The following is a 72,089-nucleotide window of genomic DNA, read 5'->3' on the forward strand; positions in this document are numbered from 1 at the left end:
TAGCATTAGGAGAAATACCTAATGCAGATGACAGATTGATGGGTGCAGCAAACCACCATGACACGTGTATACCTATGTAACAAACCTGCACGTTCTGCACATGTATCCCAGAACTTAAAGTGTATATATAAAAAAATAAGTAACATCATGTAATGGGATGCCGTTAAAGATCAGGGTGGAGATAAAGGTGTGAGAAGTATTTGAGAGATTGAAATGAGTGGATTATTGATTTTTGGCCCTTCCCCTAAATTAGGGCCCATTTTATACTGGCCAAAGGCAAGTTCTTACATAAATTGGCAACATTTGTTTTTGTTTTTGTTTTTTTTTCTGTTTTTCTTCCAGGGACACTTTCCACAGTACTGCTAATCTATAAATTAAGCATCAAATGTTTATTTCCCTCTATTTTTCCACCTCTTCTTTTGAGCTGAGAAAAGGTAAAAACTGTGTGATTTGAAATCAATGTTTACCTCTCCTACAGATAAATGAGTATAATGCTGTGTTTTTCATGATGGAATAAACTGCTTTGTTTTCAGCTCAGGTATAAGTCAAAAGTAGAAGATCGCTCCAGATATCACATCTTGGTAAATCCCATTGCACCTGCACTGGTGCTTCCTGCCTTCATTTTCTAACATGACCTGGCCATGGTCCTCTCCTCCAGCATCAATTCGGAAAGGCAAGTGTCTGTGAATCCTGTAATATAAATCAATGTGAACAGCTGCTTCTGAGAAAGGGAACTCCACACTTCCATGAATGATGTGTATGTAGCTTTCTCTGGTTGCCAGTATATTTATTACATTAGAAAAAGAGTATGACAAAATTCCATGCTGGAGCCCATTGGTGCATAAAGCTCCTAACTATGGAACTGGGTAGTGCCGGTTTTTCACCATTATCTAGTTTTCGCTTGGTTCAATATCCTATTCAGTTAACTCAAGATACGTGTTATGTATCTGCTTTGTGTAAAACACACTACTCTGTGCTAAGGAAAAAGGAGCAAAGGAAAAAGTTTACAACATGACATAATGTTGGAGAGTCACTATTGTTAAGGAGATGGGACTTGGACTAGAGGACAAAGTGATACATATATAAATTTAATATAATCAAGTGCCCAATGCCATAGAATTGTGGAAGCATAGAAGTTCAAGATTGAACTTTAACTTCTAGACCTTAAATCCTATACTGGCAGCAATAATCAAATTCCCTGCTCAACATTCCTACTGGGTGATCATAAACTCTCTCTTTCTAAACCTCCCATAAAAGAATTCCCACCCCCGTCAAACAGTGGTCCATTTCATTTCCAAAAAGCTCTAATTATTTTTAAAAGTTATTTCTTGTACTGAGCCAAAATCGCATTCTCTTGAACATAAATTCTGAAGTTTGGAGTCATGTAGAAAATATATTGCTAATGGTTTTCTTTAAGAGAGTATTTAAAACATTTTAAGAATGTTCTTTTTTTTATTATACTTTAAGTTTTGGGATACATGTGCAGAACGTGCAGGTTTGTTACATAGGTATACATGTGCCATGGTGGTCTGCTGCACCCATCAACCTGTCATTTACATTACCTATTTCTCCTAATTCTATCCCTCCCCTATCCCCCAACACCCTGACAGGCCCCAGTGTGTGATGTTCCCCTCCCTGTGTCCACGTGTTCTCATTGCTCAACTCCCACTTATGAGTGAGAACATGCGGTGTTTGGTTTTCTGTTCCTGTGTTAGTTTGCTGAGAATGATGGTATCCAGCTTCATCCATGTCCCTGCAAAGGACATTAACTCATCCTTTTTTATGGCTGCATAGTATTCCATGGTGTATATGTGTCACATTTTCTTTATCCAGTCTATCATTGATGGGCATTTGGGTTGGTTCTAAGTCTTTGCTATTGTGAATAGTGCTGCAATAAACATATGTGTTCATGTATCTCTATAGTAGAATGATTTATAATCCTTTGCGTATATACCCAGTAATGGGATTGCTGGGTCAAATGGTATTTCTGGTTCTAGATCCTTGAGGAATCACTACACTGTCTTCCACAATGGTTGAACTAATTTACACTCCCACCAACAGTGTAAAAGCATTTCTATTTCTCCACATCCTCTCCAACATCAGTTGTTTCCTGACTTTTTATACTCTAATCACAAGTTTTAGTTTCTTCAAGCTAAATATACCCAGTTCCTTCAAGTCTTCCTTAATAGCATGGTTTTGAGTTCCCTCGTATCCTAGTTGTTCACAATGGACATATTCCTATTTGTCTATACATGCATATTTAAAAGTGCACCATCCAAATTTGAACACACAACTACAAATGGACTAACTGGTGCAAAGTCACTATTACTTCCCAGCTTCCAGAGACCTATATTTCTATTCATCAAATGCATATCAAAATCATAATCAATTTTTTCATGATCATATCACACATTAACCTAAGTCTTTCTTGAAAATATTGCTATTTAACCCTACGTGGCAACCATTATATCAAAGTGTCAGAAAATATAAAACACACACAAATTTAAAGAGTTTTGTATCCAAGTCCTTAAATGTTTCTATATTACATTTCATGGTCTTTGTTTTAGGCTAAAATATGCGTATATTAAAATCACTTCACATTCTTATTCTTTTTTCTCATATATGTATTATCCATCCTCACTCCTGATTGCAATCACTTAAAAATCTGATAAACAAGATACCAAGGTACATATTTCATAAACAATGAATGGTAGAATTGAGACAGGTCCTATGGTTACCTGCTAGCATCTTCTCTCCAGGCTGGCATCAACCTGACAATATTCATCCCAGGGATCATTCTTCTGTGCATTTATTTCTCTGTACTATTTCTATCTTGTCTTCAAAGACTTTACAAGATACTTAGGAAAGTACCCACCTGAGATCCAGATTAATTCTCTTTTAAGAATACTTCTGGGGCCAGGCAGGTGGCTCAGGCCTGTGATCCCAGCACTTTGGGAGGCTGAGGCACGTGGATCACGTAAGCCCAGGAATTCAAGACAAGTCTGGGCAAGGTAGTGAGACTCCATCTCTACAAAAAATTTAAAAATTAGCTGGGTGATGTGGCACTTGCCTGCAGTTGGTCCCACCTACTTGAGAGGCTAAGGCAGGAGGATCTCTTGAGCTCAGGAATTTGTACCATCAGTGAGCTATGATCCTGCTACAGTACCCCAGCCTGGGCAACAAAGCAAGATGCCATCTCTAAAATAAATTTAAATAAATAGTACTTCCGATATGTCCTTGTATAAAAATTAGTTTACACTCTAAGTACTAGGAGTGCTTAGGAAAGGGAATGAACACTATTAACTGAAGTGGTTTTGAATTAATTTGTGAAGAAATTGGTACTTAAGTTGAACTTTAGAGGATCTGAAGGATTAAAATATTTGTGGATTACTGATAGGAGAGTTAACACATTATAGTTGTGGTCTATCCATAGTACCATGTATATAAAATGATGTGTGAATTTATAGGGATTTGCCTGTAATAACTTCAATATGTTAATATATGCTATCCTCAAACCTCTGAACAAAAAAGTGAAACTAATATCCAATCAGACCCAACCTTCAAGGCCCAACTCAATTATTAATTTCTTAGTGAGAATTTTTCCAATTAAAGCAAGCTGTAATTGTCTGCCTTTTCTCTAAATGTTTAATGTAACTGATTGTTTGAAGCTCTCATTTTGGTGTTGTATCAAATATCACATCATCTTTATAATTTCACTAACTCTATTACTATATTGCTGTACAATATATCTCCTCAAGATAAGTTGTAAACTTCTGGGGAAAAGTGACTGTATCTGTTAGTTTTGGGTTCCCCGCACGGTAGCTAGCACAGCAATAGACTGAATACTGGCGGAATAAGTGAGCGTAGCCAACATGGTTGTTTTCTGACTATACCAAAAATTTGGTATGCCTATTTAAATGTGTGTGTTACATTTTATGTTTTTCCATTGTAGTTTCTTTTCTTTTTTTTTTTTTTTTTTTGAGACAGGGTCTCACTTTTTCACTTAGGCTGGAATGCAGTGGCATGATCTCAGCTCACTGCAACCTCGACCTCCTGGGTTCAAGTGATCCTCCTGCCTCAGCCCCCTGAGTAGCTGGGACTACAGGCACACACCACCACACCTGGCTAGTTTTGAATTTTTGTGGAGACGGCATTTCACCATGTTGCCCAGGCTGGTCTCGAATTCCTGAGCTCAAGCCAATCTGCCCATCTTGGCCTACCAAAGTGCTAGGATTACAGATGCGAGCCACCGTTCCCGGCCTCAGTGTCATTTCTAAAAGACAATTTAAATGCAGAAATAAAAGTTTGACTAATATAATATAACATGAGTAACTTGGAAACCATCAGGTTTACATACGCAGTGCTAAATACTATTAAATCAATGCCAACACCATTGTATTCATTTGCACTTCCGGCATTGTATTGTATTGTATTCGTTTGCCTTCAGGTTGGAATTCTGTGGTTTTTAAATGTGTTTACCCTATCCCAATAATTAGGTAGAAAGTTATTGAAGATGAACATTAGTCTTCAATATATAGGTAATTCCTCAAAACACACAACAAAGTTCTCTGCTTTCAAAGTGTGCTGAAAGTATTTGAGTAACTGCTGTACTCATAAGGTTTAAACAGAAAAGTTGATATTTTTCTGATCATGTTCTACTTTTTCAGTTAGGGTTTGCTGGTTTATCATTTTGTTTATTTTCAGTCTATCTATGCAATAGACATTTTTAAAAGGACCTGCTGTAGGTCAGTGTTTCCCTTTTTCTTTTTAAATTACACCTGCAGTTTTTAAGTGGAGATGTCAGCAAGTTGGTATATCAAAAGAACAGAATTTCCTACATTGGGAGCTAATAGACTTGGTTTTATTCCTGGCTTTACCATCAATTAGTGTGTGACCTTGGATATGTCACTTTGCCTTGCTAGTTTTAGTTTAATTTTCCATAAAGTAGGGGGAGATTGGATCAGATTGCCTTTAAGGAAAAATCAGTTGCTGTCTCTCTTAGAATTGCATAAGACTCACCTTTCATCTTTGATTTTCACATATCCTTTTTTGAAAATGGTGAAGCCTGATAACTTCTAAGAAAGAAATAGCTTATGGTTTTTCCCCATAACAATGAATGCTGGTGTAAGAACTCACTTAGAACTGTTTAATTCTCTAGAGTTACCAGCTACAAGAGAATGTAAATCCTCAACTTACGTCTTCACATGAAAGGATGAAGATTTAATCTTTGATTTTGCTACAAAAAATTATAAGTAAGTAGTTGAATGGTAGAAAACTGTAGGACATTAAGACTGCTCCAGAGCTTCTTATCAATACAACCATAAAATGCATTTTGTATTTTAAAATACAAAATTTTTTTTTAAAAATGTGCTTCTGTTCACAATAGCAAAGACTTGGAAACCAACCCAAATGACCATCAATGATAGACTGGATAAAGACAATGTGACACATATACACCGTGGAATACTATGCAGCCAAACAAAAGAATGAGTTAATGTCCTCTGCAGGGACATGGAAGAAGCTGGAAATCATCATTCACAGCAAACTAACACAGGAACAGAAAACCAAACACCGCATGTTCTCACTCATAAGTGGGAGTTTAAGAATGAGAACACATGGACACGGGGGTGGGGGCATCACACATCAAGGCCTGTTGGGGGATGGGGGGCTAGGGCAGGGATAGCATTAGGAGAAATACCTAATATAGATGACGGGTTGATAGGTGCAACAAACCACCATGGCATGTGTATGCCTATGTAACAAACCTGCACATTCTGCACATGTATCCCAAAACTTAAAGTATAATAAAAAAAATGTGCTTATGATTAGGGCACATGACACAGTTTGACTGTCAGGATAAGTTCTGCACCTGTGAAAGGCAGAATTGCAACCAAACTGTCACACAGAATGCCACCTCCTATCTCCACAGAGGGTGCTGCTAATTGACGCACTGGAAAAAATCTCCCATAAGAAGGATGCTCTATGGGATTGCAATGCAATTTGAGGGGTTTTTTTTGTTTTGTTTGGGTTTTTTTTTCTGCTCATCTCATTTCCATATTTGTCATAAATGTCTCGATTTCTTGAGTTTGGTCAGCTGCATAAGGAGCAAGAAGTAAAAATCATCAGAATCATTTCAACTGTTGGGAAAACCGGATTAATGCTGGCTGTTAAAAGCTGTTAATTGCAGTTTACAAAAGAGAAATCCCTTATCTTTGAAAGTTCACTTGCTTGAGTGACTCATTCTTCCTGGGAGGGATTAATGCTTAATTAGAAAAAGATGCTAAACAATCTGATGTGCTTCCTGAATGAAAATCTCACCTTAGTTTTAAAGATTCTTAACAAGGTAACATGCTAATTATTTAATGAATGATTTGTGCTGAGCACTAGAGATGTGTTAAAATAGCAGTGCTTATCGCGTTTGGCACAGCTCCCAGAAATCAGTCCACTGAGTACTCTAGGATTTGGTGCCAAGCCTGTTTTTTGTTGTGCTTGGTGCTTGGTTTTGTTTTCCCACCTTTGAGTGTAAACATGTTTGTCAAGGTACACTGTTAGGGGAAACAGAGAGGGGCAGGGAGGGAAAGCCTGGTGGTCAAGGAAGTGAGGGTGGTGGAGGAAGAGAAGAGAAGAGAGGAAGAAAAAACAGCCAGAACTCCATCTTACCTTTGGACTATGACTGCACTATGCTGACAAATACCTGGAAATATCTGTACTCCAACCTTGCTGTAATAAGGATGTAAAGAAATTAGGAAGAGTAGCATGTATGCTTCAGAGGAAGGTGCAAGGCATTGCAAGCCTGACTTCACACTTTTCTTGGCTGTCAGGGGGTTTTCTCCTTCACAACAATACCCCAATGTTTTGGTAGGCTGACTCCAGTTCACTTTACTAAGTGGGGAGGCATGGGTGGAATGCCAGGTATGTCTACAGAGCAAAGCAGTGCAGGCAGGCTGACGCCAGGAGAGAATAGGCAGGTACCTATTGAGTTACAGGATTTCTACAAATCTAATCCGCATGTAATGTGAGACTTATTGCAGAGCCAGCCTCTGCTAGTGTTGTGAAGTCTGAGGATATGAACAGTCTCAGGACCAAAGATCCCAGTTAACCCATTGAAATCCAGTTGACCAAAACTAATAGCTTCTTATTGTTGTAATGTTATTTAATTAGAAATTGTAATTAGAAGTTTCTTGCTAATTGTATAAAAATACTCAGAGTAAAATATTAATGAACAGAGATATTTAATATGCCTGCAATACAGTGAATACACAATACAGTCAAAGCAACCAGGGCTATTTTAAGTTACTCTCTATTTAATATGTATGACATTGGATAGTCTATACATTACTAATGATGGGTATCTATAATTTATAGTACAGTTTTGCATGTGATAAGTTTGTTATGAAAATTTAAAACAGCAAGTTGTTTATTAGTATTTTAAAAAATCTACTTAAGGGAGACATTTGTTTTCTGGGACATCTTCATTAATTATTGTAATAAATTGATGATAAATTTATTAAAGGAAGGAAATCAGAATTGCCAACATAAATAGGAAAAAGGCCCAGAGACTGAAGTATCAAATAATTATGATACATTTCATACACTTTGCCTGATGATCAACCAACAAACCTCTTAGGAAAGTGGGTAAAGGAAATGAAAGTGTTTCTATACTTAATGTAAGATCATAGGAATTTTCTAGGTCAAGTTCTATAGATTAAGAATGATCAATCTTCAAGACATTCTACAATTATACAAAGATAGGACAATTGTTCTTACTTTATCAACTGTGATAAAACTCCAACCATAACTCAAAAGCCCACGTTAAAAATATTCTTAAGATATATTAACTAATAAATAACATTTAACCTCAGAAATATTTCGAGAGGCATGACTCCAATTACCTTCAGTGTTTCTTATATGTTGATATCCTCTCCGCAGGTATTTATGTTCATTATCATATTTAGACACCTTTAATAAATTGGCAACATCTTCTTCTAGGGTTTTGTTTATTAACACAAAGATGCCAACATCAAGGGTTTAAAAGTCTATATACTGATACAGGAATAAGTGTCTCCTGTGGTCCATGTATTCTAACAGATACTTTAGGTATGTGAGTTTATTTATGCACTTTTATGATTCTCAGTGTTAGCATGAAGAAATTGAGGCCCATATCAAATAACTAGTAAATAACACATGCAGACATAAACCCAAGACAGTTGATTCAAAGCCTTTTTTGGAGCAGTGTTAAATGTGGGAGACAATATAGCACTACTCAAAAAAGCTAAGGATGAGAATAACATTAGACTTGTTATCTGGAGCTCTGTGTTGAAAAATGTCACTTCTACTTCCTAACTTTTAAACTGACAGTTTGCAGCATCTCTATGTGCCTCAGTGTCCTTGTCTTTAAATAGGAATATAAAACTTACATGAGGATGCTTGTGTAAGAATGAAGTGAGACAACACTAATGAACACAACTGTGCCGACAATGTGTAGTGGCAGACAGTAATGTTAGCTCTGCTCTGTAATATTACACCCAAGTCTCTCTCTGGGTCTTGAGCTGGGTGCTGTTCCAATACACACATACTGCATCGCGAGAGCAATCCTGTTTTAAACATGGGTGAGGTAGAGAGGGATCAAAAACAGGATACGCCCTGGCTCCCGGCTGAACTGCACAGCTCTTGCAGAATTTACTGAAGGAGATTGCCTCTGAACCTCCTTCAAGGAGGTTGCAAGTTACCTTTTAAGTTGATTTGTGACACTAAAGCTAACCCAATCCTAAATTTGTTCACTCCCCCACTCTGCTTGGTTCTTTCAAGCTATTGCCAGTTTTATCCCTGTTTAACCTTTGTGGTAGATAAGAAGATAACTATTAAATCTTGGACTACTGAGTAGGCCTCTTGGAGACTGCACTCAGTATCTAACAAAAGAATGTGGAGAGAGATTCTAAGCAGTTTTTTTTTTTTTTAACCAAAAACATTGATTAAAACTAACAAATTAAGGACATTTGCCAAAATGGCATCTGTTTAATGGTGCTCCTAATCCCCAAGTTATTACTATCTTTAGTGTTTGCTAAAGATATGAAATCTCCAAACATACTGAGTAATTTTACTGAGTGATAATAGTCTATATTAATTATGCTCTATGTTTTCAACATGGCAGCAAACGTTTCCTTTTTCTTTAGGCCAGACTCATATTTAGAATACCAAATATATCTCTATAAATAGTTATATTTCTGTATTTTATTGATGCTAGATTTAAAATTTCCAAAGAAAATGTAGTTTAGAATAGTTTATTTCTATGATAAAGCAGATTGCTTAAAACTGATGTTTTAAAGAAAAGCTATAAAGTTTTAAAAGTGAAGATTAAAACATTTTAGCAATAAATGATACCTGAGACTTTTAAAAATTCAATTTCATGGTAAATGTTTCATATGCACTCGAAAAAAAATGTGTATTCCATTGTTATTGGGTGGAGTATTTTATAAATATTAATTAGGTTAAGTTGGATGATAATGTTGTTCCTCATTACCATCAACTTGTTGACATCCTGTCTACTTGTTCTATCAATTATTGAGAGAGAGGTATTGAAATCTATTTCTATAATTGTAGATTTATCATATCTATTTCTTTTTGCAGTTGTATCAGTTTTGCTGCATGTATTTCAAAGTCTTTCTAGGTACATAATTGTTTAGGATTATAATAAATTGATCCTTTTTGTTATGAAATGACCATCTTAATCCTGGTAATGATTTTGGCCTAAAATCTACTTTGTTCTATATTAATGTAGCCATACTCTCTTTTTGTTAGTGTGGGCATGGGCATACCTTTTTCCCACCCTTTTGCTCTTATCCTATTTGTATCATTACATTTAAAGTGCATTTTTTATAGGTAACATATACCAATTTTTTATCCAATCTGGTCATATTTTTTATCCAGTCTGACAATAGCTGCCTTTCAATTGTGGAGACCATTTATAATTAATGTGATTATTAATATAGTTTTACATGTACCGCATTCCTCTTCATTGTTACTATATTTCATCCCTCCTTTCCTTCCTTTTTTCTCTTTTTCTAGTTTCTTTCAGATTGAGTATTTTTATCATGCCATTTTTTTCTCCTTTGTTGGTTTATTAATTATAACTCTTTTTTATTTAATTTTGTTAGGCTGTGTAGTTTATATATTTAACTCAACACAGTCTACCTTCAAATGATATTATTCTACTCCATATACAATATACACTCATTTCTCCTTTCCCAGCTTTTGTGTTCTTGCTGTTGTACATTATATTTTAAACTTATATTATAAACTCTATTTTATTATCGCTGATTAAATAATTACATAATAAGGTAATTTAAATGATAAAAAAATCATATACTCATCTAGTCATCATTTCTAATGGTCTTCATTCCTTTGTGTAGTTCCACAAAAGATTTCATCTAGTGTCGTTCATTTATATTTCATGTAGTATCATTTTTCTTCTGCTTGAATAACTTCTTTGAACATTCCTTGTAAAACAGTAGTTCCCCTTCATGCATGTGGGATACATTCCAAACTCCCAGTGGATGCCTGAAACTGCAGATAATACCAAACTCTATATAGACTATGTTTTTTCCTATATATACATAACTAGGATAAAGTTTAATTTATAAATTTGGTACAGTAAGAGATTAATAATAAAAACAGAACAATTATAACATTATATCATAATAAGTTATATAAATGTAGTCTTTCTCTCTCTCTGTCTCTGAAAATATCTTAATTTTTGGAACCATGGTTTACTACAAATAACTGAAACTGAAGAAAGTGAAACTGTGGATAAGGGGGAACTACAGTATAGGTTTGCTAGTGGTTAATTCCTTCAGCTTTCATATGTCTTTATTTTTTCCTTAGCATTTGAATAGTATTTTTGCTGGGTATAGAATTCTTGGTGGACAGATGTTTCTTTACCTTAAAGATGTTGCTCCACTATCCTATTATTTGTATTATTTCAAATAGGAAGTCTGCTGTAATCCTTATTTTTGCTCCTTTGTATGTAATATCTTTCTTTTCTGCCTGCTTTTAAGATGTTCTCTTTGCCAATGTTTTTTATCAACTTGATTATGAGGTGCCTTGGTGTAGTTTTCTTCATGCTTCTTATGCTTTGAGTTCATTGAGCTTCTTAGAGCTAAGGTTTTATTGTTTTTATTAGATTTGGAATAGTTTTGGCCATTGTTTCTTCAAATATTTGTTTCTGCACCCCCTCTCCTCAGAGATGTGACGTATGTTTATATTAAGTGACTTGAAGTTACCCTTCAAGGCACTGAGGCTGAGTTCATTTTAAAATTTTATTGTCTTTTTCTTTTTGTTTCATTTTGGATAGTTTCTGTTGCCATATTTTCAAGTTCACTAATCTTGTCTTTTGCAGTACTTTATCTGCCATTAATCCCATCCAGTGTATTTTTTTATCTCAAACATTGTAGTTTTCATCTCAAAAATTTGTATTTTCTATATCTCTATTTAACTTTTGGAACATACAGAATACAGTTAAAATAACTGTTTGAATGCCCTTGCCTACTAATCGTAGCATCTTTATCAGCTGTGGGTTAGTTTCAACTGATCGATTAGTCTCCCCATTATGAGTTATGTTTTCCTGTTTCTTTGCACATCTGGATATCTTTGACTGAATGCCAGACATTGTGAATTTTTGCATTGTTATGTGAGGGATATCTTATACTCCAACAAATATTCTTGAATTTTGTTCTTGGATGCTAACTTATTTGGAAATAGTTCAATCATTTTGGTTGTAATTTATGATTTTTAGATGGGTTTTGAGAAATTCGCATTCCAGAGCTAATTGTTTTTTACTTCTAATCAAGGTCTTATTGAGTGCTCTACCCAATACTTTTTGAAGTCTGAGCTTTCCTGGGCTGGATAGTAGAAACAAGCACTTTCCCAGGCCCTAAGTGAGCAGTAGGCACTGTTTCTTGAGTTGTTTCACTGGTTCTTTCCCTAGATTCAGGTAGTTTGTTCACAGGTATGTGCTGGTCAGTACTCTGCTGAATATTCAGATGGCTTTCCATAGATCTCAGTTTCCCATTTCCTTAGTGTTCTCCTCTCCAGTACTCTTATGAACACTTACCACCTTGGTCTTCCCAGATCCTCTGCTCTGTCTGCTCAATTCACAAACATCCCCAGACTCCTTCTGGGTTGCCTCTTGCTATGGTTTGGCCTGGAAACTTTCTCAAGGTGGAAATCTGGGACAATCAGAAGGTTCATCTCTCTTGCTCCTTGTCTCTTGGGGATTACTGTCTTTTGTAGTATAGTATCTAGTGCCTTGGGAAAACAAACAAACAAACAAACAAAACACTGATTTATTTTCTGTGTCTGTCTTTGTTTTTGTTGTATTTGTCTGGAAGGTAAATTTAGTCCCTATTTATCCATCTTGCCCAGAGTGGGGCAAAATTAAATTTCTAAACCAGACAGAGAAATGCATAGATTCTAGAAACTGTAAATGCTCTTGCCAATTACTAGCTCCTCATTGTACAGTTGTGAATATTAATGTGTAAGACATTAAGTAGTTTTCACAATATTACACACAGTTAGTTACATTGTTATTGTTATTTTTATATAATGAAACTGAGAACCAGAAAAGTTATCATAGTGTGAGAAACTCAGAGGCCACTATGGATCTGGGCAACAAAAGAGATTTGGTTTGACTGTAAGTTGTTTTCTTTGTCTGGTTCCTGACCTGTTCTAAACTGAAAGCAGAAAACAGATATCAGCCTTGGGAAACAGGCCTACTCAACAGCTCCTCAAGCATAGGACCATGCTAATTACATGGAAAATGTTAAGGATAAGTAGAAGTTGAACAAGTGAATAAGGAATTTATGGACAATGCTCATGCTCTTAAACTACTCATTTTATTACCTTGGCATTTCTTTAGTTCTTTCTTCTAGAAAATCACCTATAAAAAAACTCAAAGACACTAATTCATATGGCAGATTAACTCTCTTGTAGACAACCACAAGTGTTACCCCACCCAACGTATTTATTTAAAGGAAAAAGCTTGGTAACTGTAAGGCGGCATTTCCAAAAGTATATTCCATAATCATGGCCACAAAATAAGAAACTTTCTGAGCTAAATATTTGACTTCTCAAAACTAAGCAACTTTCTTTCCTGTGGGTTTTTCAATCTTGACATTAATGGATACTTTGCATCTCTAAGAGAGAGAATAAAATACGCATCTTTCCCCCAATTTGCTTGTGGAACCGTCATCTAAGACAAGTATTCTATGAAAAATAACCTGGGAAAAGTTAACCTAGGAAATAAATTCTATGGCTAAATTATCAGGTACCACAAAATTTTGTTGGAAAGGTATTTCTGAGGCTAAAAATTATTTTTGAGACACTAAGAGAATTAATAACTTCAGTCCTTGCAAAAGTGGCTATATGGACTTGTCAAATCAATAGTTTGAATAGTATCTTTCTAAAAGGTCTTCATGAACACTGTACTTGAACAAGAAGAATTAATAGAAATTTTTACCCATGATGCTTTCCAGGCAGGAAGTATTAATCATAAGTTAACACTGAAATTGTATTTTGGGGGACAAAGAGAAAAAGCCTTAGATGGGTGGCATAAGAAGAAGGAATTAGGGGTTCGTTTTCATTTCCTTCCAAACTAATTGCCTAAGAAGCTTTTTATATCATCAGGAAGTACACTAACAAATGGCTTTCTTGACTTTTGCTAATCACTTTATTAATGTGTTAGCCAGATTTTAAAATATGCAGTAGTGTTAATATCTGAGGAGAAAAACCTTTATTATGTATAAATTACAAATTTTCTATCTCAATTGCAGTTGAGTTTTAATGTTTCCTTTCCAGAAAAGCCCTAGTACATATTCTTCAGGGAGCAATTCTGCACTCTTAAGGGAATGAACTGAATGACCTAATGGGTCCTTCCACCTTTAATTTCTGTAATTCAGGAAAGCCTCATAAAACACAAGCTTCCTTTGTGAATTAACTTTTCTCTGAAAATATTGAAACTACTTTCTTGCTCTCTTTGGAAGTACTTAAAAATGCTGAACAATATTAGAAATATCTACTGGACCCACACTGAAAAAAATCAGCTAAATTATACTCAATAGTTCAAGTGTAAATCTTTCAAAAAATATAACATCTCCAGTCTTTTTTTAATTATAGGAAGCCAGCCATTCATAACACCAAGAAATATAATGTTAGGGAGAAAGAATCAAAAATAAAAATCAAATCAAGCTAACAACTAATTCTGGAATATCTTTTATGTATAAATTTTATGCATAAGTATCATGGTTAAAAGAACAAAAGCATTTGCTAAGAACTCAAAAGAGGTATTACATCCCTGTTTAAAACTTGCTAGTAAATGTAATAAAATATATATAAGAATTTTTGTTGAAAATTGAATATGTGCTAGAGACCATGAAAAAATTAGAAGAAATATAAGTCAGAGTTCTTTATCATATATGTTTGCTACTTAGGAGGGAACACAAAACCTATGGTCATAGGATAATTAGTCAGAACATTATAAATCATGAATTGAAGCATAAGAGAGCTCCATTGAAGCTACAAGGGTGAGAGCATGCATAAAGAAGAAGGAGCTGAGTTATTTGCATCTTCTGTTTCTACCTCCCAGAACTCTTGGTTAAATATAGTCGAGATTAAAATCTGTTTCCTAGGCCCACACAAGAGCTTAGGAGTTCCAAGAACCACAATATCATCTGCAGAACCACACACTTTTGTGTTTTTCCTAGGGATTAGTGACATTTGTGTTTACATGTTTACACAGTATGTGTTATCTTTTTATGATTCTAATTCTAAACCAGCGTGAAAAATCACTTAAATCATCGAAATTTTAACTTTAAAATAAAAGCTATTTAGACAACTTTCTTTTTTAGGCATGGGGCCTCACGATGTTGCCCCATAGTACAGTGACTATTCACAGGTGTTGTTACAGCTCACTACAGTCTTGAATTCCGAGGTTCAGGCGATCCCCCCACTTCGGCTTCCTGAGTAGCTGGGACTATAGGTAGGCTTAGACAATATTAATGAATTAATAGTAATCCTGTTTTGTGACATAATAGAAAATGTGAAGTGGTTTCCATTTGCATGTTACTGAATAATTCTTACTATCATTTGATAGTGGTAAACCATGAAATAATTTAATTTTTTGCAGATGTCTTTCCAAAGTTCAAATGTAAAGCTACACCAAATTGACAATATATTTTGTATGAGCTTTGGACAGATGGAATATCAGAGAATGACATTTCCAGGTTTAAAAATAATCAAGAGTCCAGCAACAGATGACTGGATAAACAAAATATGGCATATAGCTAAAATGAAATATTAATCAGCCATAAAAAGAAATAAAGCTTTGACACATGCCACAACATGGATGAATCTTGAAAAAAGTGAAATAAGCCAGAAACAAATCACACATATAGTATGATTCCACTTATGTGAAATATATAGTAGGCAAATTTTTCGATATAGCAAATAGATTACAGGTAACTAGTGACCGAATTAAGGAGGAAATGGGGAGTTATTGCTTGATGGCTATAGAGTTTCTGTTTGTGGTGATGACAGGGTTTTGGAAATAGAAGAGTGGTAATGTTTGCACAACATTGTGAATATAATTAATGCCACTGAATTGTACTCTTAAAATTGTTAAAATGACAGTTTTTATGTTAGGTATATTTTAATACAATAAAAATGTTTTAAAAATAATTAGGAACATTTTCTTGCTTTGTCTTTTGGCATAAGAATGGTTACTATTTATTTCATCCTTATAATCTAAAAAATTATAAACTATTTATAAAAGCCACCTACTCTGTAAACAGTGGCCATGAGAGTAACTTGCTTTGATTAGTAGCCTATGTTTGAGAAGGCAAAGAAATAATTAACAAGATATGAGCATTGATGAGAAATGAGGTAGAAGTCAAACATGCCAAAGACCTTCAACTCATAGAAACAATGAATGAAAACACCATAGTTATAGCATTTTTCTGGGGCATTATGCTCTTTGGTAGAAAAAAGAGAAATAATGTGGTTGACAGAGAAGAAAGGGCTAAGGATAAGAAGATCTACATTTTAGTCTTAATTCTGTTGCTTTCTACATCTAGTAATTCCAGAGACTCACTTCTCTGGGTCTTCCTTTTCTCGCTTGTAATATAAAAGGGCTAGATGAGTATTCTTAGATTTTATCCCAGTTGTAAAATTTGGATAGTCAATCCAAGACATTGTGATTCAATGATGTTACTTGTTGAAACCAAATACACATTTAAATCACATTTTTATAACTTTGATACAATTTTAATATCTTATCAATTGTTGTCAACTAATAAGCTTACGGTTCAGAAATTGGACATTGTCATTTGACCCTCTAACAAGTTAATTTTTTTATGTAGCTTCATTTCCAAATTTAAAACCACATAAATTGATAATTTTATCATGATGCTTATAAAATTTTCTATCAACATATTCTTCTAAGAACAGGGTGTGGCATTGAAGTGTGGCGACTACAGAACATAACCAAAGTGTATAAATGTGTCCAATTTGTATTTTTGACCATGTTACTAATCAACTTGGAAAATAATGATCTACAAACTCACTGGCAATTATTATGGTCTGATAAAGTTAATTAAAGTTTCTTCTCATGCAGTATCTCCAATATCATTTCAGTCTTCCTCACAGAAGGGTCACAAAGCTATCTTGGACTTTACAAATGTTATTTCCTTTGTTTAGATCATCTATCTGCATAGCAATTAACCCTTATATTCTTCCAGATCCATCCCACATCCTTGCCCAGAATGTTTTTGAAACTCTCACCAAACAAGGCACTTGCAGAAGGTTAAAGCTAGCACGTGTTCTAAAGTCTGATTCTTTGTTTTACCGTAGGAGCCTATGAGCCACATGTTTTTGAGGCTGAAAGTGGCAATGGCAAGAATAATAATCCCCTGCCATTCTCAACACAATTTTTAAATTTTGCCCCTCAAATGTGTCTTTAATGTGCAAAATTGGTTATTATTATTTTAAATGTTTTTACCTCTTCAGATGTATTGGATTATTTAGTTGTTGTATCCCCCAACAACGTTTTTAATATAAGGAAGTTATGTCTTCTAATGATTATTTTGATGCTACCCTAATGCAGGAGCTATGGCCTCACACAGTGGGTATTCATTTTGTTGATTCATCTATATTTTTCTGCTATCTTTGTTTTCTTTAGCATATTGTGTAGCTAGTTCTTATAAGAGACCACAGTGGCAAAGCCAGGTCTGATTTTCACAAGGTATATCAGCAAACTCACAAGAACAATGGGTTCTGGCTTGACTTTTTGTCATATTACCTCAACCCCAGGACCTAGGTTCTCGAGCATGTCCAAATGGCCTTTTAATCATGGCACAGGATGTTATGACACACTCTACATTAATCTTCAGTAATTGACTGAAGAATTTCAGAATTCCTCCATTCTCTTCAGGATCAGAACCTTGCCCTTCACTAGGGTCTTTGAACCTTACCAGGTCCTACAATACTCCCCCATGGTGAATTCTATTAGCTATCTTTTGCCAGGAAGACCCCACAGTAATATGGGTATATCTTCTAGTAAGCAAACCCTTATTTATTTTTCCAAATTAGGGTACCCAATTATGTCTCTCACCACCAGGCCTCACCCACTGATTTAGCCCTCCAAAATGTATAATTGATACAGAGTAGTTATTTAACAAACCTCTATTTCATAACTTAATGAGTGCATTATGTCTTAGATTACTATTCTCTGTGAATACTAGGCCTCTGAACTTGGCTTAGTTCTCCCCAAGTTCTGTCTCTACCCTCTGTCTTCCTTACCCTGTTTTCCATGTCTTTCTCTGACATTCATTAGGAAAACTATATTTAGTTTTCAAATTTTCTATTTTGGAATTGCAGAACCATTTAAGGTAATTTTTGACATCATTGCTTCCTGCCTTAATATTTCAGCATGCATTTGTAGGAACCTGTTCTCTTGCATAAATCACAATATCATTATCCGGTCTTTTTTTTTAAAAAAAGAAACTTTGAAAATATATTTATTCTATAGCAATAAATGTTTGTGGTGAGAACTGATTTATTTATTTTTATTTTTTTTTACAGTGATATTTTATTTTATTTTTTTTTTTTTTTTGGCCAAGGATTTTTCTTTTCTTTTTTTCAATTTTATTATTACTATACTTTAAGTTTTATGGTACATGTGCACAACGTGCAGGTTTGTTACATATGTATACATGTGCCATGTTGGTGTGCTGCACCCCATTATCACATCTTAAGAAAATTAACCATAATTGCATCATATCATATAATCAGTTTCATACTTCAATGTCCCTAAGTGTCCCCAGGATGTCTTTAATAGCTTTCCTCACTTATAGGATTACCAAGATTCAGTTTTTTTTGACACATATTGCATTTGGTTTGATGTCTTTTTATTATTTAAAGTCAAGAACAGACCCTCAAGCTTTTTGTTTTATGAGTTTTTTTTCCTTAGAATTTAGGACAGTAGTCTTTTAGAATGCCCCACATTCTAGATTAGTCTTATGGCTTCTTCATGATTAGATTTAGGTTAAATATTTTTGGCAAAACACTACATACTAGTGATGCTGTCTACTTCTTATTGCATAGTATAAGGAACACGTAATGTCTAGTCTTTCTGTTGGGAATTCTGAGTTTGATCATTCTGTTAATGTAGTGACTGGTGGAACTCTCCATTTCTAAAGTTATATTCTTTCCAATGTGTTGGTAAGTAATCTGTGGTGTGATATTTTTAAGACCATATGACCATCGTCTCCCCCAACAACTTATTATCCCTTAATTTTGACATCTATTTATGATCTGCCTGAATCACTTATTACAAGAGAGGTTTCAAAACAGTGATTTTCTAATTCTGTCATCTCTTCTACATGTATTAGCTAGAATTCATCTGTAGGAAAGAAATAAAAAGTTTTCCTGTTTTCTTGCCTCTTCAATCTTTTTATTTTTCACTAGCAATATAGATTCTTCACATTTATAGTAATATAATCTATTACCATCATTATTCTTTTAGGTGACATTTTTGAGCCCCTTCAAGAAAGGGGCTCCTTTTTAGTACCTTTCTCCCCATTTTTTGTATGTTTTGTGGCTTTGTTTTCTTTAAGTTCTCTTTAATAAATTTGAATGCATAATCATTATTTGTAATTACAGAAGAATAAATGAAAATAAACTTTATAAACTTCCACAATTTTAGTTTCTTATCAAATTCATGAGTGTAATCCAAGATAGAGATTCAGTAATATAAAATCACTAAGTCTGCTTTAATAACATTTTGTTTTATGGTATATTTTATCAACCGCTATTTAGGAATTTGGAATTGAAGCATTGTGGCTTCTTAAGTCTCATAATGGGACACAGAAATACCTATTTTCATTTTCTGAGACTCATTCTGTCATTCTTTTATAAAAATCTTGTGAGAGCCTAAACTTGTTCTATTTTATATATTTTATCTGCAAAATTTACTTATAAGCAAAATGTTTGAAATAAGTGTGTGCTTTTTATGTTAAGATGTGATGCTTTATATGCATATTTGTTTATATATGTATATTTGTTACACACAGTATACATATATACCAAGAATGTTCCATGTACACTTCTTCCTTCTGGTAGACTTTATTTAATTTATTTATTTATTTTGAGATGGAGTCTGGCTCTGTCACCCAGCCTGGAGTGCAGTGGCATGATCTCAGCTCACTGCAACCTCTGCTCCCGGGTTCAAGAGATTCTCCTGCCTCAGCCTCCCGAGTAGCTGGGATTACAGGTATGTGCCACCACGCCTGGCTAACTTTTGTATTTTTAGTAGAGTTGGAGTTTCATCATGATGGTCAGGCTGGTCTCAAACTCCTGGCCTCATGATCTGCCTGCCTCAGCCTCCCAAAGTGCTGGGATTACAGGTGTGAGCCACCATGCCTGGCCAGATTTTATTTTTATAAACAAGAAAATAGCATGAAATTCTTTAAAAATTTTGGTGGATAAACAACCTAGATAATTAAATTAGGAAAATTGCATATATATATATACACACACACATATATATGTATATATATATATGCAATTTTCCTAATTTTATTTTATATATATATATATATGGCACCAGAACTCCAGTTGAGATAAGAAGGAATGAATCCCCTGGCTTGGTCCAGAGGACAACTTGAAGAGATGAACACAGGAGAGTGGAGGAGGACTAGAGCATTTGGAAGGAGTAGCCTCACTCAATCTTGAGAAGTTACCCCAAAACTCCACAATTAGGACAAAAGAATACCCAGGAATGAAGATGATGAATGGCTTTCTCATACACAATTTCCCCTACCTAACCTACCTAACTCAGGGTCTTGTGAAGAAGTAATGAACCAATCATGTAACATGCATGGTAAATGACCATTTTATAGTTATTGCTATCATCATCATGGTTGTTACTGTTATTGCCTTGAAGTCTGTGCCAGGGGCCCACAGAAACCACATTAACTAACATATGTTTTCATCAACCAAGTGCTAGAGATTTTTCTTGGTGCTTTTTCCCTATTATCTTCATAAAATCCTGCCAGAAAGGACATGTTATAAATGAGGATCCTATGTCCTTGGCCAGTAAAGTAACATGTGACTGCAATGTAGTAAGCAGAAGAATCAGAGTTTGAGTCTTGGCTTCCCTGAACCTTACCCAGGAAGGTTGTAGGAAGAAGAAAGATATACAGGCAGGAAGGGTAGCTTTATATGATTTTCTTGCCAGTAGAAGAAAGTCCTGGGATACGGGAGAGGTGAGGGAGGCTTCCCAGTGGCTCATGTTGGACATGCAGGACAAGATCAATTTCATGAAAGATGGGAGAGGCTGCTGGGCCCTATGCAGGACTGCACTGGTGTGACACCTGTGGGGATGAAGAGGCTAGTAAAGTAAAAAAATAATAGGAAGGCTGCATCCTAGCAACATCAGCCAGCAAAAAAAAGCAACAGGGAAGGCATAGGCAAATAGAATTTGAGCTAAATAATACACAGTGCAGCATCAAAGAAGGTGCTGAATTTCAAATGCAATTCTGTGTGCACACAACTTACCTAAATACTTACCTGTGTGTATGATTTGGCATATATAAAGATGTACATTGTAGCAATATTGGAAACAGTACAAATGCCCATTCATAATACGGACTATTAGGCAACAGTAAGGAAAAAAAAAGCTAGATCTATATATTCTGGCAAGAAAACTTATCCACATCACACTATTATTTTTAGAATACAGATGAATCATAGATTTTTTAAAACTTTAAATACTTAACATTTTTAATTGCTTACTATGAGAACATATTTCTGTATTTTTATGCTATTGAAAATGAATAAATAAATACCTAAGAGAAATCTGTTTTTTCAGCAGCTTTAGTGAACGACATTCAGAAACAACTGATTGTGTTGTTACTGTTGAGGAGAGTGAAGGAGTTTATCATTCTTACCTCCACAAAGATAAAATGCCTTTGTGTTCCATAAACTCTTGCTATAAACAACTTGCAAACAACTCCCAAGGAGAAGCCTAGAATGAAGGGCTAGCTTTGCCCTAGGTAAGACAAATGTCTGTTTGGAAGTGTCGACAATGCCTTTTGTTGAAGGGCAGACTAACTTTTTATTTAGTTCATCTTCACTTTTTACTCATGATATTATTCAATGATGTAGCATGACTATTCTGTGCTAGGCACAGTGCTAGTCTCTGCAACTGCAGTGATTACTGGGACAATCCTTGGGATATCATAGGAATTGTAGCAAGTGGTATATTTTCATTCACTCACTGCACAATAAGCAATACACCTAATAATGTATCTACGATACTCTTTCTTCCATAGTGATGTCCTTTTGATGTTAAAAGAAAAGTGCGCATTATTGTTTCTGTTGGTACAAAAAGGGATATTATGACAACTTAGAATTAACAATTTAGGGCCGAACGTGGTGGTTCATGCCTCTAATCCCAGCACTTTGGGAGGCCGAGGCAGTGGATCACCTGAAGTAAGGAGTTTGAGACCAGCCTGACCAATACGGTGAAACCTCATCTTTACTAAAAATATAAAAATTAGCTGAGCGTCGTGGCGCACGTCTGTAGTCCCAGCTACTCAGGAGGCTGAAACAGGAGAATCGCTTGAACCCGGGAGTCAGAGGTTGCGGTGAACCAAGATCACACCACTGTACTCCAGCCTGGGCAACAGAGTGAGACATTGCCTCAAAAAAAAAAAAAAAAATTAACAACTTAGAATTAGATATTTTATAAGGCAAAAATAAAATTTTTAAAGCAGTCTATGCTAGGCACAGTGACTCACATCTGTAATCCCAACACTTTGGGAGGTTGAGGCAGCTGGATCACTTGAGCTCACGAGTTCAAGACCAGCCTGGGCAATAGGGCAAAAGCTCGTTTCTACAAAAAATACAAAAATTAGCTAGGCATGATGGCTCATGCCTATGGTCCCAGCTACTTGGGAGGCTGAGGCTGCACACTACCTTGGGTGACAGTGAGACTCTGTCTCAAAAACAAAATAAGCAATCTACTTAAATAAGCCAGTGGTAAGTATCTGAAAATTTTTCAGTCATCTGGACACATGATGACATCACAGACCTTTCCATTTAATAGGTAAATTGTCATAGAGAAACTGCATTTCTAGGGATGTTATTTGCAAATATTTTCCAGAAAATGATGAAGAAAGCTATCCATTTTTAAAATAAATGTGGCTTCTCATTGGTTTTCTACAGAACCTTAATTAGAGAATCAACAACTGTGTAAAATTCCTGATTTATCTTCAGAATGAAATATTCAACAGTAAACAGCTTACAAAATGACTTATAAGCCTCAAGAGGGGAGAGGGAAAAATGCAGGGTGAAGAAGAATACTTATTTAGCTTACTGTGTGTAGACTGTGCTATCCCATCCAGCTCTCTCATGTAGCCTTCATCCTTAAAAGTGCAAAAGCACAATCTGGGAAGTCTTCCAAAACCGTCTGTATAAGGAGGAAGCACTTGCCAGGACACAGGAAGCAGTTCTTCTAGTTTGTCACTGTTGTTTCAGTGAGCACTGCCAAAACTATCCAGAAAGGTTTGAGTAATGGCAAGTGATGGAACATCTGAAATTTGAAATTTGAGATATGACCTGAGTCCAAAGCAAATGAACTGATTTTCTCTGGAGGCTAATAGTTTTTCTGTCAAGTATAAAATGAAAGGTTTCTAGGAAAATGAAGGCATTAATGGATACAGGATCTGACTCTGAGAAATCCAATATATTTAATAAGTTGTTTGAAATTTCCTGGGTAGTTTCAACAGTGTAGCTGGACTATTAGGTATTATGAAAAGTTAAAAATTAGGGTTTTGTGCTTTAGTCTAGAATTAACAACTTATTACAACTAAAATGTTGAAAAGTTCACCCTCTCTGAACCTCAGATTTTTATCTGTTGTTGAGTGTTGAACTAAATTATTTGTAAAGTTATACTATCTTAATAGTACAGTTTCTAGATATACTGAACCAATCATCTTGACCTGGAAACATGATTTAATTAATTTTGAAAAATTAAAATGATTATTATAAAATATTTTCAGGTATCATTGATCATCTTAATAATCTTATGAACCGTATGTTTTAGTTTCATTTTACATAGAGTTAAATGAGGCTATCAGAGAAGAGATAACTTTTCGATGGCCACAGATAACTCCTCTGGACTTTGTATCTTATTAATGGCCATTACAACAAAGTTTTCCATAATATAAATACTTTATTTTAGTTTTATTTATTTATTTATTTATTTAGAGACAGAGTTTTGCTCTTGTTGCCCAGACTGGAGTGTAATGGTGCAATCTCGGCTCACCGCAACCTCTGCCTCCCAGCTTCAAGCGATTCTCCCACCTCAGCCTCCCGAGCAGCTGGGATTGCAGGCTTGCGCCACCATGCCCAGCTAATTTTGTATTTTTAGTAGAGACGGGGTTTCTCCATGTTGTTCAGGCTGGTCTCGAACTCCCGACCTCAGGTGATCCGCCTGCCTCAGCCTCCCAAAGTGCTGGGATTACAGACATGAGCCACTGCCCCTGGCATAAATACTTATTTTCATTGCTATACTATATGTTGTATCAGGGAAGAATGTGTATTTCATTCATATTTTATACACACAGCACTTGTAAACAGTTCTTGTAGATTTTAATGTCGAATTGAGGAGTGGCAGAACCAAGACCAAAAAGCGTGTTGGTTTACTAGGGGGCCATGATGGTTCTGGCATTGTGCACTCTATGTATAGCTGCAAGTGGATAGCATTTGCCTTCACCATCATGTGTTTTGTTTCTAAAAATCTTATAATTTTTAGTTTATGTGTTCTGTGTTACTATCTGATGATATATTTCTAAATTACTGGAGCTCAGTGAGTGATATGAGGTCAATATCTAGCCAACGTATTACTTGCCCTTGAATTTTTGGAAAACTGTCGCATTTTAAAGGTTTCAATGAAGGAAGTTATCATTTACAGTTATTCTGTAGCTTGATGTCTATTATTTGTTAATGGTGACATTGTCCTGCCTATGGATTAGGAAGTAATTTAATAAAGGTGTAACTGTATCTTTTCAAATATTTTATTCATTTTTTATAAAGTAGATTTTTTTAGTTTGTTCTACTTGGTATATATGTATGTATATGTGTATATATACATACACATGATGTATATACATATATTATGCTCCTGTTGTCTAATAATGTAATTTTGTAGATTTCCTAAAATGTGATAAAAATGCATACTTATTAAGGATTCAGAATTCTCTGAATTACTCTTGAAATCTCTATTACTTTCTTGAGTAACTTCTGTATTATTTGGGTATGATTGGCAGCAGGGGCCATTAAATATCTGTAGATAAAAATGAATGAGTAAATGTATGACTGAATAAATGAATATTGCAACTCCTACTGGATGATGTAGTGGTTTGTTCATTACTGAATTCTGGCAAGCAGTAGTAAATGCTTCTGTGTAATTCACAATTAATACTTGTTGAATAAATTTATGAATACAAGAATAAAAATCAGTTTAAATTAATTTATTTTGTAGATGACAAACAAAATGCAACTAATTAAGGCACTTGATCTTTCTAATTAGGTATATTATCAAGGCAGATTTTTAACTCCTAGTACAATATTCTAAAACTACGTCAGACAATCATTTTCTTTGCCAAAATTCAGTCATGTAAGTACTGTATACTATGTTTCAATATATAGACTTCCTATTATTTTAAAATATATTTTATTGGAAGGTTCCAGAAAAAACCACAACTACCAATAGTAAAAATATATATAAAAGGTTAATCATTTTTATAATCAGGGTAAATTAGGCTAATGAGTTCTTATACCAGGGGCCTAAAATAAAGACAGTATTGTTTTGATCCTAAAGTAGTATTTTATAATCTATGATACATAATCCCATTAGATAATTGCTTAGCTCTTCACTGACTTTTGAGAAATATTCTTCATTAAAAATTAAAATATGTTAATCCAGTGTGGTTTTTGTAGATGTTAGTCCACTGAGTCCTTAATTCAATTACTTTGTTATTTTACAAAAAATGTATTAATAACTATTATATTCATAGTATTGTGTTCAGTATAATTGTGGAACCAAAATAATCAAACAATATAGGCTTCTTGTTCTCAAAATATTTACCCCCCCATACTTTTTCTTTGAAAAAAATAGTTCGATTTATTATTTAAAATCATCTTTTTTTTTTTTTTTTTTTGCTATGTCCTTAACAGTAAAGCCTAATGAGGTAAGTATACGCAGGTCACAGGGTTAAAAGGGAGGTGAGCTCATATCACCACATTGGGTTTGGTGATCTAATTTTTTAGCTCTTTATAAGCCCTATAGCAACTGCAGCTTTTATCTACACAATTGAACAATCAATATTTGCGTGGTCCGTGTGATTAGTTTATACACTTCCTGAAAGAAGCTGAAGACTGCTGGCAAAACAAATTATGTAATCCTTTTTGCTGATTTTTCTCTAATATCCTATGGCATTCAGAAATGGTTCCAGAATATATTCACAAAATGTAGTTTAGGAAAGAGTAAAATCATGTATGCTGAAGTAATACAGCAATGAAAAGTCTACATGGCTTAATGGGAGTATTAAGAGGGTTAAAATGGAAAACATATGCATCTGCTTTATTAATTCTTTAGTAATCTGTTTCTTATTTGGTGATTTCTTCTCATTCAACCTCTCACTGCAACTACACCAATTCAGACCCACGTTATATCACACGCAGACCATTGCAACGGCACTCCTATTCTTTGCCACTTCAGTCCGCCTTGCACAATGCTTTCAGAGTAAACTCCCACATCACCAATGATCTTGTCACACTCCACTCAAAAACATTCAATTACTTACCCAATAATTTGATTCAAGTTTATCTTATTAAATACTTTTTACTAGTCTTTGAAAATAAACTACTTCAAACTGTTCTACTCAACTTCTACCCGCGAACACTTTTTCTATTTATATTTGCTCACTCTAATAAATGCCCTTTTAATTTTAGAGAGTAAACACGCCTTTTACTCTCTAAGTAACCAATACTCTTAATAACTATTGTATTCATAGTATTATGTTCAGTATAATTGGGGAACCAAAAATATTAATCACTACAGGCTTCTTGTTCTCAAAATATTTAGATCCCCTCTACTTTTTATTTGAGAAAAAAAACTTGACGTTTATTTAAGATCATCATATACTTTTTTTGACGATTAACAAAACAATGACAACAAAAATAATACTACTAGTAAAAATAAAATATACATGTTTAATGTTTTACCTCAAATGTTACCTATCTTACAAAGGGTTTTGTTATCTACTCAACTGGTGGTAGTCTTGTCTCCCTCTTCCCTTCTTTAAGCATTGAATGCCTATAATATTCTTATGTGCTAATAATAACCTGATACTCTCTCTGTCCTAGGAAAAGTTTAAAATGCTTTAATCTCTCTTTCGGCTTTGCTGCCCCTGAGTCAGGTTAAATAGAAAGGAGAAAACCAATTTTTAAGGCAGCTGAAGCAGAGAAAGCATGGCAGAGATATTCACTCTGATTCTACAGCTGATCATAGACGTGTTGGAATGCGCCCTGAAACCCCACAGCTGAGCAATTAAGGGTTGTGTCTTTGATTCATATTTTGATACAAACAAATGGGAAGCCAAGAAAATCCTCCAAGAATCTTTTTCAGAACTCTAAGGAATCTATAAAGATATTTGAAAGGGCTTAAAGTTAAATCCATTCATAAGCAATTTACATGAACAGCAAAATTTTACTCCAGCAGATCTCAGTGGAAAACGCTCGTTTATTCTTTATATTCAAAACTGGTTTGGGGTTGTTTTGCTCATAGTGTGGAATTACTAAGGCATACCAGAGTAGCATAGCTTACTTCTTGATGATTTAAGGTATTTTTCTTAATTTAATAGCCCTGTATGTCGATCAGCAAAGTCAAAAAGTGTCATTGAGGAGGTTTTTAATACGTAGACTATTTGCAAATATTTGGGAAAATTATAGAAAAACTAACAAGGAATGATGACACACTGCAGAGGTAGTAATATTTGGAAGCCTTATCCATCTCTTGGTTTGAAGGGTCAAGTAGAGAAAGCAGTTATTGTAATCTGGCAAGAACTATAGCTGTGGTTGTAATACAAAGGGCCATTATTTTAGGAGCTACGATCTGTAGAAGAAGAATGTGGTCATTGCCAAGTTCAAAATAAGCAAAGATGATGCTAGAAGAATAACTTTCCTGACCTCTTTCTACCCTCCATCTTTGACCAGTAGGACCCAAACTGATGAAGGTTACAGAGGCCAACCTCTAGGACATAGAACAGAGTGGAGAATAGAGCTGGAGAGACAAGCAGAAAATTTCCGACACACCTCCCAAAGTCATGCCAAATGGGAACCAATTGGCACAGTCATTATATCACATTTGATTAATTACTTTAAGTTGAAAAAAAAAAGGCCGTAAGAGGAAATCTACGGAAAATATTGAAAATCTTTTCTGAAATCTGGATACTCATACCCAATATACCTCTTTACACATTCTTTGTGTAAAGTCTTTCATAGAATGGACCCAAAATGCAAACTTCCTAAAGTTAGAAAATAGAATTTTGCTGGATAGGATCACAAAAATCTGCCTCAGAGTTCTCTTCAGTAAATTACTCTTCATCACAATAATATGTAGATTATTAGTTTTTATAAGCCACACATTTTAACCTATTGCAACATTCTATTATAATAGATACAAGTCTTAAAAATAAAACAATTTAATATTTTCGTAGTATTGGTTGATCTAGCAGACTTTGATTCTGTGATTTTTGTACATAGTATATCTGTCCTTGAACTCAGGGGAATGAGTTCAATATGGACTCCAGATTTTCATGAATCTTTGAATAATTACGATATACATTTACTCATGCATTATAAACTTTCTCATGGTCCAGTATATGCCAAACATTCTTCTAACTTCTGGGGCGAATAGTAGTGTCAGAGTAAAGACAAATGGAATTTCAATATGTCCTCAAGTATTAGGAAGTTTTTGATGTTCAGGCTGCTTTCTTCTGGACAAGACACAACTATAGATTTCCCATATTGACTTCTTCTTTTTTTCTTTTTAATGTGTAGTCAACAAATTAGATTTATTTTTACAGTACACATTTATCAAGCTATAATTTTCGCAATGTTTTAATTCTGTTCTGAGGTCTACAGATACCTCTACATAAACACTAAAGCCAGTGATTTAATAATTATTTGTTTAGGTAGTATTCTAGAAGCTAGGAATTCAAGTTCACAGAGTTCTCAGTGAATCAGGATAGACTGATAATCACTATTATAAAATGTAGATGTCAACCAGATTATAAAGAGCCTTTTAAGTTTTGAAAATGAGCTTGATATTGTACTGCATCCAAATGACAACAGGAAGTCATTGACAAGCATGGAAATGACATAATCACATTTACATTTTAGAAAGAGCTCCCAGATTACAGCATGGAGAATGCATGTGAAGCAGCCAAGCACTCCTATAATGTCATGAATTATACACTATTTAATGTACCAGAATGCAAGATGGCAATGGCCTATCCTGGAGGACAATAAGGATGGAGAGAAATGAACTAATTCTAGAGGCATTTAGAAGGTAGAATTCTTGAGACTTTGTGATTAATATTATGTGATGAACCAGCAAGAGGAATCAAGAATGATGCCAACATGTGAAGCTTGGTCAGCTGAATAGGAGACAGCATAATTTACCAGAGTAAGAAATGAGGCCATGGGTGGTGGCTCACACCTGTAACCCCAGCGCTTTGGGAGGTGCGTGCCTATAGTCCCAGCTACTGGAGAGGTCAAGGCTGCAGTGAGCCACGATGGTGCCATTGCATCACTCCAGAGCCTGGGCAATAGAGCGAGACTCTGTCCTTAAGAAAAAAATGAATGATAAGGGTGGGGCATATTTGTTATTGAACCTTGTCATCAGGGTAAAGAAAGTTTCATAAAGTAAGTTAAAAATGTCATGTTACATTACGACCTCTAAAAATGGTTTAGTATCATGAAAATTAACTCTTTCTTTAAAAGGTTTATTTAAAAACTTGCCTGCAAACTATCTATATGCAATAATTTTTGGTGAGCATTATTTTAAAAATTGTTATCAATTTTTAATTGTTTTTAACCTACTCATATTAACCCTTTTAAAAACAACTTTGATAATGCAAATTTTCCTTGTCCAGAAATTTCTGAATTACTAGAATAATATTTTTCATAATATCTGAGTGTAGTTATATCCCATTTCCTATATACAAATGTGTTTTTAAAAATTAGACTTGTCATAAGATATAAGTTAGGAAGGATTTATTTATCAGCCAATTGTTAAAGCCTTTTCAGATTCACTGGTTTATTGCTTTTATATTATTCACCGGTTTATTGTTTTTACTATGGTTTTTAAATTCTTTTTCAACTTATTTTATTTTTTGTCATTCTTCCACATTTAATAATTTGTATACTTAAAGTATTCATTTCACTTAAATGCATGTTTAACTACAATTTATTTGTTTTGAAAGCAAAAAATGAAAAATGGAGAAAAGATATCAGAATGTATAATTCATAATTTATGAATATTACTGTACACACATATTGTTTGATGTATCACAAATATTCAGGAAATAATTTTAATTGAAAGAGTATACTTTATAGGCAGTCATACTTATTAAAATTGCTATCTTGATTAAAAATTTCTTGAGATTTGGCATGTAAATTGTATGAAGCTTTGTCTCATTGATTTTTTTTTGCTTTGAATTTTATTTCTCTTATGATTTTATCAATAGCCATCTATGACTTTGAAAACAACTTTTACTTGTCTTTTATGTCTTCTTGTTAATCTCTGTATTTTTACATTTCTGTACCATTTAATTTTAGGTGTCTCTTCTAAATCACATAGCCATTTATAATTTTAAATACAATCTTATATTTTTAATTTAATAAAATTGTTCAACTCATTAATATTTATTGTGATAACTGACATTTGGTCTATTTTTTCTGTTAGTTATGCTTTATATATTTTATGAGTTCTTGCTGTTTGCTTTTTCTCACTTTTCTGTCATCAGCTACACAACGCGATTTCTTTATTCTCCTTATTCTCTAACAATGTAGAAGTTACGTATATTATTTCTTTTCGACTAATGACTATCTTTACCTTATCTTATCTTGGACCTATGTTTTTGAATTAGTGTCATGAATGAACAGAAATCCAACCATTACCATCACCTCCCCTGATTCTACCCTTAAACATACTGACCTATATGTTCTTTTCTACACTGTCTTCTTAAGTTTTAACTTTATTTGTTTTTTATTAGCTAGATTATGCAAAGTAATTTATCTAGGAAAAACTTAAATGGCACGTTTTATGAGTCTGTATTGTTCTGAACTATTCTAAAGAAATATTACATGGCATAATCTATTCTTAATTGTCCAATTTTTCCCTGTATACATATCACCTCTATTTTAATCACATTAAAATGGAGGTGAGGCAAGTAAAAGAGACTTATGTGAATTCTAAGACATAATCTTACAGTTTAAAGATATACTCGGTAGACAGGAGGAGCCAAGATGGCCGATTAGGAACAGCTCCTGTCTACAGCTCCAAGCGTGAGCGATGCAGAAGACGGGTGATTTCTGCATTTCCATCTGAGGTACCAGGTTCATATCACTAGGGAGTGCCAGACAGTGGGCGCAGGCCAGTGGGTGTGCGCACCGTGCATGAGCCAAAGCAGGTTGAGGCATTGCCTCACTTGGGAAGTGCAAGGGGACAGGGAGTTCCCTTTCTGAGTCAAAGAAAGGGGTGATAGACACACCTGGAAAATCGGGTCACTCCCACCCGAATACTGCGCTTTTCCAACCAGCTTAAAAAATGGCGCACCACGAGATTATATCCCGCACCTGGCTTGGAGGGTCCTACGCCCACGAACTCTCACTGATTGCTAGCACAGCAGTCTGAGATCAAACTGCAAGGCAGCAGCCAGGCTGGGGGAGGGGCGCCCGCCATTGCACAGGCTTGCTTAGGTAAACAAAGCAGCCAGGAAGCTAGAACTGGGTGGAGCCCACCACAACTCAAGGAGGCCTGCCTGCCTCTATAGGCTCCACCTCTGGGGGCAGGGCACAGACAAACAAAAAGACAGCAGTAACCTCTGCAGACTTAAATATCCCTGTCTGACAGCTATGAAGAAAGCAGTGGTTCTCCCAGCACGCAGCTGGAGATCTGAGAACAGGCAGACTGCCTCCTCAAGTGGGTCCCTGACCCCTGACCCCCAAGCAGCCTAACTGGGAGGCACCCCCCAGCAAGGGCACACTGACACCTCACACTGCAGGGTATTCCAACAGACCTGCAGCTGAGGGTCCTTTTAGAAGGAAAACTAACAAACAGAAAGGATATCCACACCAAAAACCCATCTGTACATCACCATCATCAAACACCAAAAGTAGATAAAACCGCAAAGATGGGGAAAAAACAGAACAGAAAAACTGGAAACTCTAAAAAGCAGAGCGCCTCTCCTCCTCCAAAGGAACGCAGTTCCTCACCAGCAATGGAACAAAGCTGGATGGAGAATGACTTTGACGAGCTGAGAGAAGAAGGCTTCAGATGATCAAATTACTCTGAGCTACAGGAGGACATTCAAACCAAAGGCAAAGAAGTGGAAAACTTTGAAAAAATTTTAGAAGAATGTATAACTAGAATAACCAATACAGAGAAGTGCTTAAAGGAGTTGATGGAGCTGAAAACCAAGGCTCGAGAACTACGTGAAGAATGCAGAAGCCTCAGGAGCCGATGCGATCAACTGGAAGAAAGGGTATCAGCAATGGAAGATGAAATGAATGAAATGAAGTGAGAAGGGAAGTTTAGAGAAAAAAGAATAAGAAGAAATGAGCAAAGCCTCCAAGAAATATGGGACTATGTGAAAAGACCAAATCTATGTCTGATTGGTGTACCTGAAAGTGATGGGGAGAATGGAACCAAGTTGGAAAACACTCTGCAGGATATTATCCAGGAGAACTTCCCCAATCTAGCAAGGCAGGCCAACGTTCAGATTCAGGAAATACAGAGAACGCCACAAAGATACTCCTCGAGAAGAGCAACTCCAAGACACATAATTATCAGATTCACCAAAGTTGAAATGAAGGAAAAAATATTAAGGGCAGCCAGAGAGAAAGGTCGGGTTACCCTCAAAGGGAAGCCCATCAGACTAACAGCGGATCTCTCGGCAGAAACCCTACAAGCCAGAAGAGAGTGGGGGCCAATATTCAACATTCTTAAAGAAAAGAATTTTCAACCCAGAATTTCATATCCAGCCAAACTAAGCTTCATAAGTGAAGGAGAAATAAAATACTTTAAAGACAAGCAAATGCTGAGAGATTTTGTCACCACCAGGTCTGCCCTAAAAGAGCTCCTGAAGGAAGCGCTAAACATGGAAAGGAACAACCAGTACCAGCCGCTGCAAAATCATGCCAAAATGTAAAGACCATCGAGACTAGGAAGAAACTGCATCAACTAACGAGCAAAATCACCAGCTAACATCATAATGACAGGATCAAATTCACACATAACAATATTAACTTTAAATGTAAATGGACTAAATGCTCCAATTAAAAGACACAGACTGGCAAATTGGATAAAGAGTCAAGACCCATCAGTGTGCTGTATTCAGGAAACCCATCTCACATGCAGAGACACACATAGGCTCAAAATAAAAGGATGGAGGAAGATCTACCAAGCAAATGGAAAACAAAAAAAGGCAGGGATTGCAATCCTACTCTCTGATAAAACAGACTTTAAACCAACAAAGATCAAAAGAGACAAAGAAGGCCATGACATAATGGTAAAGGGATCAATTCAACAAGAAGAGCTAACTATCCTAAATATTTATGCACCCAATACAGGAGCACCCAGATTCATAAAGCAAGTCCTGAGTGACCTACAAAGAGACTTAGACTCCCACACAATAATAATGGGAGATTTTAACACCCCACTGTCAACATTAGACAGATCAACGAGACAGAAAGTTAACAAGGATACCCAGGCATTAAACTCAGCTCTGCACCAAGCGGACCTAATAGACATCTACAGAACTCTCCACCCCAAATCAACAGAATATACATTTTTTTCAGCACCACACCACACCTATTCCAAAACTGACCACATAGTTGGAAGTAAAGCTCTCCTCAGCAAATGTAAAAGAACAGAGATTATAACAAACTATCTCTCAGACCACAGTGCAATGAAACTAGAACTCAGGATTAAGAAACTCACTCAAAACCACTCAACTACATGGAAACTGAACAACCTGCTCCTGAATGACTACTGGGTACATAATGAAATGAAGGCAGAAATAAAGATGTTCTTTGAAACCAACGAGAAAAAAGACACAACATACCAGAATCTCTGGGACGCATTCAAAGCAGTGTGTAGAGGGAAATTTATAGCACTAAATGCCCACAAGAGAAAGCAGGAAAGATCCAAAATTGACACCCTAACATCACAATTAAAAGAACTAGAAAAGCAAGAGCAAACACATTCAAAAGCTAGCAGAAGGCAAGAAATAACTAAAATCAGAGCAGAACTGAAGGAAATAGAGACACCAAAAACCCTTCAAAAAATTAATGAATCCAGGAGCCGGTTTTTTGAAAGGATCAACAAAATTGATAGATCGCTAGCAAGACTAATAAAGAAAAAAAGAGAGAAGAATCAAATAGACGCAATAAAAAATGATAAAGGGGATATCACCACCGATCCCACAGAAATACAAACTACCATCAGAGAATACTACAAACACCTCTATGCAAATAAACTAGAAAATTTAGAAGAAATGGATAAATTCCTTGACACATACATTCTCCCAAGACTAAAACAGGAAGAAGTTGAATCTCTGAAAAGACCAATAACAGGATCTGAAATTGTGGCAATAATCAATAGTTTACCAACCAAAAAGAGTCCAGGACCAGATGGATTCACAGCCGAATTCTACCAGAGTTACAAGAAGGAACTGGTACCATTCCTTCTGAAACTATTCCAATCAATAGAAAAAGAGGGAATCCTCCCTAACACATTTTATGAGGCCAGCATCATTCTGATACCAAAGCCGGGCAGACACATAACCAAAAAAGAGAATTTTAGACCAATATCCTTGATGAACATTGATGCAAAAATCCTCAATAAAATACTGGCAAACCGAATCCAGCAGCACATCAAAAAGCTTATCCACCATGATCAAGTGGGCTTCATCCCTGGGATGCAAGGCTGGTTCAATATACGCAAATCAATAAATGTAATCCAGCATATAAACAGAGCCAAAGACAAAAACCACATGATTATCTCAATAGATGCAGAAAAGGCCTTTGACAAAATTCAACAACGCTTCATGCTAAAAGCTCTCAATAAATTAGGTATTGATGGGACGTATTTCAAAATAATAAGAGCTATCTATGACAAACCCACAGCCAATATCATACTGAATGGGCAAAAACTGGAAGCATTCCCTTTGAAAACTGGCACAAGACAGGGATGCCCTCTCTCACCACTCCTATTCAACATAGTGTTGGAAGTTCTGGCCAGGGCAATGAGGCAGGAGAAGGAAATAAAGGGTATTCAATTAGGAAAAGAGGAAGTCAAATTGTCCCTGTTTGCAGATGACATGATTGTATATCTAGAAAACCCCATTGTCTCAGCCCAAAATCTCCTTAAGCTGATAAGCAACTTCAGCAAAGTCTCAGGATACAAAATCAATGTACAAAAATCACAAGCATTCTTATACACCAATAACAGACAAACAGAGAGCCAAATCATGAGTGAACTCCCATTCACAATTGCTTCAAAGAGAATAAAATACCTAGGAATCCAACTTACAAGGGACATGAAGGACCTCTTTAAGGAGAACTACAAACCACTGCTCAAGGAAATAAAAGAGGATACAAACAAATGGAAGAACATTCCATGCTCATGGGTAGGAAGAATCAATATCGTGAAAATGGCCATACTGCCCAAGGTAATTTATAGATTCAATGTCATCCCCATCAAGCTACCAATGACTTTCTTCACAGAATTGGAAAAAACTACTTTAAAGTTCATATGGAACCAAAAAAGAGCCCACATCGCCAAGTCAATCCTAAGCCAAAAGAACAAAGCTGGAGGCATCACACTACCTGACTTCAAACTATACTACAAGGCTACAGTCACCAAAACAGCATGGTACTGGTACCAAAACAGAGATATAGATCAATGGAACAGAACAGAGCCCTCAGAAATAATGCCGCATATCTACAACTATCTGATCTTTGACAAACCTGAGAAAAACAAGCAATGGGGAAAGGATTCCCTATTTAATAAATGGTGCTGGGAATACTGGCTAGCCATATGTAGAAAGCTGAAACTGGATCCTTTCCTTACACCTTATACAAAAATCAATTCAAGATGGATTAAAGACTTAAATGTTAGACCTAAAACCATAAAAACCCTAGAAGAAAACCTAGGCATTACCATTCAGGACATAGGCATGGGCAAGGACTTCATGTCTAAAACACCAAAAGCAATGGCAACAAAAGACAAGATTGGCAAATGGGATCTAATTAAACTAAAGAGCTTCTGCACAGCAAAAGAAACTACCATCAGAGTGAACAGGCAACCTACAAAATGGGAGAAAATTTTTGCAACCTACTCATCTGACAAAGGGCTAATATCCAGAATCTACAATGAACTCAAACAAATTTACAAGAAAAAAACAAACAACCCCATCAAAAAGTGGGCGAAGGACATGAACAGACACTTCTCAAAAGAAGACATTCATGCAGCCAAAAAACACATGAAAAAATGCTCATCATCACTGGCCATCAGAGAAATGCAAATCAAAACCAGAATGAGATACCATCTCACACCAGTTAGAATGGCAATCATTCAAAAGTCAGGAAACAACAGGTGCTGGAGAGGATGTGGAGAAATAGGAACACTTTTACACTGTTGGTGGGACTGTAAACTAGTTCAACCATGTGGAAGTCAGTGTGGCGATTCCTCAGGGATCTAGAACTAGAAATACCATTTGACCCAGCCATCCCATTACTGGGTATATACCCAAAGGACTATAAATCATGCTGCTATAAAGACACATGCACACGTATGTTTATTGCGGCATTATTCACAATAGCAAAGATTTGGAACCAACCCAAATGTCCACCAATGATAGACTGGATTTATAAAATGTGGCACATATACACCATGGAATACTATGCAGCCATAGAAAATGATGAGTTCATGTCCTTTGTAGGGACATGGATGAAATTGGAAATCATCATTCTCAGTAAACTATTGCAAGAACAAAAAACCAAACACCGCATATTCTCACTCATAGGTGGGAATTGAACAATGAGATCACATGGACACAGGAAGGGGAATATCACACTCTGGGGACTGTGGTGGGGTGGGGGGAGGGGGGAGGAATAGCATTGGGAGATACGCCTAATGCTAGATGACGAGTTAGTGGGTGCAGCGCACCAGCATGGCACATGTATACATATGTAACTAACCTGCACAATGTGCACGTGTACCCTAAAACTTAAAGTATAATTAAAAAAAAAAAAAAGAAAAAAAAAAAGAATCAGCACGTCAGGCCAAAAAAAAAAATAAGTAAAAGATATACTATAAAGATATACTATACTAATTTTTGATATTAATAAACTTATTAGGAACATTTAGACATATAAAGTCAAAAGGGAATATCATTACCAACCACTGTTATAGCCCAGCATTAAAAAAAAATTATAATTAAAGCCTTCATAAATTTTTAAAGTCAAAGTTCAACTAAATCTTGCATTTCTTACAATAGAACCAAAGATTTGAGTTGATTTCTTGTTTACGTGTTAATCCCAAGGATTTTTCTTTTTAGCTGGAATATACAAAGCCTTATATGGCATTTCAACTGCTGGAAATACAGATGGATCAAACTACCTAAACTCTAAACTAAGCAGCTAAGAGATGTGTTTGTATGTTGGGTAGCTAGTAGCGGAGAGAGTATATTTCTTCTTATGTTACAGTGATGAGCTATTTGCATTAACTGTAGTTACATATGCATCTGAGGGATGGAGCACTCCACACGTAAGGAATTCAAATGATCTATGGTCTTTTTTCCCCTAATGTAGCACTCTTTTCCTTGACATTAGGTAATCTTTATTAAATTCAGCAACATCTCTTAACAGGATTAATGATTTAAAAAAAGCAACTCAAATAATTGATGTGTTTCTTTTCAACATAAATAAGACATACATCTTTAAATCATTCAATGGCTTGTAAACACCTTCCAGGAACAAGTCCAAGCACGCCATATAACACCCGTTTCCATCTTTGCCTACATTCCTATCTTTTCACTTTACACTCAAGTTACACTAAAATTCTCTCCATCTTTGAAATCACCAATCTTGCTTTCTTTCTTCCTCCTCCATAGCTTCCTCTTCTAGGACTGCTTTTATCCTCTTTCCACCCCTTGAATCTGAACAACTCTTTGTCATTTAAGAATCAAATTTGAAAACTGCCTCCTCCTAAGAGCTTGTTCTGACCATCTTAATACCAGCAAAATTTAGGAGGTACTCTTATGTCCTACAATAGCATGCTATGCTTCTCTAGTTTATGGCACTTATGATAACAACTTATAATGATCTGTTTACTTGTCCGCCTCCCTCAATAGACTCTATTTTTTTTTTTGATAAGGGGGACTGTGTCTCATTTACCTTTGTTATTTAGTGCCTAAAATATTTAGCCATTAAAATTCTCTCCTCAAAAATATAATTCATCCCCTCAAAAACCTTAATTGACAACATTTGATGCAGGGTTGATGCTGTGATTCTCTTGAAATTTTGAACATTTTCAATTTTACTTCATTGTCATAATGAAGTGAACCTTCACTTTGAAAACATGACATGATGAAAATCAATAGAAAGTAATCTCTATGCTGGTTCTGCTAATAGTAACTCATCGTGTAAACATGAGTGATTTTATGTCCATTAAGCTTTTGATTTGTGGAATTTATATGACAAATAATTAGTCTGATATGAGTTTTTAAATTTCAACATATTTTCATATTGACACTTTATTACTGTTTAGCTCTAATCGAAAAGTGATGATTCATTTGAGAGGAGTCACATTTATGTGACAGAAGTAAAAAGTTCAGTTAATCTTGCCAAGAACTTTCCTGTCCTTTCTCATCTCCATATTGAACATCTGTGTTCTTTATCATTAAACTGCTTTTGGTCTAAAAATATTCCAAGAAAGATCTGAAGAATTTCTGTGCTTTATATATTTGGCTTTTATTTTCAGATGACAGGAATAGAGTAGATTAATTTTTTGTTCCTTGCAATACGATTTCTGTGTTGGTTTTATTTTTTAATTCCTTATCTTTAAGAACATTAACAACGGTCTGAAGAGCAAGTATTTTAGGGAATTGCGGACTCCGCCTGTGGTGGAGTGGAAAGTAGAATAGAAGAGTATCTTAGATTATGAAAATAATATGATAATAATTATCATCATAACAATACAGATATTCTGGCCAGGTATCTCAGTCTTGTGGAGCTTTTTAAAAACATAGATGACTCCATTCCCAGATCTATTGAGTTAGAAATTCAAAGCTTGGGGAACTGATATTTTTTGTTTTCTAAAATCTCCAAAGAACATTCAAATTTGCAGCTGACTTGAACACTGCAAAATATTATTTTCTATTTCATAGGACTTATAACTTACATGTTGTTTTTCCATGTTTTTCTTTTAATCTTCACAATAGCAGTGTGAGGTAAGTAAAATATGTCCCATTTCATAAACAGCTGAATCTCAGATGTGGTCAGCAATATTTGGGGACTCAAATTCAGTGTTCTGATTCCAAGCCCAAAATTTGCATCTACAAATATAAAAGTTACTTACATATGTGAAAATAGCTGAAACCCAAGTACCTGTCTTAACATTTATTTAATGCTCTGAAACTTCTTATATGAAAATTAGAAAACATTTTACTTCTTTTTGGTGTGATGTGAAGATACTGCTTAAATATTTAAGGACTTGAGATTTTTAGTAATAAAATCTGGGATACAATAGTCATTATTTTTGTAATAGTCTCTTTTCTGGTGATTAAAAGTCATTATCACCTAGTCATTACTACCAATGAGATAATTAAGACATTTCAAACAAACAATTTAAAACAAGATGTATTCCTTTCACTCCTAAATTTGAGATCATTTAAGAGTTCTTCTTGGCCGGGCGCGGTTTGGCCGGGCGCGGTGGCTCATGCCTGTAATCCCAGCACTTTGGGAGGCCGAGGCGGGTGGATCACGAGGTCAGGAGATCAGGACCATCCTGGTTAACACGGTGAAACCCCGTCTCTACTAAAAATACAAAAAATTAGCCGGGCGTGGTGGCGGGCGTCTGTAGTCCCAGCTACTTGGGAGGCTGAGGCAGGAGAATGGTGTGAACCCGGGAGGCGGAGCTTGCCAGTGAGGAGAGATTGCGCCACTGCACTCCAGCCTGGGTGACAGAGCGAGACTCTGTCTCAGAAAAAAAAAAAAAGAGTTCTTCTTTTAGTTATTTCAAGGACAAAAGTAAATGTAGAATATGTTGATTTTTTAAATTAAAATGTGATGTATTTTAATTCCGTAAACTCATATTTGGTGAACAGAATAAACACTGCCTATATAAAACATACACATTCAGCTCTCTAAAGGATGAATAGAAAAAGTATTTTTTTAAATATATGTATATATATTGTTCTCAGAGGATAGGCTGGAAGTGTGAAATATTTCAAAAATCTCCAGTGATTGGTGATCATTGAAGACAATATTTCATAGAAATAAAAATGTATTTATACTAAAACTGAAAAATATATCATTTCAATATGAGAGCCAGTTACAGAGGCAATATTTAGTGTGCTGTAATATTGAGGCAAATTTTCCCATTGCAGAATGGCTCTACAGAGGAACTCTTTACAAGTCATGGCCTGATCCTTTCACTGTTGTGTGTCAGCTTCTGTCAGGAGGAAGATGAGAAGAAGGGTTGGGCATTATTTGTAAAGTTCTCCCATTTGAAAATCTTGATAACCCAAACATTCCTGGTTTTCTCAAAATTACTTCATCCACCTATTGAAATGATCGTCTTCAGAAATGCTGAGAGTGAAATCACTCCTTTACTTCTTAGCTATTCTTTGCAATAGATACAGTGAAAGAACTATGACAGTTACTAACACCATGAATGAAAGATTTTAAACTTTTAACCTTGAGAATACACTTGATGCTAGTGTACAATTACACTCTTTTACCTTCCCTCCCACTATTCTTAGCTATCTGCTCCAACGAATACACATTTACTTTCAGAGTATAGAGACATAATATTAGCTCCTAATTTAGGGGTGACAATTACCAGATTCTGATTTCACTAAAGTACATTTTCCTAAGAAAGAAAATATTAGAATACGTTTAAATGACTTTTTTGTCTGTGAAGCTGAACCTTTTAAAAACAACTTTATTGATTGATGCACAAAAACAACTTTATTATTTGATGCACAAAAATACACATAATCAATATGTACAATTTGATGAAGTTAGATATATGTGCAGACATATGAAGCCATTACCATAATCAAGGTAACAGACATCTAAAAATTTCCTGTGTCCTTTTAGGTTTTTAGGTGGTAAGAACACTTAATATAAGACCTACTCTCTTAACAAATGTTTATGTGCACATTACAGTATTGGTAACAACTCTAAGTGCTATGTTGTATAGCAGATGTCTACAATTTTTCATGTGGTATAATCAAAACTATACCAATTGAACAACCCCCCATTTTCCCTTTCACCAGCCCCTGGGTAACCACCATTTCATTCTCTGCTTCTATGAGCCTGATTATCCAGGGTATCTCACATAAGTGGAATCATCCTGTAATTGTCCTTCTGTGACTGGCTTATTTATTTCACTTGGCATAATGTCTTCCAGAAACATCCATGTCATCACAAATATTAAGATTTCCTTCCTTTGTAAGGTCAAATAATTTTCCTTTGAATGTATATACCATGTTTTCTTTATCCATTCATTTGTCAATGGACATATGGGTTGTTTCTATATCTTGGTATGATGGTTAATATTGAGTGTAAACTTGATTGAAGTATGCAAAGTATTGTTCCTGGGTGTGTCTATGAGGGTGTTGCCAAAGGAAATTAACATTTGCGTCAGTGGACTGGGAAAGGCGGACCCACCCTCAGTCTGGGTGGGCACAATCTAATCAGGTGCCAACATGGCCAGAATAAAAGCAGGCAGAAGAATGTGGGAAGACTACACTGGTTTAGTCTTCTGGCCTTCATCTTTCTCCCCTCCTGGATGCTTCTTTCCCTCAAACATCGGACTCCAAGTTCTTCAGCTTTGGGACTCGGACTGGCTTTTTTGCTCCTCAGTGCAGACGGCCTACTGTGGGACCTCACCTTGTAATCGTGTGAGTCAATACTCCTTAATAAACTCCCCTTTATATATACATCTATCCTATTTGTTCTGTCCCTCTAGAGAACCCTAATACACACTTCAACTTCAAGGATGCTTGCATTTTTCCTAACACCTTCACTTTCATGTAACATCTGCCCACTACACTTGCCTCTATATAGATGATGTACCTTACAGTAGATAAAAAATCTGCCCTCATTATCACTCTTAAAGATTCTTGGCCATCCCTGCCCCCAACTTTGTATCAGTTGAGGAATTTGTCCTTTTTTTCTGTTATATTTTTACAAAAGTACATCTGTAAACTATTGTGGAACTGTATAGAATAGGACCATTCCAAGTACAGGCTATCCAATCTCAATTGGTCTTTTAATACTGTGTGAAATTCTTTTTTTAAAAATGTCATGTGTTGATATACATTCTCTCAAAAGCTCTAGTAACCTACCAGTCCTCTTATTTGTATTAACATAAATAATAGTTCATATTTATTGAATGCTGTTTGTGATAGGTGTTTTATAAGTATTATCTCATTTAATCCTCACAACAACCCTATGATAGATATTATTCTTCTCCTTTTCTTCATATTTACTGGTGTATAATGAGAGATATTACAAAGGCTACAGATGAAGAGATTCATAGGATGAGATATGAGGGAATAGGTACAGAGCTTCCATTCTCTACCTGGGCTCACCACCCTCCAGGAACCCCCAGGCGTTCAGCTACCCGGAAGCTCTCTGAACTTGATCCTCTTGGGTTTTTATGGATGCTTCATGATGTCAGCATTCCTTCCCCCTGGGTATGGAGCAGGACTCTCTCTGGAATGAGGGTTTTATGAACCATAATCAGAAAAGTGGGGAAGATTAGTGTCCTGCCTTGGGGCAAGTGAAAAGAGGGCAGGAGAAAGTCAGAGAGATTCTGTTTTTTGAGGCTGCCCCTAAGGTCTATGTTTGGCTGTGTCCTCACCCAAATCTCATTATAAATTGTAGCTCCCACAATTCCTACATATCATGGGAGGGACGTGGTGGGAGGTAATTGAATCACGGGGACGGGTCTTTCCTGTGCTGTTCTCATGATAGTGAATAAGTCTCAAGAGATCTGATGGTTTTATAAGGGAGAGTTTCCCTGCACAAGTTCTCTCTTTCACGCTGTCATATAAGACACACCTTTTATCTTCCACCATGTGAGGCCTCCCCAACCATGTGGAACTGTGAGTCCATTAAACCTCTTTTTCTTTATAAATTACCCAGTCTCAGGTATGTCTTTATTAGCAGTGTGAGAAGAGACTAATACACTTGGCTATTGTAGATAATGTTGCAATGAGCACAGGAGAGCAGATATTTCTTCAAGATCCTGATTTCAATCCTTTAGGATATATACACAGAAGTGGGATTGCTCAATGATATGGTAGTTCTATTTTAAATGTTTTTAAGAGCCTTCATACTGTTTTCTATAATGGTGGCATCATTTTACTTTCTCACCTATAGTGTACAAGGGTTCCAATTTGTCCACATCCTCACAAAGACTTATCTTTTTTTGTTTCATAACAGGCATCCTAAGAGATAATATTTCATTGAAGTTTTGATTTGCATTTCCCTGAACTAGTGATCTTGAGTATTCTATCTATCTATCTATCTATCTATCTATCTATCTATCTATCTATACTAGTTGACCATTTGTATGACTATTTTAAAGAAAGCATATTTTTAATCATGTTATTAGGATCTTTGCTATTAAGTTGTAGGACTTCCTTATATGTTTTGGAGATTAATCCCTTATTAGATATATGGTAAGCAAAGATTGTCTCCCACTTCTAAAGTTGCCTTTTTATTCTATTCTTTCCTTTGCGATGTAGAAATTACTTAGTTTGATGCAAGTCTACTTGTCTAATTTTTCTTTGGTCTGATTTTTCTTTTGTTGCTTGTGTTTTTGGTGTCATATCCAAGAAATCACTATCAAGCCCAATGTCATCAAGCTTTTTCTCTATATTTTCTTCTAGGGGTTTTATACTTTTGGGTCTTACATTTAAATCTCTAATCCATTTTTAGTTTATTTTTGTGTATGGTGTAAGATAAGGATTCAATTTCATTCTTTTACATGTGGATAAACAGTTTTTTCAACACCACTTATTGGAGACTGCTCTCTCCTCAATGTGTATTTTTGTTACCCTTGTCAAAAATCAATATATGCATGGGTTTATTTCTGGCTTTTCTGCTCTGTTCCATTGGTCTACATGTCTGTTTTTATGCCAATACCATACTGTTTCGATTACTGTAGCTTTGTAATACATTTTGAAAACTGGAAGGTTGATGCCTTCAGTTTTTTCTTTTGCTCAAAACTCCTGGCCGGGCGCGGTGGCTCATGCCTGTAATCCCAGCACTTTGGGAGGCCGAGGCGGGCGGATCACGAGGTCAGGAGATCGAGACCATCCTGGCTAAAACGGTGAAACCCCGTCTCTACTAAAAATACAAAAAATTAGCCGGGCGTAGTGGTGGGTGCCTGTAGTCCCAGCTACTTGGGAGGCTGAGGCAGGAGAATGGCGTGAACCCGGGAGGCGGAGCTTGCAGTGAGCCGAGATCCCGCCACTGCACTCCAGCCTGGGCGACAGAGCGAGACTCCGTCTCAAAAAAAAAAAAAAAAAAACAAAACTCCTTTGGCCCTTCAGGGTCTTCTGTGGTCCCATACAAATTTTAGCATTACTTTTCAAGTTCTGTAAATAATACCATTTGGATTTTATAGGGATTGAATTAAAATGTAGATCACTTTTGGTAGTATGGTCATTTTAACAATATTAAATCTTCTGAGCCACAAACACAGCATTTTCAATTTACTGTGTCTTCTTTAATTTCTTTCATCAATAATTTGTAGTTTTCAATGTGTATGTCTTTTACTTCCTTGATTAAGTTTATTTCTATGTTTTTTAATTCTTTTTGATGCTATTGTAAATAGGATTTTTTTCTTAATTTCTGTTGTAGCTATTTCAATGTTAGTATATGGAAACAGAACTGATTTTTGTATGTTGATTTTGTTTCCTACAAATTTACTGATTTTCTTTTTTTAGTTCTAATGGGTTTTTTTGTGGGCTCAAAAACACTTTTTTTACATATAAAATAATGTCATCTGCAAATAGAGATCATTTTACTTCTTCCTTTCCAGTTTGGATGTCTTTTGAAATATGGCTTTTAACCTAAATTCAGATGGCTAAGTAACTACATTTCTTAAAAGTATTATTCAACTAATTGGTATGCTCTGCTGACACTCCATAATTTCCTTGCAATGACAATGGCAAATTATCATAATTACAGAATTTCAAAATAGTCTTTCCTGGTTTTCCCAAATGGCTATTTTTTGGTCATTCATTCAATAATCATTCATCAAAATATATTAAGTGTAATAATACTTATTAATATAAAAATATAAAATCCATAAACAAGTAGAGATTTTTGCTTATTTTCTTCACTGATGTGCTCTGGCTCTGAGTACCAGTTTCTGAGACACTTCATATACTCACAACAAATATTTGTTGAATGAATAAATAAAGTGTATATGAGATGTCAATCTCATACAGCTAACTAAGAATTTTAAGTATGAATATGAAATAAGAAATGATCCTGAAACTCAAGAAGCCCATAGTCCTTTCTTCCCTAAATTATCTTCCTAAACTAACCTTCACATTCCTAGGAAAACTACCATCACATTATGTGACAGTACTAGAAGGGTGCGGAATTCTAGTACACAATGAGGGATAGAAAGTATCTATGTTCACTTTGACATGCCATGTTGCCCCTATATGCAGTTAAACACTTTCAGTAAATAGTTGCACTAAAATTTACTTATGCTATTTACTTTTAGAAGTTTTACTTTAATTAGGAACATAAAAATCCAGCTCCAATTGGGAAATTACAAAACGTTTCATGTGTTGCATCAGTCAGATTATTGAGGCATTTCCAGTAATGCATTTATGGTTCGTTTGCTTTTCTATGTTAATTTAACCCTTACACATTTCTTCACCATTTTCTTGTCTAATTGATTATCTGTCAAGAAGTTTGTTTTCTCGTTAATTAAAAAATATCACAGTAGTCCTCCCTTATGAGCTGTTTTATTTTCTGCAGTTTCAGTTACCCATGGTCAACAGCAGTCAGAGAATAGGTTAGCATAGTACAGTACAGTATAGTACAATAAGATATTTTGAGAGAGAGAGACCACATTCCCATATTTTTGTTACAGTATATTGTTATAATTGTTCTATTTTATTATTAGTTAACCTTTTACTGGGCCTAATTTATAAATTAAACTTTATCATAGCTGTGTTGGTATAGGAAAAATACATAGTATACACAGCATTTGGTACTATCCAGGGTTTCAGGAGTCCACTGGGGGTCTTGGAACATAGCCTTCATGAATAAGGAGAGACCATTGCATAGGAAACTATTTACTTTTTGAAAATTAGTACACTTTAACATCAAGGTATATCATTTAGCACACTTTAACATCAAGATAAATAATAAATTTGGGGATGTTTATGATTGGCTTACCAGGAAGACTGTTAACTCTTTTGGTTACATAGTAGATTACTACTATTTACTCCATGCATCAGTTGCCTAAAACAGCAAATATATCTCACAGTTGATAACAGTGATTCTGACCTGAGACATTTAATGTATTATTTAATTACAGATAGAATATTATTCTCAAGTGTTAAATTTCACATACATGTTAATGTGCAATTTATCCTATGGTGAAGTTCACTATAGAGTTTTGTTAAACTTAAAACTCTTCAAAATCATATTCTCAGCAAACCATACCTCTGAGGTGTTAAACTAATCAAATAGCATCACTACAACCTGTTCAAGACACTGAGTTATGAAAATTGTAGATTTTCTCACTTAGACTTAATAAGTATTGGACTTACAATTGATTCTTAAGATCTTCTGCACATTCAAACATTAAGCAATAAAACTGAAAATAGCACTACTTAAATATTAGTGTTTTACAATCTAAATGTTTTACAATCTAAATCAGAGAAGGAAAAAAGTTATCTTCTCTATGCTCTATTAATAAAAATTGGCTTTGCATATTGAAACACTTGAAACAGTGCTTTCAAATCAAGTGCATTTTATTTTCTGTGTGTAGGTCCGCTAAGGAGTTTCATGTTAGGGCCCATGAATGTATACATTGGCAGTATGTGCACAAACACACTGTGGTTCTTGATTTCTGGAAGAATTCAAGTACAGAGTTCCAAAATCTCCTTTATCACTCGACATACAGAACCCTCTTGTCTTGAGTTTGGGAGTTAATTTTGCTCTTTGTCCATATTGTCCACAATCTTTTGTGTAGCCTTTTGTAAATGTAAGCAAATACTGATTATTTACTTTGTGCTAGGCTTATAATCCTTTGCATCCAAGAATAGGATTGCTGACATAGTCTGCTTATAAATCTCTTTTTCTGTGTGGTACTGTGTCTGAAATGACCATATATGAACTGAAGCCCAGGTCATTCTACTTATCCGAATTTTCCAGCCTATCATTAAAAAGGATATGCTCTTCTCTGCCATTCTCCTGAAGAGTTCAGGAATCAAAAAGACACTAAATTGGAATTAACAATCAAATATTTGGAAATTTTTAAATTAGAAAGTTAACTGTATCATTTTAAACTCAAAATTTAAAAAATAATTTGATTTGATCCCTACGTCATTGGATCCCTGGAGATATTCATGTTCAGATATTCTTGTTCAGATATTCTTAATGTGTTGTTTTCCTGCCTTTTGTTCCCCATCGTATTTAATTTTTATTGTTTGGTTTTCTTCTGATATAATGGACTCTTCTGAATTGAGCTGTATAGAACACAATTTTATGTCTATGCTTTACAACTGTTCTACAAGTCTTCATTATGTGACGTTTTCTCCATCTGTTACTATTAATGAACAAAATATCTATTTCATTACTATTAATGGACAAAATATGTCAATAACAGTAGACATAAGTCTCATCCAAACTTTCAATTTCTCCCCACTTCTGACTACAAAGGCCTACCAGAACTATCACAAATTTAGATTTCCCTCAGGTATCTCGGACTCACTAATTACAGTAGAGGGTCATAGCAAGTTTCTAAAAGAATATTACCTTGATCTCTCTGAGATGACCTCTAATGTGAACCTTCCATTGAACGTTAACAGAAATCTCCATTCTACTGTGACCAAATAGCTTCTCTAAAATCCTTATTTGCAACATTTAGCAATTTTACAATGCAATTTTGCCTTTTAGAAATTACAGTTCACCACCACTCCTGTTGATATAGAAGAGATATCACCATTTCTCAGTAAGGGTGATGCTTAAGGCAGCATGCGGTAGAAATTTTAGTGTTCTCGAAGACTTGCTTTATTCGGGACCTGAAAAAAAATGCAAGGTTAGAATAATTTCATTATTAACATACTCCAAATTTTTTTCTACATTGTTTCTACATGTGCCCTCTAATTTTCTGTGGCTTCATGTAGAATTCTGGCTATCCAAAGTCTGCAATATGGATTTAAGTTTTGACTTCACCAAAGGTAATTTTTATTAAAGTATGACCTCTTATAGATTCTGCACTTTTAGAAGGAAATTTGAAATCTTACAAAGGGACTTTTATTATAAATATCTCAAATATACATATAAAGATAGATGTTAGACAGCTGGAAAGCTGAATAGGTGAAGGGAGAGATAAATAGATATATAGACAAAAATCTTCCTAATCCCACTTATATGCTCCAATTATTTCCCCAAACTAGAGAAACATAGCTCACAGAGATCAACAGTGTGTATTCCATGTATAAAAACTTGCCCAAATCTTTTCTGAATAATTACCATATAAATAAAAGCTAAAGAAGTAGTAAGTCTGCTATCATAATTATTTGATACATGCACATATTATATCATTATATAATTTGATATATTTTTATATATAATTTGATACATGCACATATATCATTCATGCACATATTATACCATTATACCATTTTAATATGTGCATATGATGCACAATTCAGGCACCATATTGTGAATATCCATCCTTTGTAATTATGTTTTACAATATGTTTTAAATAAAAATGTGATTTCTAAAATTTTCTTAGTACATGTGACTACCACTAGCAGTACAGATTTCTCATTCAACAGGCTTCCAACTTTCTTCATATTCTGCATTGAAATTATGACTAGATCAACAAAGAAGAACATCCTCAAATGTTTCAACATTCTCTGTGATACCATCAACGTTTGTTGTTTGCTTAGGAGTGAGGGATATTGCTGAATTTCTTAAAAGAAACAGTCTCACTGATACTGTAATACATGGCATGAAAACCTAGTGCTGGTTTAATTTTTCAAAATGGGTATGACTTTCCAATTTTCTCATTCTATCATCATCTAAGAATCACGTATTTATGTTAATATTGGGTGCTATTGTTGATAAGCTACTTGTAACAAATGAGTCAAGCAAAAAGGCATGAATTCTGCAGATGGTGGAATAATTCAGTGGGATAATCTGCATAAGCAGATTCATACTTTCATAGAAAACATTTTAATTTAGTGTTTGGCTTTGATCACTAGCTTACTGAACATCCCTAATTTTTTTCATCTAGTTCCCACCTTCTTTTTAATTAAAAATTGTACTGTGATTAGTGATTAATCTTTTTCCAAGCAGCAATATGATTATATTATGCTATGTTGTATGGTACAGATTTTCTATTGTTATAATTTCATTTGGATAGCTCTATGTTACCAGCTTCCTCAGTGAAATACTGCTCCCTGTGAAGGAAAAGCCAACAATTCAATATTATCTTGGATTTTATTCACCTGAAAAGAAAGCATATCAAAGTTTATCAGGCCACACATATTTGATTGGTTTATTCCCACAGAAGAAAGATATATGGTGTTCATTATCTGGGTTTCTTGTAGATTTGATCATTCATTGCTCAACATCTAATTTTGGGGGGATGATAATATTCACATTCAACAAGTCAACATTCCTCTAACTTAACAGAAAGAGCTATTAATGGACTCTCTCCCTCATATCATTTTTTCACATCAGGCTGATGATAGAGTATCCAAGAGGCCCCCCAAGGCTCTGAGATCCCTTAAATAGATGCTGAGCCAAAGAATGATGTTGTGAGTAAAATGTCAGGTCTCTTCCACAGCGGTGAAGAGAGTAGCAAGGCTGGTTCAAATCATGACATGTTGTGAGAAAAGTTTTTGAACAATAGTCTGTGTTCTCACTCTAGTTATTTATGCTCCTCCTCCATTCACATGAAGTAGGTTTTTATCAGTTAGTCACCAAAAGGTAACCATCTTGCTTGGCATTATTTGCATTTAGGATTTTGGAAATTTTATTTCTATTTTGAATTCATTTGTTTGTTATCTATTTTATTTTTAGCTTCCAGAGTTAAATTAATCACTAGAAAGTATAAAATTATTTCATGTTCTTATGTGGAAAATGAGAAATCATAGAGAAATATATTGAGAATAATTTTAAAAACTAATCTTCACAGTAGCAAGAAATATAAAGAATACATTAAAGGGAAATGAAATTCTACTACTATACCTGGAAGCAATAAGCCAGGACTAGACCAGACGAAGAGCAGCTGCTAGTATTTCAGTGAGAAAGCTGTCTTTTGATCTCTGTAGGGGGTATATCTTTTGACCTCAATAAGAAGATATTTCAGCACAAAGGTTCAAATAGGTAGTTCTTCAGATTTAAATAGCAATTTTTTTTTTATCTTTTGCCAGTTTACTGGATAAAACTGTGTTTCTCAAGTTTTAATGCACATCAGAATAACCCAGAGGATTTATTACAGCCAGATTGCTGCTTTCTAACCCCAGATATCCTCATGCAGTAGGTCTTGGGTGAGGCTCCTCCTGAATTTACTTTTCTAAGTTTCTGGGGGTGTTGATGCTAATTGTCAAGAAACTATATATTGAAAACCACTGGCATAGAATATACTATTGATTTTGTGTACATATGTCCTTATAAGATACTAAATTGTTATTTTACGCCAATAGAGACTCTATTGCCCTCTTTATGTAAACAGCTCTTCTGGTGTGAATCAACATTTTAAAATGGGCCTGTCCTGTAATGGGCAGTAACATTTGAAGAAGAAAGAATATACAGAGGAGCCTTGAATGTGACATAAGGAAGTTTGAGTCTCAGCTTTTTTCACTTTTCTGTGCTCAGTGGCTTGAGATGATCAACTACAGTCAAAGGCTTTCTTTTTCTACAAAATGGGAACAATACTTATCTCCCAACACAGAGCAACAGAAATTTAGTATCTAGTCTCTTTATATTTTTTAAATTGATTGTATATGGCATATATGGAGAAATGAAAGACAAGAATGGTATATGTTAATTAATGGGGGTTGCCTTCAAGGGGAAGAACAGAAGGGAAATACAGCATTTTACTTTGTACATTTCTGCATTGTTTGAGTCTTACATCAGTAATCATTTATGTAGGAATTTTGTACTTAAAACAATTAGAAAGTAAATGATATGTTTTTTAAAAACGATATCAATACACTGACAGGAGGCTTCTGTTTGGAAAGCAGTATTATCTCATAGACAAATTTGTATTTCCCTTCTAAAATACCGATCTGCGAAGGAATCCTTAGGTTTTCTGTTCATGCTAAAATAGAATCCCAAAGCAGTTTCTGTAACCGGTTATTTTTCTTTCAGCCCTAGCTCACACAGTTCCTGTGCTCTGTGTCAAAATGTGCTACTGCTGAGCACTGGGCTTCCCTTGGAGCGGTCAGTGAAAGTGATGTCTAATCAAGAATAACTTTCTCTGCAGGTTTCTTTCCTGTAATTTACTTCCCACTGATTCTCACGGAGGTGATTCCGCAGTGAAAATACAGTCGCTGTTTAATCAGTTCCCTTGATTTCCTTCTGAAATCCATAAGAAGATAGCATTGCAATAACACCCTGTCACTGTGGTGGCTTTAGAAACTTTGGGCATTTTGTCAACAAGCCTTCTCTTAGCAGAACCCTGCACTAGGCACTACAGCTGTGTGTATTAGTCTGTTCTCATGCTGCTACGAAGAACCACCTGTGACTGGGTGATTTATAAAGAAAAGAGATTTAATTGACTCACAGTTCTGCATGGCTGGGGAGGCCTCAGGAAACTTACAATCATGGCGGAAGGCACCTGTTCACAGGGCGGCTGGAGAGAGAATGAGTGTAAGCAGGGGAAATGCCAGACGCTCATAAAACCATCAGATCTCGTGAGACTCACTCATTATCACGAGAACAGCATGGGCAAACTGCCACCATGATTCAATTACCTTCACCTGGTCCCATTCTTGACACATGGGGATTATAGGAATTACAATTCGAGGTAAGATTTGGGTGGGAACACAGAGCTAAGTAAATGATATCACTGGATAGAGAATACAGTAAAATAGAAAACATGGTCTACACCCTGTCTCTCAGCCTAGAGCATAAAGCCAGGAAGAAGGAGTGAGAGATTTGAGTACATGATGAGAAATCAGAAGTGGGTGGAAGGCAGCTAGAAAAAATGAGCAGATGAAGCAAGAAGAGTGAAGAAGAAGACTGGATTGCATTTTCTAAAGAAGGAATATTGAAAAGTTTCAGAGTTAACAACTCTAGCTTTAAAATTTTAATTGTAATGTAAAAGTGAAAAGATGCCAAAATTTTCTGAAGCAACCCTAGGAATAGGGTGTTATTCCCCAGAGAGACTATATGCAGGTTCCATTTCACTGTACTCCCTCCCAGCTGCCCCCATGATCCTTAGCTGAGCTGCCTCAGTTAAGGATCATATTCCAGTGATGGTTTGTCTGAATGTCTGTCTGTATTCTAGACCACAAGTCAGAAGTTCAAAGGCGGAAATTCAGTTCATACTCTGTTTTGCAATGATTACTGTGTTGCTTAAAGGTCACAAATATGTTGAGTAAATAAAAACAGTTTAAAAAAAAAATTAAGTTCCTGAAACATAATCTGATACCGAAAGGCATTGTGAGTTATTTTGAGAAAAATTGTAGATGCTACTAAATTAGGCTCTATGTTTTCCAGTTGCTATTATTTAGAATTCTATGTATTCTAGTTTCATAGCTTCCTTTGGTTGTTTTTCCTTTTATGGAATTCCTAACATATCCATTCTTTTTTTCTTTAATTTTTTCTCAAACTGTCTTCCAAACTAACCTTTCCTTTGAACCTGTGCTTCTTAATTGTCAATGCGATAAAACATATTGGTTCCTTTGTTTTGTTCCTGCATTCTTTTAAACAAACAAACAACGAAATGGAAGGAAATGTGTCAAGGTCGCTATTGAAAATAGAAAACAGAACTCTAAAGGAAGATTGCTACCAAGAGAATTGTTTTTAAATCCAGAGAAAATCACTATGATTTTGTTTTTCTTTGTGTGAGTCCTTTTCTACACATTGATTGTGGCTGTGCCAAGTAACAGAAGGGAAGAGAAAAGCCATTTTAGGACACGCCTGGCAGCATGCAGGTGATTTGGGGCACAGAGGAATTCCAGATCCGCCCACCATAATGAAGTAAAGAAACCACAAGGCCGGGAAGAGACAAGGAAAGAACAATTGAAGACCATTCCAGGGAAGAGATCAGGCCTAATAAGCAGATGCTAACTGGAAGTTCAATTAAGTCAGAATGGAATCTGGGGCAAGAAGAGAAAAGCTGTCAGAGTGAATGAATTAATTTTATAGAGAAGTATAATGCCACACCTATCCAGGTTTATAATCTCAATATCAAATAACAATCATTCTTCAAGCCTAAATCATAGCTTCTTCTGAAATTCTTTCTTGACAACCCCAAAGTGACATGTTTTCTTCTTGGCTCCTTTAGTTCTCAAGGGTGCACTTCTCATTCATTAGCCAACATAGCCTACCTTGTGTCCTGGTTACTTTTCTTGTGTGATGTGTGAACTCTCCTGTGTTGAAGCTTTTACAATTTCTTTTTTGCAACTTCTAGATTGTTTGTCTTTTACTTAAATAAATATTTAACTACTGCGGTGACCATTACATCATATGATCATCTGATGACATCAAAATCCCTCATATGAGTAATACTGTTGTAATCTCAAATCAAGTTCAAAAGAAAAAGACTCTATTCTCTAGCACCTTGCACTGTGTACAAGATTGGTAAATTGATGCCATGTCATTGGAATATGGAAGATGTTCATAAACCAGTCCCAGACATTCTCAGATCCATTTGATTTCCTTGATATGCTTCACACTTTCACACTATCTGAAATTATTGTGTCCCCCTCTTTGTATTTTTCTCCCAACTAAATTGTAAGCTCTGTGTGTGCCAGGAGCATTTCTGTTTTGTTCCCTGACAAATCTTTAGGGCCTAGAAAAGTAGCACTTATCAGGAGCTCCGTATCTGTTGAATGGAAAAACTGCTGTTGATTTTAACCAGATAATATGAAGCCCTATAATCCAAAAGTATTGACAGAGCTTATAAAATTAGGTCCTTAGTGTAAAGAATTAGGCAAGGTCTGTATTGATGTAGAAAGATGTTAAAAGGTGCAAAAGCAAATATGCCATAGGCCTGTCTGCAAAAGGGAGAAATACTTATAGGAAGAGGATAGTACTTTGTGAGTTACAAAGACCAACATGAAGCTTCCAGCTTTCTATTTACCAAGTCTTTAAGACTTGGTAAGTGGAATTATCATCAGTTGTATGGTCTCTACTGTATTTTATGCCTACAAACATTGGTGTTCAAAGTTGTTTTTACAATTAGGCTATACATTTAGTTACACTACTCATACAATTATCTATAGCAGAACTTCAGCCATTTGTCTTGTCTCTTGAAGTCCATCCTTCCATGTTACCTCCTTGGCTTATGTACATTATAGGAGTAACTCATAAAGGACAAAGTGCTCACACACTGGTCTCTGTTCCCTACTGTACTTCAAGAGTAGAAGCATAAGTCAGTGCAGCCACAGAAGAGAGCAAAATGACACTAGTATAGATGAAGATAATCACATCCCAAGCCTTGGGGAAATCTATATGTGCATAAAAAGACATACACAAGAAAGTTCTTTGCAGCCTTGTCAATAAAAGCAACAAATTAGACATAACTTAAAGTTTTATTAACTTGAAAACAGATAAATACATCATGATATATTCACACAAGGGAATATTTCTCAGCAGTCAAAACAAATGAATTACTGCTATATCTCTCAACATGAATAAATCTAAAAACATAATGTGGAGTGGAAAAAGTTAGGTATAACACACTTTATACATAGTTTAAAATTGCAAAAAGCACCATAAAATTTATATATGCATAAATATATAGCAAATGCATATGAGAAAATAAGTCCTGATTTAATAATAGTGTTTACTTCCATGAATAGAAGAAAAGGAGTGGATAAAATTGAGGAAAATACAGGCTCACAAATGTATATGTAATGTTTAATTGATTCTTTCAAAATTTTCAAGAAAAAATATTTCATAGTATTAAGGTAGTTATGCACAAGAGTGTTATATCCTTAATGTACTTGCTGTATGTTTGAAACATTGAAATAATAAATACTTATTTAAACAACAACAACAACAACAACATTTATTTCCAGCCCTGGCCCCAGACCCTAAAGCTGCCGAAATGTTGATGCCTAAGAAGAATCAGATTGCCACTTATGAACTCATTTTTAAGGAGGGAGTCATGGTGGCCAAGAAGGATGTCCACATGCCTAAGCACCCAGAGCTGGCAGACAAGAATGTGCCCAACGTTCACTCATGAAGGCCATGCAGTCTCTGAAGTCCCAAGGCTACATGAAGGAACACTTTGCCTGGAGACATTTCTACTGCGACCTCACCAAGGAGGGTATCCAGTATCTCTGTGATTACCTTCACCTGCCCCCAGAGATTGTGCACAGCCGTCCAGAGAATGGCAGGCCTCGGCCTAAAGGTGTGGAGGGTAAGCAACCTGCAAGACTCACAAGAGGGGAAGCCGACAGAGATATCTGCAGACAGAGTGCTGTGCTCCCTGGTGCCTACAAGAAAGCCGCGGTTGGGGCTGGGTCAACAACCGAATTCCAGTTTAGAGGTGGATTTGGTCGTTGACGTGGTCAACCACCTCAGTAAAATTGGAGAGGATTATTTTGCATTGACTAAACTTACAGAAAAAAAAAAAAAAACACTTGAAAGCCCAAAGGAAAAAGAATATATTCACAAAAGGTGAGTTAAAGTTATTGAAGTTGAAATAAGACTGGCAGAAGGGAAGGAAAGGAAGTGGAACTGAACAAGATGGACAAGATGGAGGAGGGAGCTTGAGAAAGAGATCCAGAGAAATAGATAAGACCTGAAAGAAAAGATGAACTGGGAAAGTCCCAAGTGATAAAGGGTGAGAATGGAGAAGTCATACCAATTCAAGACAGTGGCTCATGAGTCAAAGGGGGAAACAAAATGGAAAACAGAGCTAGCACCGTCTGCAGACCACAATAGGAATATCAGCAAAGACGTATATAAATCACTGTAAAGCAAACAATGTGAAAACATAATTAGTTCCCTTCCTAAGGGTCAATATGCTAGGATAAAGTTAAGGACATTCTAGGAGCCAATTAGCAAAATGCTGCTATTAGAGGCAAGGGTGGCTGGAAGAAAACTATTGTTCTGATTGTTTCTCAAATCTAGTTTAATTGTGCTAGTAGAATGGTGCAGTGATATATGAACTGTAGTAATGGCTCACCCACTTCCACCCTTATAGGTAAGAGGAGGTAAAAGGCAAGAAGATTGTCTTTCCATCAGAGCAATGAAAGAAGGCAGGGTGACACAATAATGCACCAATGCATGCCAAGAGATTCTATTGCAACATCAAACAACAGCAGCATCTCTACGTAGAGAAATGGGTCTCCACTGGACATTCAAACAGGATAATTGATTGTAAATCTATGACGCACCAAAATGTAGAAAATCTTACCTATCAATGGGAACTAGAAGAATATTACAATAAGCCAGGCTGCCATTTATTAAATGGGAACTTGCTGACAGGTATCATATTTCTATTAGTGAAGGAAAAAAAAAAAACACAACCTTCTCAGGAATTTCTATTCATATTAACTGCCTCATCTGACTGTGCACACTTGTTTTTGGCCAGGGAATAGAAAATTTGATATCTTTTCACAGGAGGGTTTCTCTTCTTTAAGTAATCTAGAAAGCAAGATAAGAGAGAAAGAAGCATACAGAACAAGAGAGAAACAGAGTGAATGGCAGAGAGATTGAGAAAATAAATGCCTCCAACCAGAATCAGTTCCATCACCAAGAAAATATTGACAACTATTTTTTCATTAAGGAAATCATAGAAGCTTTTAAACTTCAGACTCTGTTGAATTCTGTAAAAAATCAACTCTGCACTTTCCTTGTTTATCCTTATGTGTCACTAAAAAATAAGAACTCATTCCATGAGTTGGTTAACTACCCTCAGTGTACCTGTTAATTGACTATTTAGATTAACATTATTTTAGAACAAAGAAATCTGTCTCAAGATTTTTAATATTTTTAAAGTAAATACAAAGAATTGGAATAATTTAAGACCTTCAGTGTCAGTCTTTAAAAAACGTAAAAGCATAAGTAAAAATACTTGCGGATAGCCTCTAAAACAGTTTCTTCTTAAGAATAATAATTAATTATTAAACTTGTCTGTACCAGATTATTTATTTTGGGTTGTTTTGACTCGAATTTTGTAGCCATGTTCTCTGCTGTGATAGTCACTTTTTAAACTCTATTTTTAAATGATGTAGCTTCAATTTTGTCCAAATTTCTTCTATGCAATGTAGAGGGCATTTGCAGATACCCAGTTCCCTAATGCAGCAGTCATCTTGTCTCCTGGCTTATTTGCTTATTACAAAGGAACAGATGTGATGGGAAAGGTGATGGGGTGTAAACAGTGCAATTGACTCTTTTTAAGTTTTACATTTCAACTAGAAGTTAGTATATTTGATTTTGCATTAAAATAATGGGATATAGGCCGGGCGCGGTGGCTCACGCCTGTAATCCCAGCACTTTGGGAGGCGGAGGCGGGTGCATCACGAGGTCAGGAGATCGAGACCATCCTGGCTAACACAGTGAAACCCCGTCTCTACTAAAAATACAAAAACTTCTCCGTGGGTGGTGGTGGGCGCCTGTAGTCCCAGCTACTCCGGAGGCTGAGGCAGAAGAATGGCGTGAGCCCGGGAGGTGGAGCTTGCAGTGAGCGGAGATTGCGCCACTGCACTCCAGCCTGGGCGACAGAGCGAGAATCCGTCTCAAAAAAATAAAAAGGGGATATAGTTGTAATATGCCATAACGTTTATGTCTAGAAATGCCAAGGCAACAAGTCAAATGGCTCCTCCAAACTAAGTCCTCATTTTAGAAAATCAGAGGACTTTAGAAGTCTATCTCATAGTTCAATTCCCATGTAACGGACATTGTTGACAGATGATATTCTAGACTGACAATGGGAAGCATGGCCATTTTTTTTCAAGAAATGGTTGATTCAATAACTGAAAAAGTCTTACTGCCCTAAAACACTTGCTTTTAGCAATCTTCATTTTATTCCCCTATATCCTTTTTTTTTAGTTTTTTTTTTTTTTTTAATCATTATACTTTAAGTTTTGGGATATATGTGCAGAATGTGCAGGTTTTTTATATAGGTATACAGGTGCCATGGTGGTTTGCTGCACCCATCAACCTGTCATCTACATTAGGTATTTCTCCTAATGCTATCCCTCCCCTAGTCCACCACCCCTCAACAGGTCCTGGTGCGTAACATTCCCCTCCCTGTTCCATGTGTTCTCATTGTTGAACTCCCACTTATGAGTGAGAATCTGTACTTGGGAACAACCTAGTTCAGAACAACTCCTGCTTCTAAGGTCTTGACAGCCCTCAAAATAATTCATGGCTACTTTATTTTTCTGTCTCTAGCCTTCCCTACTCTAGGATGCTTATCATTAACGTTTGTCAGCAGCACCTCATGGACACAATACACAGACCCTCCATTACCCTGATTGTCCGTGTGCCAGACCACTTTTGGCTCACATTCAGGATGGTGGTTAAAATTCCTGAGCTGTAGAGACAGAGAGAGCTTGGCTGAAATCTCGGCTTTGCTACATTTTAGCTCCATGGCTACTGAGAGGCATGTTGATCACCCCAGGCCTCCTTCACTGAACTTCCCCTTGAATTGCCAGCATCTATATCATTTCCTCCTCAGGAGTGTCCTCAGACTTCAGAAGCCTCTTTTGCCTTTCAATACAAAGAATGGGAGGTACCTAGGAATTTACATGCCCCAGAATGAGCCTTAACAATCACTGTGTTCAGTAAGGGACAACCTCCACAACAGAACTTCTCCGTGCTGATAGACTAAGACTACACTGAGACCTTGAAGCTACATCATTTAAAAATAGAGTAAAAACAAACAAAAAGCCAAAAAACAAACAAAAAAACAAAAAACAAAACAAAACAAAAACCTGAATATCACAGAAAGAGAACATGGCTACAAAATTGAGTCAAAACAACCCAAAATAAATAATCTGGTACAGACAAGTTTATTAATTATTTATTTTAAGAAAAAACTGTTTTGGAGGCTATCTGCAAATATTTTTACTTATGCTTTTATGTTTTTTTAAAGACTGACACTGAAGCTCTTAAATTATTCAAATTCTATGTATTTACTTTAAAAACATTGAAGATCTTGAGAAAGATCTTTGTTCCAAAACAGTGTTAATCTAAATTAAAGAGAAAGATCTCTTTCTCTTTAAAGATCTTTCTCTTTAAACTGTTTAAAGATCTTTCTCTTTAAACAAAGAGAAAGATCTCTTTGTTCCAAAACAGTGTTAATCTAAATAGTCAATTTACAGATGCATTGAGGGTAGTTAACCAACTCATGGGAGGAGTTCTTATTTTTTAGAGCCACTTCAGGATAGGCAACGAAAGTGCAGAGTTGATTCAACAGAGTCTGCAGTTTAAAAGCTTCTACGTTTACCTTAGTGAAATAAATAGCTGTCAATATTTTCTTGGTGATGGACCTGATTCTGGTTGGAAACATTTATTTTCTCAATCTCTCTGCCTTTCATTCTGTTTCTCCTCCCTGCCCCACTTCTCTCATTTTCCTACTGGTTTCTCCCAGAAGCACTTTCTTAATAAAGCACTTGCATCAGAATCCTCACCTCTGTTTCTGTTTCAGGGAAACCTGGCCAAAGATGAGAAATTATTATAATCTCTAAATCCCATTTTCCATAACTGTAAATGGGATCAAAATGTATCTACTTCTAGAATTAATTTAGGGAATAAATAAGAAAAAGCACATCGCATGTCAAAGTTTCACGCCTGATGTGAATGCTTACAAAAATGTAACTATTGTTATCAGATTTGCTGGCAGAGATTGAACAGGACATTCAAGATGCATTAAATTCAGGGCTTTTCCTTCTCAGGTTTGGGAGGCCATGTTTCCACTAAGGAAGCCCAAGAATGCTGGCTTCCCTTGAGAGGGCACGCCACTGTGGATGACCATAGAATTCAAGCTCCCTGCAAAGGTGTTGAAGGACTTGTGCATGGCTGCCAGACACTGCTCAGCAGTCTGTGCTGCTTTCCTTTCTGTTGGCAGTGAGCCAGAAAGCCCAGCTTACAAGCAGCACTATTTTGTTGTCCTCTCTGGGGCATCAAGAGAAGAAGAATGTTTCCTACATAGAACAGAGAAAGTCAAAATCCAGAATACATATCGCAAATATTGATTTCAAAGAGTTCTTGTACAGGTTAAATGTGATATAAATCTATATGTCAAATTAGTATAGAAAAAATGAGGCTTTATGTTTTTCATGTGGTTCAGTGGACTGCATATTTGAGAGGCGTAACATCGTGCAGCCAATTATGAGATTGATATTCGAAGGTCGCACTCACCCAGCTGCAAAGCTCAATGTGGGCTATATAAGCGGCTGAAGGGAACTGGGCAGCAATTTTAATTAATTAGCAATTTAGAGCCTCTCATGCTAAAAGCTACCTTAATGATAAAAAGAGAAATGATATGGGAAGGCAAAAGAATTTGAAACATTCAGCCTGAAACAACAGATATATTACCAACAGTGAGCTTTTAAGCAGGAACCTATCTTTTACTCAGCCATTACATGCTAGCTATTAATATTTTATGGTTATAAAAATTGTAAATCAGTGAAAATCAACTTAATATTTTGAGTTCATGAAGAGCTTTTTGGCTTCTGAAGAAAATCATTTTCGCTGGACTCTAACATCATTTGCTCTTGAGTGAAAACAACAATCTTCTATTTATTTGTATAATATAGGTCATGGCTCAGAAAACACTACCCCAAAGCATTTTTGGAGGCCTCAGAAGTAAGAAAGGCATTCTGACCTTCCCATTTTTCTGTGTGAGATCTGACCATAAATTCTGTACCCACCTTGCCTGAAAGTAAGTCATAAGACCCTCATCCCAGACAGGTCCTGTCCTGCAGCTGGGGAGAAGGAATGCTACACAGAGAAGCCAAGGAGAATCTGAATACATAGCACTTTCTGGGTTCCCCTTTAATCTATTGCCATTAGAGCATACTCTTTTGTTCAAGCACATTTCTACATGGCTGTCCATTCTTCATTGAATCTAAGCATAGAAATGGAAAGTTTTCCCTGGGTCTTTGAGTCTTCATTTTTGAAGGCTGCTGTGTCACATAAAATTTTGATTAAATAAATTTGTTGCGCTTTTCTATTTGTAACCTATCTGTTATGATAGAGGTGCTGGCTCTATCCCTTTCCCTTATGATAGGTGTGGAAGGATATCACAGCTCTCTGCCCCTACATATAGCTAAATCATCATAGTGCTTTATGATTTATAAAGTCTTTTTATACATTATGGTCTCATTTAATCTTCAAATCAAAGATAAAAAAGAGAAAAATTATTACTACCCTCAATATATGTTAGAGATAAAATAAGGTTTTCAGTCCATCCAGGATCACAAAGTAAGTGGTGATGCTGTACTACTGACAGATCCTTTAATTCCAAATTGCATTGTTACCTCACTTCACATCAAATACATATGTGATATAAAACTCTTGTTGATTTTTATACAAGAGAGTCTGCTTCATAAGTTAAAATGATCAAAATATGGAGCAAGGGAAATCAACTTGTTTCTTTTCTCTTATTTATTTATTTTTAGGTTCAAGCAGTACGTGTACAGGTCTGTTATATGAGTATATTGTGTAATGCTGACATTTGGGCTTTTAGTGAACCCATCACACAAATAGTGAATACAGTACCCAATAGCAATGGGACTCAACTTGTTTCTTAATCTCAGCCAGTTCAATTCTTACTAAGTGGTAAATATAGTTAATCATCTTCCCTTAAACACTGATTTAAGAGAAATCCCCACCTCTACCTTACTTCCCATTAGACAATAAGGGCTGGAGACATGTCAGTAACATACTCATGGTTTTGATACACAAAGCCTAATTTTTCTTTGGAAATATGTTTCTTACATGAATGAATGAATATGCTCAGGAATGCTCTAGTTACAAGAGAGTTATCATCCATGAACAATGCTCAGAAAGATCTTACAATATTGATGAATTTAGAAAATATATACATGGAAATAGCAAGTAAGTGCAAAATCAAATAATACTAGCGATGAGTTTATCAGGATTTCATTCAACAGAGAAATGCCCTGCTAGAGAAGAGTGCATGGAAGCTGTAGGTTATGCTCTCAGTCCTTCATCCACCTATCCTGGTATCGCTTTACCAGTTTTGCTCTCACAGGCTCCCTGTGCTTCCATTCCCAACAGCTAGCACTCATGTGTCTTTGGCAGAGAGAAGCTGGAAATGCATGTGAATGTATGTCCCTCCCGACTAGGCACAGCCCTTAATCAATGCCTAGTAATACCTGGGCTTCTGTCCCTGAATGAGGCAGATCGAATGTAACCAACCTGTCTCCAAAGCTCCCCTTTGAGACTGAGCCAAAGTGACCCTTCCTGGGACCTCACTCCATCTCATACCCTTACTTGGCCTCCTTCTCACCCAGGCCCCACTTCCCTCCTCCCTTATTTTTTTCTTGACCCTTCCTAAAAAAACACTTTCACAAAAATCCTCTTTTTAGGTATATTTTGGGGGAACCCAATCTAAAAAAAAGAAGATTGAAACTGAGCTTCAAATTTGAGTGTTGCGCCAAAAATTTCATTCCAGGAAGTGGGAAGGTAATGAGCAAAGGCATGGATCTGTGGAGGTTTTGTATTGTTAATGTAGGTGTTAGGAATTGTAGGTGTTGTTAAGGAAAAGCCTTCCTGACAACTAACATGGGTGTTGTAGAGACAGGATTATAAGCTTGGGTAATGATATGGTTTGGCTGTGTCCCCACCCAAAATCTCATCTTGAATTATAATCTCCATAAGCCCCATAATCCCCATGTGTCAAAAGAGAGGCCAGGTAGAGGTAATTGAATCATGGGGGCAGTTTCCCCCATGCTGTTCTTGTGATAGTGAGTTTTCACGAGATCTGACAGTTTTATAAGTGCTTGATCTGATGGTTTTGTAAGTATTTCATGAGATCTGATGGTTTTATAAGTGTTTTGTAAGTCCTGCATTCATTTCTCCTTCCTGCCCCCTTGTGAAGAAGGTGTCTTGCTTCCCCTTCACCTTCCGTCATGATTGTAAGTTTCCTGAGGCCTCCCCAGCCAGGCTAAACTATGAGTCAATTAAACTTCTTTCCTTTATGAATTACCCAGTCTTGGGCAGTTCTTTATAGCAGTGTGAAAACGAACTAATAATGGTAGGTAGGACAATAGGGCAGAATCATATCAGGTAGGGCATGAAAAAAAAAGAGATTTGAACTTAATGTGATAAAGAGTGTGAAATCATGTTGAATTTCCTAGTGGGAAAAGAACGTGAGAAAAGCAGGCAAATCTCAAAACATAGCTACGAAACTCCAGTCTCTGTAGATGCTATGTGGAAAAAAAGTTCTATGGTCAAATAAAGTTTGAAAACAGTTTTCATCCTACCTGTAGCCCATGGATGATTATCAAATGACCATATACCTATGAAAGGTGGGATCAAAGAGCAGTTTTAATTTTGTTCTTCTAGTTTCTAATTTTTTTGTTTGTTTGTTTTTGAGACAGAGTCTCTCTCTGTCAGCCAGGCTGGAGTGCAATGGAGCGATCTCGGCTCACTGCAACCTCCGCCTCCAGGGTTCAAGCGATTCTCCTGTCTCAGCCTCCCAAGTAGCTGGGATTACAGGCACACACCTTCACACCTGGCTAATTTTTGTATTTTTAGTAGAGACGAGGTTTCACCATGTTGGCCAGGCTGGTCTTGAACTCCTGATCTCAGGTGATCCACCAGCCTAAGCCGGCCTCCCAAAGTGCTGGGAATACAGGCATGAGCCACTGTGCCCAGCCTTCTAGTTTCTAATCTTGTACTCAGGAGTGTACTCCGTGTAGTGTAGTGCTAGTTAATGTGTGATCCACCTGCTGGTAAAGAATTCTGTTTTGCTTTAGAAAGCCTAGCATTGACTAACACATTTGGTCACAGTACATATTGGGAAAGTCATTCTTATTAATATAGTATAGAACTAGTTATTCTGTAAACATACTTTGGGAAATGTTGTTTTAGGAAGCTCCATGAAAGAGGGAGAGACTGGATGGAGGCCAAGCACTTTGTTAGGAGGAGACCAGGCTGGTGGCGAGAGAAATGTAAAGAAAATAAGCATCAGAGACCATCTGCAAAAGCCTTTGGGTATCACGAAAACCTGAATTTTCTAGCCCCACCATAGTGGTATGAGTGACATAAATGGGACTGTTTAGTGGTGCAAATTTCCTCAGACTCCAGTGGCTGCTATCTAATGGAAATAGGAGACTGGAAAGCATATTGGAAAACTGAAAAATTAAAAAATATTAAAAATTGAATGATTCCACCCAAATGGTTATATTATCTAGCATCATTTTAGTAGCACTAAAAGGTAGTTTTATTACATTCAAACATTAAAAGCCGACAAAATAATTTTTTTAAAAAAGAAGCTTGTCTGTAGTTTCAGTCTTAAGCTCAAATAACATAAGGGTAAGAGGTTTTGGTATCATTTTCTGGGTAGGCTGAGCAAAGGTTTTTTTCAAATAAATTTTTAGAAAATTGTAATGGCCATATGAAACACCCAGAGATCTTGCGAAAATGCGGATTTTAATCTAGAAGGTCTGGACGGAGTCTGAGATCTTGCATTTCTCACAAGCTCCCCGGTGATGCAAGGTTGCTGGTCTAATTACTACATTTTGAGCAGCAAGGGGCTCGAAGATAAGGTCCACCTGACTACAAAATGCAGAGACTCAAAATTAGAATTTCGATAGAAATTATTTTTCCTCTGTCAAGCATTTATTGTATTATTTCTCATGCATATTTGTTTGTTTATTTTGTTAGTTTTTTTATAATATTCAGTGTCAGCTGAGCAGTTAAGAAGTGATAGGGAGAAATGTGTGTGGGTAAGGGAATTTAAATGAGGTGTAAGACCTGTGGGAGGCTCTAGGGAAGACGAAGGGTCTACTTTCAGAGTTCGGCACCAGTGGGAGGTTCCCATGGCTAATTTACAAGCTTTACAGGGGAAAGGGAACATTTTATCAAGATATATTTTTAACTTCTTTTTTCATTCTATGTTCTTCATTTAACTGTTAATTTTATACATGCTGTGGGCTGAGAAATATGAATAAGGTTTCCCTTTAATAGCAATGTTACCTAAAACCAGCTATACCAGTTTTTAACAGAATCTTCTTTCTCTATCATATTTTGTTATTTCAATAAACTTCATTCTTTAAGGAAGTTTTCCAGTAGTATTTTCTTCATTTTCATGTGCTAGTACCTTCTTAATTCTAAAAGTATAAGAAATAAGATAAAGAGAGAGTATTCTTGCAATTATTTATATTCAGAACACCATGGTAAAAAGAAATAGGCATTTTCATTGGTTTTTAGTTATATATTTGTTACTTTCTGGAAACAAAAGGAAGGAAATTTAAATAATAAACCTTTGAGATCTTGGTGGTTCCTGAAATAGCAATGATGAAAACATAAGCTCTACCCTTTTGTTTTTCTTATGATGGTCCTAACATCTAGATCTGTCCATTTTAACCCAGAAGTCCACCTTAAAATTAATAAGGGAGTAATAAAATTAATTGTGCATTTAAAAAGTCTCATGTCACTACAGGATGTTATACATAAAACAAGTTCTCATTTTACTTTAAAATATGACTATACTTTTATTATATATGCAATGTATTTTTCAGAAGATTTATAGGTAAACTTTCCATGATATTATTAGCCAGCCATGGCTTCCTCTATGGATTAAAGAATTAAAATGTTAATGGGAAATTCATGACTCAGGACTGAGAAAACTTCCTTTTTCCTCTGAATGACTGAGTATACATATATATTTGGCTCTTTTCAATATCATGACCCAGAAAATTCATTAGATTTGCATTAACAAAGTGAGCCATGTATGTTAACCTTCTCAGTCTAGAAAAAAAGGTAAGAAAATTAACAACTCTTGAGTATTTCCAACGTCCAGGGAATATTCAAGGCACTTTTACTAAGTCGTCTCATAAAACAGCCAGAGTCTCAGTCTCCACATTAAAGGATTATAGAGTATCTCTAAAGAGTCAGAGTAAAAAGAGTCAGAGTAAAACCACTGTAAAACATTCTCGTTCAAAGAATACAGTTTATTGTGACAAGTAATTACTGTGTTCCTTACAAGTGAATTGACAACTGGCCAGGGAGTCAAGACGCTGAAAAGGAAGTCCACACAGGATAAGGCCTCACCAGCTCCCCATTCCTAAGACTTGATCATTGCCAATGGATCTGAGAACTCTGAGTTGACTGAGGCCTCCATTTCCCTCCAAGAGAATATTGTATTTTATGTTTACATTTCTTATATCTAAAGGCAAATGAAGGAGACACAGATCCCTGCCTTAGTTAGAATGCATCTTTAATACTTGACTTAGGTTTGCAAGTCTTTGCTCATAAACACTTCATATTGAAGCAGCTCAGTCTTTAATTGTAAAAAGGAATTAATAACTATAGGAAAATTTTAAAGGTGAGAACTTCATCTAAGGTGGAAAAATTACCCAACTACTGTGAAAATAAATGAAAAATTGAGAATGAGAGTAATTTAGCAAAAATAACAGTAAGAAGAAGCAAATAAAAGCATGAGAATATTAATATTGTATCAGGAATTCTGAAAGTCAAAAATCTTATGGACAATGAATCAGTTTACAATCGGTTTATAAATATTACTGTTACTTCCCTTTGGGAATTACTACTGTAATTCACAAAAACAAAAACAAAAACAAACAAAAAAAAACACAGGAAAAAAGCTTTTGTTTGGGAAAACCAAAAGTGAACTTGTGCTTATTTTCCTAATTGCTGTTGACTTTTCCCAGCAGAATCCCATCAGATTGCTGCACTTCAGTCTTGAGCACTCATAGTCTTGTTTTGTGTGCTTTACCGGCAAATGTACACGAAAATCCTTATCGTTTTAGATGCTGCTATAATACATACATGCCAAGATGAGTATAATAATGGATTTTTTGGTACAGCTTCAGATAGAGTAGGAAAAAATATTTGTAACTTTTTTCCATTTATGAGTAAATTTTAGCATTTTGAATTCTCTCCTAATCTGTAAATTATTCTTATTCTGTATAAATGTTACCTTATCCATCTACTACATTGCTCTTTTTGTCTCACTTTGATTGCTGAAGTTACCTCTAAATTATTTTATATACAAGTCTTCAAATCAAAGTCAAAATTTTTTCCTGAAAGACAATATTTGCCACCAATCCCAGAAAATACATTACTATTTTCAGTGTATACATCAGTAAAAAGCGAACAATGGCCAAATTATTAAATATGATTAGGGATAAAGACTAAATTAATAATACACCTAAGTGTCACCAGTGTCCCAAAGTGGATACTGGGAAGCACCTATAATTTCATTTAATTCTCATTATAATACCATGAGGTAGATTCTATTGTTATTATTTCATGTTCCCAATGAAAACCTCTTATTTTTACTTTACTTTTAAGAAAACTACTTTTTTCCAAAAAATCATATACCCCTTTTATGTAAAAGAAATCAAGTAATCCATAAAAGAGCAAAGAAGAAAGTAAACTATCTCCAAAATACCACCACCCGAAAACAAAAGTTATTAATGTTTGCTGAAAAATATTCCAGATCTGTCTCTTTGCATGTATACAAATAAAGGTAATTGCTGTATAGTACAGCAACATAGACAAGTAGATAATAGATAAGGATAGATTGATGAATAGATAATATTAGTGAATACACAGAGAGAAGAGAAATAACGGATGGATGGAAATCCAGCTAATAGTTAGAAAAATAATGTATTTTCCTTTCTTATTTTCCACGTACCTAGTCAGCCAAAGGCATCTATGTATGATAGAGGTGGTGAGGTCAGGAAACCTGAAAAAAATGCAAAGAAAAAAAAGAGTTAACTTTCAGCATCTAATATTCAAAACAGAATTTTAAGACGCTGTTAGGTTTGAAGATCATACATCGTGAAAGGGAGGGAAAGTAGTATTTTCTTTTATTTTCTTTTTAGTATATCAAGAGCCTGGCCAGAGTTTTCCAAATGTAATTTCCGTACAGGAAAAAGTCCTAGGTAATCTCCACCTTGGCACTTGCATGCCCAATTTTCAGTCCCCACCTTACAGATGGGTAAAGATGCAAGTTTGTAATCAGAATTACCTTGCATATACAGAGGGGTTTTTTTTCTTAGAAATTGCTATTATCATTATGATATATATCTTTATATTTTTACACAGCCACATTATCTTTTAAAGTTTTTGTGTTTATATTATGTCTCTTTAGTGGAAGACAGGTAATTTTCACTCTTCTTACTAAGGTATCAAAGTACACAATGCTAATGGTAATTTGAATAATAATGCTGATTGCTTGATTAGTACTGATTTGGGTTACTACAAAACTTTTAACTTTTCAAAACTTTTATGAATACTTTTTCAAAGAAGATTTTACTACAAATATCACAGATTTTTTAGAAATTAAGTTGCCATTTTATATAGAAAAGAAAATTGCATCACAAAGAATGGCAGTGACTTTCCTCTGATCATACAGCTGGCAGCTGATTAGTAGCTGAGAACAAATTAGGTTGGTTCCCCTAATCCCCAGCCCTGTTCTGCTTTCATTAAACATTGCTTTGAAGTTTTTTCTAGACAAGATTCTTTACTTTGGGATCAAGGTAAACAGCATCACTTTAACAACAACTGCATGGCAAGAACATCTTTCAGAGCTAGGCTATTCCTTCTGATTGTCTAGGTAAGCTCATTAATAACCATGCAGAATGAACGGATATGACCTGCATTTCCAAACTAGGGCTTGATCCACATGCAACTACTTCTTTCTCATGATTTATTTCGCTGCTAAACCTTGCTTATTCAGTAAGTTGCTTCTGTCTAGGCCTCCACACTGATGCACTGATGTGACCTGTAATATAAGTACATTTTCTGGTTACCATAGCTTTGGGATAATCTGTCTCTGCCAAATTGTTCATTGCTTAGGCACTTATTCCATCATAATTGTGTCCAGTCTGATAACAAATATTGAACATCAAAGAAAATAAATGTATTTTATATTTTTAAATGAGTAAGAGAGTCCTTTTTAAAACATTCCTTCTGAGCCAAGAACTAAAAATGCGAAACAGTAATTGGGCACTGAAAAAAATAGTTTAGGGCTCCACAAGCCCTTATTTCACCAGATACTGAATCATTTCTTAGTCCATTCACAGTAATATAGTGTTTTTCTAGCCTGCTCCAGCCTCTGCCCATAACCGAGTTCAAAAGCCACTTCTGTATATTTTTAGGTATTTGTTACAGCAGCACCCCACTTCTTGTTATCAATTTGTCTTAGTCTATCCCTGTAACTATAACAAGGTAGCTTGGATCTGGTAATTTATAAACAATAGAAATTTACTTCTTACAGTTTTGAAGGCTGGGGGCCTGTTTCATAGATGTCACCTTCTCGTGGTGATCTCACATGGCAAAGGGGGCAAAGAGTCTCCCTCAAGACCTTTTAAAAGGACACTAATCCGGCCGGGCGCGGTGGCTCACGCCTGTAATCCCAGCACTTTGGGAGGCCGAGGCGGGCGGATCACGAGGTCAGGAGATCGAGACCAAGGTGAAACCCCGTCTCTACTAAAAATACAAAAAGTTAGCCGGGCGTAGTGGCGGTCGCCTGTAGTCCCAGCTACTCGGGAGGCTGAGGCAGGAGAATGGCGTGAACCCGGGAGGCGGAGCTTGCAGTGAGCCGAGATCGCGCCACTGCACTCCAGCCTGGGTGACAGAGCGAGACTCCGTCTCAAAAAAAAAAAAAAAAAAAAAAAAAAAAAAAAAAAAAAAAAAAAGGACACTAATCCTATCCAAGAGGGGTTCCCAAAGACCCCACCTCTTATTACCATCTCTTTCAAGGTTAGGTTTCAACATATGAATTTTGGAGAAACACAGACATTCAGACCATAAAAACTTCATATTTATGACAAGGATGTTATTCCTGAAGTTTCTATTTTTTAGTGTGTATATAACTTTTATTTTAATTACAAAAATAAAAGAAGCTCATAAACGTTAAATTAAAAATTCAGACAAAACGTGTAAAATGAAAACATTTTATAATATCTTAGAACTTAAGCCCAAACCACTATAAGATCTGCTTTATAGATTTGGTCTAGAGCTGAACATTTTTTATTCTTAAGTATAATAGAATTAACCACACTTTAAGAAATAGAACTAATGAAAAATAAAATATTAATATCAAATCTCAAAGGTAAACTGACAGACTTTTTATCATAAAATAAAATACTTGAAATATTTCCTGCCAAATAAATGACTACGAAACAGTGGAAGAGACTGAAAGAAGAAAGGTCACGGTCAAACTAAAGAACAGGAAATGAAAAAAATCTGTTATAACTGTATAATGTGCTCCTTCATCATTCTAACACATTATAAACTTTAAAATGATGCTCAGACTGGTTTTATAAACATTTCTCTTGATCTTGCCTCATGTTTTGTTGCATTTGATAAAAGGTTTTTCGACTTTAAGCCTCTAAATATCAGGCTGAGGAAGTCTAACTTAAGAGCACTTAATAGAGCATTTCATGCCTATTTAAACTACCTTGAAATCATTGGAGTGTCTCGGTAAGGTTTCCCTTGAACTTATCACCTTAGAAAGGCACATATGAGTCTTTCCCAAAGGCAGCATCTTTTTCAAAAGTACCATCTCATATCAGCTTATTAGCTACAATGACCACTTCAATCAGATGACAGTGTAAGGGGAATAGAAGTCTCAAGTATACTGGAAAGTTTTTAATGACTTAATCATTCTATGATATGATTTTTGTAGTGTTTTGTTTTTTTCAACCTTTCTCTTGGTCTTCCATTCTTAGGATCTAAAAAGACTTTAGCCTAATGTCTAGAACTCTCCAGTAGTATTTAGATTTCCTTTTGTGAAAACTGGTAGAAGGAAAGAGACAGCCTCTCATGGAGTAATAATGGACAACTGCTCATCCACTCCAAGCTCTTGTGTTGTGGGATACTATCGCATTTAGCATCTTCACTCCAATTTTACTCAAGCCACTCAAAATAATGAGGACATTTGCACTTCTACTACCACTCTCAAAATTTTACAGTCCACATTGCCACCACATAGAATTTCTGGTGTAATTGACGGCATGAAGCTTGAAGACTTTTCTCCAAATTTTAATACTTTCCTGATTGTTCTATAACTTGAGATATCCAGAAGTAAGTCAGCTGTTCAGCTACTTTTATGGTCAAGCACATCTTTATTTAAAACAAAGAACTATACATGTCTATATGCACATTTAAAACAAGGAACATGTCTATATGTCTCTGTTTAAATATAGAATATTAAAAGCTAAAAGTGATTGTTTCTACCAATCCCAGTTTTATGTAAATGAGGAAACAGATTATTCTGATATTTCTACTTTTAATGTGTTTTTTGAGCTCCAGTCTGGGATTCCCAACTGCCCGTTGGACTCAAAATCCAGTTGCTCTACAGCCCCTC

The 72,089-nt window shown here is 35.7% G+C and overlaps 1 long non-coding RNA gene and 1 pseudogene across 1 annotated transcript, besides 2 other annotated features; one reads left to right on the forward strand and one right to left on the reverse strand.

Annotated features, from left to right (window-relative positions):
- Positions 1 to 6,008: 6,008 nt before the first annotated feature.
- On the reverse strand, positions 6,009 to 23,051 carry LOC107986379 (uncharacterized). Its single transcript, XR_001742506.2, has 3 exons — positions 22,928 to 23,051; positions 12,110 to 12,303; positions 6,009 to 10,563 (listed from the first exon to the last, which is right to left on the reverse strand). It is a non-coding gene; the product is annotated as an uncharacterized LOC107986379 (long non-coding RNA).
- Positions 31,469 to 32,048: an enhancer, noted in NCBI's record as "NANOG-H3K27ac-H3K4me1 hESC enhancer chr5:50546912-50547491 (GRCh37/hg19 assembly coordinates)". NCBI's record gives its function as "activates a minimal SCP1, AML or CMV promoter by ChIP-STARR-seq in primed H9 embryonic stem cells {active_cell/tissue: H9 hESC(primed)}" and the evidence as "EXISTENCE:reporter gene assay evidence [ECO:0000049][PMID:30033119]".
- On the forward strand, positions 55,608 to 56,171 carry RPS10P12 (ribosomal protein S10 pseudogene 12; annotated as a pseudogene).
- Positions 58,882 to 59,473: an enhancer, noted in NCBI's record as "OCT4-NANOG hESC enhancer chr5:50574325-50574916 (GRCh37/hg19 assembly coordinates)". NCBI's record gives its function as "activates a minimal SCP1, AML or CMV promoter by ChIP-STARR-seq in primed H9 embryonic stem cells {active_cell/tissue: H9 hESC(primed)}" and the evidence as "EXISTENCE:reporter gene assay evidence [ECO:0000049][PMID:30033119]".

Source organism: Homo sapiens, chromosome 5, assembly GCF_000001405.40.
Source record: "Homo sapiens chromosome 5, GRCh38.p14 Primary Assembly".
Classification (NCBI taxonomy): Eukaryota; Metazoa; Chordata; class Mammalia; order Primates; family Hominidae; genus Homo; species Homo sapiens.